The sequence below is a fragment of the Mercenaria mercenaria genome, chromosome 12 (genome assembly GCF_021730395.1).
Source record: "Mercenaria mercenaria strain notata chromosome 12, MADL_Memer_1, whole genome shotgun sequence".
NCBI classification, from domain to species: Eukaryota; Metazoa; Mollusca; class Bivalvia; order Venerida; family Veneridae; genus Mercenaria; species Mercenaria mercenaria.
In genome coordinates this window covers 60,578,836-60,650,924 of record NC_069372.1, presented here as the reverse complement: position 1 = coordinate 60,650,924, position 72,089 = coordinate 60,578,836, and the positions used below count along the sequence as shown (strand labels likewise).

Below are 72,089 nucleotides of genomic sequence, written 5' to 3'. Positions count from 1 at the left end.
AGTGCTATGTCTATGCGAGACATTCGCTCAACAATTGCCTTGAATTTGTCGAAATTGGATTTTTTATGATTTTTTTCGCACTGGTATCAGCGCAGAGTTGTGGAGTTTTCAAATTTACTGTCCCTTGCCCCCATAAAGACGAAAATAATTGTTCGTTTGAAATAAAGAAATATAATGTAATACTATTGTTACAAATGTTGGAAACGGTTCATTTATTTTTTACTATTCTTTGTTCGCAGTATTCAAAGATATGCATACGAGTTGAATTACGTTAAAATGTATGTCTTTAAATTAAATGAATTTATTGTTTTTACTGGCAGGTTTGTTTGCCCCGTTCAGCAGATCTGCCGGAATAAGAAGAGTTCTTCCTAGCTTCTGTGATCAAAACAAGGCGGCAATTCGACATATAAACCTTACAAACTGAGTAATAAACTACAACAAATAAAATGTTTAGAATTTTTTTTCAAATAGCACTTTAACAATAAAAAATCTCTGAAAACATACATTTTAAAAAAGAATATATTTTTGTTCACTTCCGGCAGACGTCCGTTCGATTGGGATTTTCTTCTAAGCTTTTGTAAAGCTTCTCGGAAGCTCTTGCATCCAAACGAACGGGCCAGTTGACAAACAAGCCTGTCAGGTGAGGTTCTCGCAAAAATGGTAAGATGCTAATTTGGCAGCTTTCACCAGGGCCAAGTTCAGCGTACAATTATTACAGTGGTAGCTTTTGAACATTTTTAAATGAAATTCAGTAACTAGGTAATGCTTGGGCCTACAGTCCTTGGATTGTTGGAGGTTGATCATGACCTGAATATGACTTATTTTGTGGTCATTAGGTCATGGTCACAGTGACCTGCAACAGGGAAGCTGTTTTTCGTCTATTGCACAACCTATCATATAACCAGAGACAGTTAGATATCAATTCTCTGATATAACTTTAAAAGACGCAACACTGGACCTCTCCTAGGTTTCTTTTTTAAAAGAAGCCTACTTGTATATGTATCATACTTTATACCAATAGTCTGTGAATATTTTGTGCGGTCCCAAAATAAACAAATTCATCAAATTCTAAGACTTTCATATTTATGAGGACCTTATTAGCACCGACATTTAACGGCTACATTTCATCACTTTTCCTCATGGAGTTATATAACCTTAAATATAATTACCAAATGATTCATTTAGTGCGTGATCCGACAGGTTTTTGATCTTTTTACAGTACTGAGTAGAAGATTTAGATACTTTATAAAAGAGAATCCGTCACAGCGATATAATGTATATCCACCATTTTGGAGAAAGCTTGTGAGACATAGCAACAATATCCAAGGAGGCGTTCCTTATCAGAAAAATCGGATCTGTCCTTTAAGCGACCGGGTACCAAAATTCTACCGGGCATTTCTTTATCTGTTAATTTGGGTGTAGGTTTTGCATGTGACTGAATGTGAACCTCTGTATCAGCCAAACTGACATACAATCTAGATATAATTTTCACGGTTTGTGGACTTGGAAAAGTGTTCACGATGATAAAACAGATTTTTAAACCATACATAAATGTTCACAATAGATACAGTTACGTTAACAGTTAAAAGTAACTTTTCTTTTAATCTGACTGAAATTCATTAAGAGACGATTACATTAAGACTGACCACGTCTTAGCAGTCCCTTGGGTGGTCTCTTATTACAATGTCAACTTATTATTTTGATGATGATTAAGATACATTTAAGTTTCAAGTCATTATCATATATTGAACTAAAGATATATCAAGAAAGCAAAGATTGTCAAAAAACATTAAGTATGAAAGAAGCTTTCGAAAAAAAATTAACATGAAAAGCATTCAATGTATAACAACTTGGCGATCTTGACCTTGAGTACAATGGGCCCAGTCCCTTCTTATGCTTTGTTTGTGTGCTGGACAATGTTTATGTGAAGTTACAGTAAGATATTAGCAATAGTAATAAAGATATGATAACAAAACAAAGATTGCCTAAAAACTTTAACCAAGAAAGGACACGCCATTTGCAACCACCACCACGCCGGAGCGAATAGAATAGCAATTCTATTCTCCAAATAGTGGAGCTAAAAACCTTTAGTTTCATCGTACCCTGCAGGGAGGCCTGAACTCGGATAAAAAATCCATCATAATTTATCGTCATTATTTAATGAGCATATTAATTAGAATGAATATTGTAATCAATCTTCTGATTCGCTATGGTTTATCTTTCTGATGACTAGATGTTTAACCATTAAGGCTAGTGTCCAATGTCTGCAGCTCTCAAATACGGAAATTTCTTACACCAGTCCCTAGCCTTATACTGACAATTTCAGACAGCATCAAGAAGAACCTTTTGAGCAATTTGACTAAGTTCAAAAACTGCAGCTGCTCCGTTTGGAACACCTGTGGGATTTCTGTTTATTCTGAGTTCAAATAATCGGTTCATAGATGAAAAGCTGACATGTCTTGCTAAAGCCCAGGTCATTTCAAATCATTAGAAAATGCAGAAAATTGACTCCCCATTAGCAAAAAACAACTAACGATCTGGAAAATAACAGAAAACAACATGCGATCTGAAAAACAGCAGAAAACAGCAGCATTAGTTATAAAGATGATACCTAATAAAAATATCTAAAAAACAACAAGATAAAACAACAGCATTAGTTTTAAAGATGATACATATTTCATGAAAAAAAAAGAAATCCACAATCTGAAAAACAACAGAAAACAACACGCAATCTGAAAAACAACAGAAAACAACACTTAAGTTTTAAAGATGATACTTACCAAATGAAAATATCAGAAAAACAACAAGATAAAACAACAGCATTAGTTCTAAAGACGATACTTATCTAACATGATCTGAGAAACAAGAGAAAACAACAGAATTAGTTTTAAAGATGATACTTATCGAATGAAAAATATCGAAGACCGCGATCTAAAAAACAACAGAAAACAGCATGCAATCCGAAAAACAACAGAAAACAACAGCATTAGTTTTAAAGATGATACTTACTGAATGAAAAATATAAAAGACTGCGATTGAAAAAAACAACAGAAAACAACACGAGATCTGAAAAATAACAGAAAACTGCATTAGTTTCAATGATGATACATACATAATGAAAATATCGGAAAAACAACAAGATAAAACAACACACAATCTGAAAAACAACGGAAAACTGCATTAGTTTTAAAGATGATACATACATAATGAAAATATCGGAAAAACAACAAGATAAAACAACAACATTTGTTTTAAAGATGATACTTATCTAAGGAAAAATACAGAAAACCGCGATCTAAAAAAACAACAGAAAACACGCGATCTGAAAAACAACAGAAAACAACAGCATTAGTTTTAAAGATGATACTTACCGAATGAAAAATATTGATGACTGCAATCTAAAAAACAACAGAAAACAACAGCATTGGTTTTAAAAGTTGAAAAAATTGTTTCTTGCCCGATAATAAAAAAGATCAAGAGGCAAGGGGCACAAATCCCTTTCAGTTTCTTCTGGATTTTTTTTCAACAGAAAACAACACGCGATCTGAAAAACAACAGAAAACTGCATTAGTTTGAAAGATGAAACATACATAATGAAAATATCGGAAAAAACAACAAAGTAAAACAACAGCATTATCTTTAAATATCATAGTTACTAAATGAAAACTACAGAAATACATGATAAGAAACAACAGAAAACAACACACGATTTGAAAAACAACAGAACACTGCATTTATATCTAAGTTCTAAAGATGAAACATACTAATGAAACTATCGGAAAACAACACAAGTGATAACAATGCATTAGTTTAAATGAAAACTACAAAATACATGATAGAAAATACGAAAACAACAACAGAATAAAAACAAAAACCATCTAGTTTAAAGAGACATACTTATACTATGAGAAATACAAAAAACGTGAACAAATAAGAACAGAAAAACAAACACGATCGACTGAAAAAAAAACAACAGCAATGGTTTTAAAAATAACAAGCAAAAACATTTGTTTCTTAAAGCCCGAACATAATAATGAAAATCAAGAGGCAAGAGCACAAATCCTTTAGTTTTTCTGGAGTTTTTTCTATGAAATTACGAAAATACGTAAACTAAATAGCACGAATATATACATGTTGAATAAATAAGTACTTTGAAATTACAAACTCAAACAACATTGTTTCCTTGCCAAATTGAAGAGAACTGCTCTTTAGCCTTGGGATTCATCCTAAGTCTATGAACATACAATACTGTATCAAATTGATAAAATACTTGAAAACCGATCTAAAAAATCACACAAGAAGAATCACAACACGCAGATCTGAAAAACAACAGAAAACTGCATTAAGTTTCGAAAAAGATTGAAACATACATATATGAAAATATGGAAAGAAAAAACAACAAGTAAAACAACAGCATTATCTTTAAATATCATAGTTACTAAATGAAAACTACAGAAATACATGATAAGAAACAACAGAAAACAACACACGATTTGAAAAACAACAGAACACTGCATTTATATCTAAGTTCTAAAGATGAAACATACGTAATGAAACTATCGGTAAAACAACAGCATTATGTTTAAATATATAGTTACTAAATGAAAACTACAGAAATACATGATAAGAAACAACAGAAAACAACACACGATTTGAAAAACAACAGAAAACTGCATTTATATCTAAGTTCTAAAGATGAAACATACGTAATGAAACTATCGGTAAAACAACAGCATTATTTTTAAATATCATAGTTACTAAATGAGAACTACAGAAATACATGATAAGAAACAACAGAAAACAACACACGATTTGAAAAACAACAGAAAACCGCATTTATATCTAAGTTCTAAAGATGAAACATACATAATGAAACTATCGGAAAAACAACAAAGTGAAACAACAGCATTAGTTTTAAATATGATAGTTACTAAATGAAAAATACAGAAATACATGATAAAAAAAACAACAGAAAACAGCACGCGATCTGAAAAACAACAGAAAACTGCATTAGTTTTAAAGACGAAACATACATAATGAAAATATCGGAAAAACAACAAGATAAAACAACAACACTAGTTTTAAAGACGATACTTATCTAATGAGAAATACAGAAAAACGTGAACTAAATAAGCAACAGAAAACAACACGCGAGCTGAAAAAAAAACAACAGCAATGGTTTTAAAAATGAACAAGCTAAAAACATTTGTTTCTTGCCCGATAATAAAAAAGCTCAAGAGGCAAGGGGCGCAAATCCCTTTCAGTTTCTTCTGGATTTTTTCTCCTTTTCTGAGAAATAAAACTTGCAATATATAATGTTGATATATTAAGTACTTTGAAATTCAAACTCAACACAATCATTGTTTCACATTGCCAAATTTGAAGAAACTGCTTTAGCCTTGGGAACAAGTCATAAGTACTATGAACATACAGATACGTATCAAATGAAAAATACTGAAAACCGCGATCTAATAAAACAACAGAAAACAACACGCGATCTGAAAAACAACAGAAAACTGCATTAGTTTGAAAGATGAAACATACATAATGAAAATATCGGAAAAAACAACAAAGTAAAACAACAGCATTATCTTTAAATATCATAGTTACTAAATGAAAACTACAGAAATACATGATAAGAAACAACAGAAAACAACACACGATTTGAAAAACAACAGAACACTGCATTTATATCTAAGTTCTAAAGATGAAACATACGTAATGAAACTATCGGTAAAACAACAGCATTATGTTTAAATATCATAGTTACTAAATGAAAACTACAGAAATACATGATAAGAAACAACAGAAAACAACACACGATTTGAAAAACAACAGAAAACTGCATTTATATCTAAGTTCTAAAGATGAAACATACGTAATGAAACTATCGGTAAAACAACAGCATTATTTTTAAATATCATAGTTACTAAATGAGAACTACAGAAATACATGATAAGAAACAACAGAAAACAACACACGATTTGAAAAACAACAGAAAACCGCATTTATATCTAAGTTCTAAAGATGAAACATACATAATGAAACTATCGGAAAAACAACAAAGTGAAACAACAGCATTAGTTTTAAATATGATAGTTACTAAATGAAAAATACAGAAATACATGATAAAAAAAACAACAGAAAACAGCACGCGATCTGAAAAACAACAGAAAACTGCATTAGTTTTAAAGACGAAACATACATAATGAAAATATCGGAAAAACAACAAGATAAAACAACAACACTAGTTTTAAAGACGATACTTATCTAATGAGAAATACAGAAAAACGTGAACTAAATAAGCAACAGAAAACAACACGCGAGCTGAAAAAAAAAACAACAGCAATGGTTTTAAAAATGAACAAGCTAAAAACATTTGTTTCTTGCCCGATAATAAAAAAGCTCAAGAGGCAAGGGGCGCAAATCCCTTTCAGTTTCTTCTGGATTTTTTCTCCTTTTCTGAGAAATAAAACTTGCAATATATAATGTTGATATATTAAGTACTTTGAAATTCAAACTCAACACAATCATTGTTTCACATTGCCAAATTTGAAGAAACTGCTTTAGCCTTGGGAACAAGTCATAAGTACTATGAACATACAGATACGTATCAAATGAAAAATACTGAAAACCGCGATCTAATAAAACAACAGAAAACAACACGCGATCTGAAAAACAACAGAAAACTGCATTAGTTTGAAAGATGAAACATACATAATGAAAATATCGGAAAAAACAACAAAGTAAAACAACAGCATTATCTTTAAATATCATAGTTACTAAATGAAAACTACAGAAATACATGATAAGAAACAACAGAAAACAACACACGATTTGAAAAACAACAGAACACTGCATTTATATCTAAGTTCTAAAGATGAAACATACGTAATGAAACTATCGGTAAAACAACAGCATTATGTTTAAATATGATAGTTACTAAATGAAAACTACAGAAATACATGATAAGAAACAACAGAAAACAACACACGATTTGAAAAACAACAGAAAACTGCATTTATATCTAAGTTCTAAAGATGAAACATACGTAATGAAACTATCGGTAAAACAACAGCATTATTTTTAAATATCATAGTTACTAAATGAAAACTACAGAAATACATGATAAGAAACAACAGAAAACAACACACGATTTGAAAAACAACAGAAAACCGCATTTATATCTAAGTTCTAAAGATGAAACATACATAATGAAACTATCGGAAAAACAACAAAGTGAAACAACAGCATTAGTTTTAAATATGATAGTTACTAAATGAAAAATACAGAAATACATGATAAAAAAAACAACAGAAAACAGCACGCGATCTGAAAAACAACAGAAAACTGCATTAGTTTTAAAGACGAAACATACATAATGAAAATATCGGAAAAACAACAAGATAAAACAACAACACTAGTTTTAAAGACGATACTTATCTAATGAGAAATACAGAAAAACGTGAACTAAATAAGCAACAGAAAACAACACGCGAGCTGAAAAAAAAACAACAGCAATGGTTTTAAAAATGAACAAGCTAAAAACATTTGTTTCTTGCCCGATAATAAAAAAGCTCAAGAGGCAAGGGGCGCAAATCCCTTTCAGTTTCTTCTGGATTTTTTCTCCTTTTCTGAGAAATAAAACTTGCAATATATAATGTTGATATATTAAGTACTTTGAAATTCAAACTCAACACAATCATTGTTTCACATTGCCAAATTTGAAGAAACTGCTTTAGCCTTGGGAACAAGTCATAAGTACTATGAACATACAGATACGTATCAAATGAAAAATACTGAAAACCGCGATCTAATAAAACAACAGAAAACAACACGCGATCTGAAAAACAACAGAAAACTGCATTAGTTTGAAAGATGAAACATACATAATGAAAATATCGGAAAAAACAACAAAGTAAAACAACAGCATTATCTTTAAATATCATAGTTACTAAATGAAAACTACAGAAATACATGATAAGAAACAACAGAAAACAACACACGATTTGAAAAACAACAGAACACTGCATTTATATCTAAGTTCTAAAGATGAAACATACGTAATGAAACTATCGGTAAAACAACAGCATTATGTTTAAATATGATAGTTACTAAATGAAAACTACAGAAATACATGATAAGAAACAACAGAAAACAACACACGATTTGAAAAACAACAGAACACTGCATTTATATCTAAGTTCTAAAGATGAAACATACGTAATGAAACTATCGGTAAAACAACAGCATTATTTTTAAATATCATAGTTACTAAATGAGAACTACAGAAATACATGATAAGAAACAACAGAAAACAACACACGATTTGAAAAACAACAGAAAACCGCATTTATATCTAAGTTCTAAAGATGAAACATACATAATGAAACTATCGGAAAAACAACAAAGTGAAACAACAGCATTAGTTTTAAATATGATAGTTACTAAATGAAAAATACAGAAATACATGATAAAAAAAACAACAGAAAACAGCACGCGATCTGAAAAACAACAGAAAACTGCATTAGTTTTAAAGACGAAACATACATAATGAAAATATCGGAAAAACAACAAGATAAAACAACAACACTAGTTTTAAAGACGATACTTATCTAATGAGAAATACAGAAAAACGTGAACTAAATAAGCAACAGAAAACAACACGCGAGCTGAAAAAAAAACAACAGCAATGGTTTTAAAAATGAACAAGCTAAAAACATTTGTTTCTTGCCCGATAATAAAAAAGCTCAAGAGGCAAGGGGCGCAAATCCCTTTCAGTTTCTTCTGGATTTTTTCTCCTTTTCTGAGAAATAAAACTTGCAATATATAATGTTGATATATTAAGTACTTTGAAATTCAAACTCAACACAATCATTGTTTCACATTGCCAAATTTGAAGAAACTGCTTTAGCCTTGGGAACAAGTCATAAGTACTATGAACATACAGATACGTATCAAATGAAAAATACTGAAAACCGCGATCTAATAAAACAACAGAAAACAACACGCGATCTGAAAAACAACAGAAAACTGCATTAGTTTGAAAGATGAAACATACATAATGAAAATATCGGAAAAAACAACAAAGTAAAACAACAGCATTATCTTTAAATATCATAGTTACTAAATGAAAACTACAGAAATACATGATAAGAAACAACAGAAAACAACACACGATTTGAAAAACAACAGAACACTGCATTTATATCTAAGTTCTAAAGATGAAACATACGTAATGAAACTATCGGTAAAACAACAGCATTATGTTTAAATATGATAGTTACTAAATGAAAACTACAGAAATACATGATAAGAAACAACAGAAAACAACACACGATTTGAAAAACAACAGAAAACTGCATTTATATCTAAGTTCTAAAGATGAAACATACGTAATGAAACTATCGGTAAAACAACAGCATTATTTTTAAATATCATAGTTACTAAATGAAAACTACAGAAATACATGATAAGAAACAACAGAAAACAACACACGATTTGAAAAACAACAGAAAACCGCATTTATATCTAAGTTCTAAAGATGAAACATACATAATGAAACTATCGGAAAAACAACAAAGTGAAACAACAGCATTAGTTTTAAATATGATAGTTACTAAATGAAAAATACAGAAATACATGATAAAAAAAACAACAGAAAACAGCACGCGATCTGAAAAACAACAGAAAACTGCATTAGTTTTAAAGACGAAACATACATAATGAAAATATCGGAAAAACAACAAGATAAAACAACAGCATTAGTTTTAAAAGAAAACAACACGCGATCTGAAAAACAACACGCAATATGAATGATAGTTTTTCACCCCACATGACCCCGATTCAAAATTGACCTAGAAATAATGAAGACAAACATTCTGACCAAGTTTCATAAAGATTGGGTCACAAATGTGGCCTCTAGAGTGTTCACAAGCTTTTCCTTTGATCTGGCCTACTGACCTAGTTTTTGACCCCACATGACCCAGTTTCGTACTTGATCTAGATATCATCATGACTAACATTCTGACCAAGTTTCATAAAGATTGGGTCCGACACAAATGTGGTCTCTAGAGTGTTCACAAGCTTTTCCTTTTATCTAGCCTAGTGACCCAGTTTTTCACCCCACATCACCAAGTTTCAAAACTGACCCAGAAATCATCAAGACTAATATTCTGACCAAGTTTCATAAAGATTGGTTCACAAATGTGGTCTCTAGAGTGTTCACCAGGTTTTCCTTTGATCTGACCTACTGACCTAGTTTTTGACCCAACATAACCCAGTTTCAAATTTGACCTAAAGATCATCAAGACTAACATTCTGACCAAGTTTCATAAAGATTGGGTCAAAAATGTGGTCTCTAGAGTGTTCACAAGCTTTTCCTTTGATCTGACCTACTCACCTAGTTTCTGACCCCACATGACCCAGTTTCAAAAATGACCTACAGATTATCAAGACTAACATTCTGACCAAGTTTCATAAAGATTAGGTCACAAATGTGGCCTGTAGTGTTCACAAGGCAAATGTTGAAGGACGCCAGAAATGACTGTTCACAATAGCTCACCTTTATGCTCTGGTGAGCTAAAAAAACATCATGCATTGACCTAAAAACAAAACAATAAGCACTTCTGTATATACAGGAACTGCAGTTATTCCAGTTTAATGCACAAAAATAAGTTGTGCAAACTTAAGTAGTAAGTAATGTGTTGAAATGTCAACACTAGCTTTAATAATTACAGATTATCTGCAATTCCTGCATAGGAAGTATGTGTAACTCACCCCTCAGTTGATATTTGTACTTGACTGTAAATTTCTTGTTCTTTAGACAGTAAAATGTCTGACTGTGCCACTTTCACACAAAAAGCCACTTTCTTAAAAGTTTTAAATTTTCTGTTTACACCGTTTGATTTTTTAATAAAAAATTCACTGTCAACTGTTACTGTTTGTGTTTTCTACTCCAGTCATCAAAAACAAACAGAAAGTGGTAAAATTTCTGAGTATTTTGATAATCCACTAATTTAAATTGCACTATTCATATAGTCTCTGTTCTCCGAATGTCAAAGTAAGTGATTTCCTAACACCCCAGAAATATCATTCTGATAATACACAATTATAATTTGCTCAAAAATCCATACACTGGTTTTAACTGAATATTGATGTCCACTCAAAAAACCATGCACTGCTTCATAACCGGCTGTTCAAATCTTCTAAAAATCCACATACAAACACTCACAATGGTTTACAACTGAATGTTCATATCTCCTGTTCACTGGCCGAGTAGATCACGTATTAGAACTGCTGGTAATCACAACATTATTGCTGGACTCCATTCCGTTAGATAAACTGCATTTAGTTCTATATTTCATTTGGAAAGCAGAATTGAAAGTGGTTCATGGAGTAGGTTTGTCTTCAGTCCACTGTGTTGGTAAGAAGAAATCACACATCCTGAAAGAAGCACAAAATATTCACAATACTTACAATCATGTAAGAGAAACTAAATTTTACCAGATATAGCAACGTATTCAAGGTTCTAGGCAGGTGTACATTTTAACAATTTATTGCAACATGCATATAACTCATTTCAGTTAACTGCAACAATTAATTATTCATAAGAATGATTCGTTTGTTTTAGGTTTAACACCAGTCCATTTCTTCAAAAATATTTCAGTTATAATGCAGACTGTTAACCTAACCTAGCTGTGTTCCTGCCATTGATTCTGTACCAGTTCAACCCTGATCTCTGCAAGTAACTGCCAACTTCCCTACATGAATTAGAGGTAGAAGACATTGATGTCTTTCACCAACATAATATGTTTTCCATAACAATCTGGTAAAAGACATCAATGTTTTACATATTATGCCCCCGAGATCTGTATATCTGCGCTCAACCTATTGAGCTAAGTAGGCAGGCTCATAGAATATGAAAATGCTTTTGAAAATGCGAAAAATATATACAGAAAGAAACTTATTTAAAGACAGTTTAAGTATTACAACAATAAAAACAAAAGCTCCACCAAGCGGGGCAATATACGCCCAAAGGGTTACATCATAGGATGAGAACAGAATTTTAAGAACTTGACTGTTGTAGCCCAAAGGACTGGAACAACAAAAGGAAAACTTGAAAAAACAAATCTAAGTCCACAAAAAAATTATTCAAAGTCCACAAAAAAATCCTTATCAGGTACAGGTATGTAAAAATACACCTAACAAGAGCTCGTCGAACATGAAATGCTCCTCTTGATGCATTCAGTAATTGCACAAGGAACTAAAGGAGGGCACGCCATAGCTGTATTCTGTTTAAAATTATTATTACTATTGCTTCTGAATTAAAAAAAAAAAAATGTTCAAATCGCAATGTCGAGGTGAGGTGTCCCTCAACCGTGACTAAATAGTCACGTGAGCGTAGAGAACATTTATGCTAAAAATAGGAACTGGGAATCGCAACACAATACACGTGTTCGGCTAAAAGATCTGTCATGGCTGGAATTCACGGATCCGAATCCGACGAAAATAAGGAACAGTCTACTCAGAAAAAGCCTGAAAATGAATGTGCTTCAAGCAGCAAAGCCGCAAATGTTCTACTGTTCTGGCCTGGTTCAATGTGAGCTTCACCTTTGACCTATTGACCTCAAAATCAACAGGGTTCATCTGTTGGTCATGATCAACCTCCCTATAAGATTTCATGATCCTAGGCCCAAGCTTCTCAAGGTATCAACTGGAAAGGGTTTAACTGTTCCGGGTCAATGTGACCTTGACCTTTAGCCTACTGACCTCCAAATCTGTAAGGGTCATCTATGGTCATGACCAACCTCCCTATCAAGTTTCATGATCCTAGGCCCAAGCATTCTCAAGTAATTGTCTGGAAATGATTTAAATGTTCAGGGTCACTGCAACCTTGATCTTTGACCTACTGAACTCAAAATCAATTTGAGTCATCTGCCCTATCACTTTTCCTGATCCTAGGCCCATTTGTATTCTCGAGTTATTGCCCGGAAACCGTTTTACTGTTCCTGGTCAATGTAACCTTGACCTTTGACCTACTGATCTCAAAATCGATACGGGTCATCTGCTGGTGATGATCAACCTCCCTATCAACTGTCATGAGCCTAGGCCCAAGCAATCTTGAGTTATCATCCGAAAACCGTTTTACTGTTCCGGGTCACTGTGACCATGATTTCTGACAAACTAACCTCAAAATCAGTAGGGGTCACCTGCTGGTCATGATCAACCTCCCTATCAACTTTCATGATCCTAGGCCCAAGCTTTCTTGAGTTACCATCCGGTAACCGTTTAACTGTTCAGGGTCACTGTGACCTTGACCTTTGACATACAGATCTCAAAATCAATAGGGGTATCTGCTGGTGATGACCAACCTTCCTACCAACTTTCATGATCCTAGGCCCAAGTGTTCTTGAGTTATCATCTGGAAACGGATTGGTCTACAAACTGACCGACCGACTGACAGACCGACCGACATCTGCAAAACATTATACCCCTTCTTCAAAGGGGGGGCATAAAAACTGGAGGGACAAATGCCCCCGCAGCACCTTGACCTTTGACCTGGTGACCTTGACCTATGACCTGGTGACCCCAAAGTCAGTAGGGGTCGTGTACTCAATCAGTACTATCAGCATGTAAAGTTTGAAGGTCTTAGGTGCAGTGGTGCGTGAGTAAAGTGACTTCATGCAAAAAGTTAACGTTGTGACGAACGAACGAACAAACAGATGGACAGTTGAAGACTAATATGCCTCCCTTCAGGGGCATAAAATCAATTGAAAGTGAACAAAAAAGAGATCTGCCAAATAAAAATAACAACACTGCAATATAGAGCCATACACACAAAGCAAAGTCATATTATGACATTTGACCCTTAAGTGTGACCTTGACCTTGAAGCAAGTCATCCAGAACATGCACTCTGCATGTTGTCTCAGTGTGGTGAACATTTCTGCCAAGTTTCTTTGAAATCCTTCCAGCAGTTCAAGTGTTAAAGAGCGGACACAAAACAAACTGATATGTCTTTTGACCCCTAAGTATGACCTTGACCTGGAAGTGAGTCATCCTTCCATGCGCTCTGCACGCCGTCTTGGTGTGGTGAACATTTGTGTTAAGTTTCTTTGAAATCCTTCAAGGGGTTCAAGAGTTCATAGCAGACAGGTAACAAATTGGTATGACCTTTGACTCCTGTGACCTTGACCTTGAAGCGAGACATCCAAAACATGCGATCTGCATGTCGTCTCGGTGTGGGGAACATTTGTGTCAAGTTTCCTTGAAATCCTTCAAGGGGTTCAAGAGTTACAGAGCGGATATGAAACTGCTAACAGACAGACAGACACCAGCGTCATAACATAATACATCCCTTCGGGCGTATAACAAGAGGGTCATGATGACCCTGGATCGCTCACCTGAGTAATATGAGCTACAAGTTTCAAATGTCAAACTGATGATAAAATATTAAGAAAGTAAATAAGTCACATTCATGGTCAAAGAAATTCAGTTTTGTGTACAAAACTGTGCATGTCATCAAAATTTCAATGCTGTATTTTAACAAGAGGGTCAAGATGACCCTGGATCGCTCACCTGAGTAATATGAGCTACATGTTTCAAATCTCAAACTGATGGTTTTTAGAAATTTTTTGAAGATTTTCCTATGTACAATTAAGTAACCCCTGGGGCGGGGCCAATTTTACCCAGGGGCTCATGATTTGAACAAAGTTTCTAAAAGTCTACTAGGCAGTGTTACATATCAAATATCAAAGATCCAGGCCTTCTGGGTTTTTTTAAGCAAATTTATGAAGATTTCCTTATGCACAATCAAGTAACCCCTGGGGCTGGGTGAATTTGACCCTGGGGGGTCAAGATTTGAACAAATTTTGTAGAGGTCCACTAGGCAATGCTACATGTCAAATATCTAAGCCCTTGGCCTTCTGGTTTATTTTTAGAAAATTTTGAAGATTTTTCTATGTACAATCAAGTAACCCCATTGGGCGGGGTCAATTTGACCCCGAGGGTCAAGATTTGAACAAATTTTGTAGAAGTCTATTAGGCAATGCTACATGTCAAATATCTAAGATCTAGGCCTTCTGGTTTATTTTTAGAAAATTTTTGACGATTTTCCTATGTAAAATCAAGTGACCCCTGGGGTGGGGTCAATTTTGACCTAACCGGGGGTCATGATTTGAACATATTTTGTAGAGGTCCACTAGGCAATGCTACATGTCAAATATCTAAGCTCTAGGCCTTCTGGTTTATTTTTTTTTAAAAAATCGAAAATTTTCCTTTAGAAATCTATGTAAAATCAAGTGACCCCTGGGTGGGGTCAATTTTGACCCTGGGGTCATGATTTGAACAATTCTAGTAGAGGTCCATTAGGCAATGCTACATGTCAAATATCTTAGCTCTATGGCTTCTGGTTTTTGAGAAGAAGATTTTTTAAGATTTTCCTATGTAAAATCAAGTGACCCCTGGGGCGGGGTCAATTTTGACCCCGGGGTCATGATTTGAACAAATTTGGTAGAGGTCCACTAGGCAATGCTTCACACCAAATACCTAAGCTCTAGGGCTTCTGGTTTTTGAGAAGAAGATTTTTAAAGTTTTTCCTTTCAGTTGCCCTGGCAACAAGAGTTCTGCATGGAATTCAATTCTTTGAACAATTTTGAAAGGGGGCCACCCAAGGATCATTCCTGTGAAGTTTGGTGTAGTTCTGCCCAGTGGCTTTCAAGAAGAAGGTTTTTTTAGAAATTGTTGACGGACGACGCACGACTGGCGACGCACGACGGACATCAAGTGGTCACAATAGCTCACCTTGTCACTTTGTGACAGGTGAGCTAAAAAACAAGAAAGTAGGTCTGTAAGTCAAGGTCACAGTCAAGTGACATAATATTACTTGAGGTCATCAGGTAATTATAATTAAACAGTCTTGGAAATAGGATCAGATGATTTTAAGTATTTTTTCCTATATAATTCACATTTATAATAACTAAGTGACCCCAGGACGGGGCCTCTATTAACCCCAGGGGCATAATTTGAAAAATTTTGGTAGACTACTACTAGACAATTCATCATACCAAATATCAAAAGCCTAGGTTTATATGGTTTCAGACAAGAAAATTTTTAAAGCTTTTTCCTATATGTCTATATAAAACCTGGGACCCCCAGGGCAGGGGCCTCTTTTCACCCTAGGGGTTCAATTTGAACAATTTTGGTTGAGGACCACAGGACAATGCTACAAACCAAATATCAAATGTCTAAGTGTTGTGGTTTCTGACAAGAAGATTTTTAAACTTTTTTCCGATATAAATCTATGTAAAACTTGGGACCCTGGGGCAGGCCATATTTGACCCTAGGGGGATAATTTAAACAATCTTGAAAGAGGACCACTAGATGATGCTACATACCAAATATCAAAGCCCTAGGCCATGTGGTTTTGTACAAGAAGATTTTCAAAGTTTTCCCTATATAAGTCTATATAAACCATGTGACCCCCGGGGCAGGGCCATATTTGATCCTAGGGGGATAATTTGAACAAATTTGGTAGAGGACCACTAGATGATGCTACAAACCAGATATCAAAGCCCTAGGCCCTGTGGTTTTGGACAAGATTTTTTTTCTTTTTTTTTTTTTCCTTTCGGTGGCCATGGCAACCAGAGTTCTGCATGGAATTCAATTCTTTGAATAATTTTGAAAGGGAGCCACCCAAGGATATTCCCGTGAAGTTTGGTGTAATTCTGCCCAGTGGTTTTCAAGAAGAAGATTTTTTTAGAAATTGTTGACAGACGACGGACGAATGAAATTATTCTCGGTACGACAATAACAGTCTTTACGGTATTGCTAATTTAACAGTCTTTACAGTAGTTCAGGTCTCGTGATTATTGTGCATTTGTGTATTGGGTATATATATACCATTACAACGTAACTTTAATTCATCTCGAGGTTAAATATTTGGCAGTGAAGTTTACAATAGTGTATGCCCTACCCACCCTCCCCATATGCAAGCGGTTTAAAGCATTCTTATCAAATGATCTATAATAGTTCAGATTTTTATAAACGATTTTCTAGTTGTCTGCATCTTTATGGACACTAAGCGAGAATGAAATTATTCTTACTCTAGTATTTTTGATTTTATTTTTATTTTCACATACAGTTCTTTCACAGGTGGAGTTACTCAGGAGGATATGACGTTGATGGTTTTACATTTAATCATTTCTAGAAATAGTTCTTTTTCAGTTCAAGCAGTGAACAGTTACTTGTTACTTTTATTTTAGTTTACTTTGAAATTTTGTTCAATTCTAAGTTAGTTTCGTTTCAGTTTTCCATTCCATTCCAACAAGACTACGACAACCGGAACAGATGAATACTGAATTAAACGTGTATTGTGTTGATATATAATGTAAATCGATACTTACTCTTAGTAACCAAATATTAGCCTTATTCCTACTTTCTGTGTTTGTTTTATTTCTTACTGTTATGAAAGTTTAGAGAATAATTAATTTACTCTCGAATTTCAGAGAGAGTAATGGACATTAAGTGGTCACAATAGCTCACCTTGTCACTTCGTGACAGGTGAGCTAACAAGAGCTGTCAATAAGACAGCATGCTCGACTTTTCTCGGTGCTGGACTCTATTTAATTAGAGCTTTGCCAGTAAGAACTTTAGCAAACTTTAACCAAATATTCTAAGTCATAAAGGGGCATAACTCTGTCAAAATTCAAATCAGAGTTATGGGGATTGCTTCTCCTAGTGTAAACTTTGATAGAAAATAACTATTTTTTAAGTTTCATTGTCAATAGCTTTGATAGTAACAGAGATATTTGACTTTATCAAAAACTAACTATGCCGGAGCGAGTGCGATAGCTCTACTTTTTTTCTGAAATTTGAGCTAAAAAGGGCAATAATTCAGCCAGAATAGTTGACATAGTTATGTTAACCTGCCTACAGATACAAGAAAGTATTAAAAGTTCAAATAGTTTTGATTAACATGGACTTGTACAAAAACCGAACCAAAAAGGGTCATAATTCAGTCAAAATACTTGACGAGTTATGTACTCTTGCCTACAGATGTAAATCATGATGAAAAATAAGCATTCAAAGTTTCATAGCCACACGTCAGTTTTGACAAAACATGGACTTGTATGAAAAATGTATGTGTTCTTGCTTACAAAAAGAGACTGTTACGATAAACGGTGATAAACAATTCAAAGCCATGTGTCAAATAGTTTACACCAGATATGAACTGGTATGAAAAACTTTACCAAACTTTTTAAGTTAAAAGGGGCCATAATTCAGGCAAAATCCTTGATGGAGTTATATACTCTTGCCTAAAACTGGACATGGTGATGGTACACAAGTGTTGAAAGCTTTATTTCAAAAAGTTTTGTCAAAATGTGGACTGGTACAAAAAACTTAACCAAGGTAGGATGCAGACGCCGATACCATGGTGAGTAGGATAGCTCTACTTATTCTTCAAATAGTCAAGCTAAAAATAAAAAGATATTTAATGAAAAGGCACTTTAAAAGATTTTGTAAGTCTCAGACCTTTCGGCTTTCCATTTTTTGTCTACACTGGCACCCGTACAGCATTTCCAACATGTTCACCAACAGCGTATGCTCACAAGAATTTCCTTGTTGTACATGTTTCTTCCCTGTTTGTGTATGCCTGGAATCGGCAAAGAACTTTTTAGGCAAATATGACATTTCTGTTTTCAGATGACAAGATTCATACATAATATGTATTGAAAATTTTATAGCAAGATGCTAAGATATTTTAGCTGGGTGATGCTCAAGCGGACCTAGCCTGGGGATAACCCTAATATATTAAATAATTTCTAAGTTCTCAAAATTAATGTGAATTTTATGATCAGTAACTAAAGTCCTGATATAAATTTATTCATCTATGATACCTATGCATACATAATTCTGATGTATTAAAATATCTATGCCTACATAACTTATGACTTGTATTTAAATACGGTTACCATAAAGTTCAAAGGCCATACTCTTTTCTATGGTAGAGTTTACAGCCTTTTCCTGTTGGAATACTTCCAAATCATGCAATTTACCCAAAAAATTGATTTTATATCCATTTTTTTATTCCCCTTTGCCCAAAGAGCAAATGATGACACTGTACATTAAAATGTGTGCACAATGGCACATTTCTGTTACAAAATGCATGCTAGGTTAAAACAAGAAGCTGCGTTCAATAAAAGCTTGATGCCCCCAGTGGCATCCTTGTCGATAAAAAGCAACCTAAGTCCAAAACAAGGTCAAGTTCAAGGTCAAGGTCAAACTGAGGTCAGGTGATGTCTGAAGATAAGGAAGGGTCACAGGTTACACCTGCATTAGTATCAAGTCATTCTAGTAAGGGGTATTGACACTAGACGAAACGGTCCCATTTGGTTAACCTTGTACAGCCGGACGAACGAACGAACAGATAGACAGGACAATCACTATATGCCTCCCGCATCAGTAGATGCCGTGGGACATAAAAATATACACTGCAAAAATAATTATGCTTACCAAGTTGTTTAACTAACTGCAACTCTTCCTCAACAATTGTATCTCAACACAGCTCACATCACACTCCACAATCCAGTGTTGGCCTAAAGTAGAAAAAAACATTTTTACAAGTTTTAGTGTGAGATTTAAAGTAAGAATGTTAACTTTCTCAATTCAAATTAATTTAAACAAGAGCACCGCCTTGTGGGTGCAGACGCACATCTGATTTTTTTGTCTCTGTATAATAGAAATATTGACCTACCCATGATTTTCTAAGTCCAAAAGGGGCAATAATTTTTGCCAAATGCAATACAGAGTCACAGTTCTTGCTGTGTAGTGTCAGCTTTTAATGGCAACTAATGCTCCAAGATATAAAGCAATGGCTTTGATCGTAAAGGAGAAAAGTTAAACCTAAATGCCAAACTTAACCAAATGATCTGATATTTTTAAGTCCAAAAGGGGCCATAATTCTCGCAAAAAGCAATGCAGTGTTACAGTATCTGCTGCACAGTGTCAGCTTTTAACAGCGACTAAATGCTCCAAGTTTTAAAGCAATAGCTTTGACCATAATGGAGAAAAGCTGACCTAAACACAAAACTTAACCAAGAAATGTGATATTTTCTAAGTTCAAAAGGGGCCATAATTCTCCCAAAAAGCAGGATGGAGTTATGTTTCTTGCTGTACAGACTCAGCATTTGATGGTGAACAAGTGTTGCAAGTTTCAAAACAATAGCATTGATGATTTAGGAGAAAAGTTTACCTAAAAACAAAACTTAACCAAGAAATCTGATATTTTCCAAGTCCAAAAGGGGTCATAACTCTTGCAAAAAGCAGGATTGAGTTATGTTTCTTGCTGTACAGAATCAGCTTTTGATGGTGAACAAGTTTTGCATGTTTGAAAGCAATAGCTTTGATAGTTTAGGAGAAAAGCTGACCTAAACATAAAACTTAACCAGGCAATGCCAATGTCGATAACTAATTTTTTTTTCTTCAAAAAATCACATGAGCTAAAAACGAAACTGTATTTTTCTATATGTTTTTTATCATTCTCAGGGATTAAATTGTGACTTTTAAGTCAAACATTTGTAATAATATAATAATACTGAGCGTCAATGCTGTCGTCTATCAAGAAAGGAAGCACTTAATTCAAGTTGAAAGTAAAGTAATATAAGGCTGAAAAATAGATATTTAATGACATTTAAGGCAGACGAAAAGATTGTTAAAGTCTAAAACCTTTTAGCTTTGCCTTTAACCAATTCTGTGTCCATTTTTTTGTCCATGTTGGACCAGGAATGGCATATCCAACATGTTCAACAACAGCGGATGCTCACAAAAACTTTGTACACATCTTTTCCCATTTGTGCATGCCTGAAATCAGCAAAAGTTTTTATGCAAGAATGGCAGTTTTTCAGGTGATAAGATTTTTTCATGAACAGGACTCAATCAAACCGAGTCTGCTATTATTCTTCTTGGTTGCATTCTTTGCTTCCAAAAGATCTTTTTACAGATTTTATTGTACATGACAATATGCATTTAAAATTTACTGCAAGGCTATAAGATATTTTAGCTGGTTGATGCTCCAGCTGAAATGGCCTGGTGAAACCCTAACAATGAATAATTTCTAAGTTCTTCAAATAGCCAAAAATGACATCACATATGTCAATTTTATGATCAGTAACTGAAGTGTTGATGTTGATTTTATTTATTCTATAAAACCAAGCCTAGAATACCGATGCATTTAAATAACACAAAAGTTCATCACCCAGGTTTTTCTTCTATGATATTATATTATTAATAATCAGAGTTTCAGACCATGCTGTTTTCCCAAAAACACTGACATAACATCAGCTTTTTATTCCCCAAGTAATGACATTGTAGGTTAAAATATGTGTGTTCAGTGGCACATTCCTGCTAAAAAAATGCATACTAGGTAAAAATATACATTACAAACATAATAATGCTTACCAAATTGTGCAACTTGGAATGCAACTCTTCCTCAACAACAGTATCTCAACACAGCACACACACACACACACACACCACAGTCTTTTTGATCCAGTCTGCAAATGATTAAATGGCTTACAGTATAAATTATGCATGAGACTGTGGTAAAGGAAAGACATTTATGAATAATAAAACATTCACTTGCTCAAAATATTACCAAACTGTCAAGATACAATGAGCCAAAAGTTTAACAAAAAATAAACTGGATAGTTTATAATAACTGGATAGTTTATGAGTCCAATGAACATATTAGTAAAATTATCTAACCTGTATTATAATCCAATAATTTTCAAATCATTTTAATATAATCAATGCACAAATCACAAGTTTGCAGTTACACAAGGCTAAAGGCAATGATCAGATAATCTGCAATGCCTAATCCAATGAAATTAAAGCAAATGAGAGGGAAATGTCTGACCTTGGGTCAATTTACACCTGGATGCACACAAATTATAGGTTACAACACACTAAATAGCTGTTCTTCTTTATTCTATATAAAAGTGCCATATTTCAAATGACTGCAGCACACATTATGACCCATTTTAAAGGCACTGACCTCCAGATTTGGCTAAAAATTATCTTTCTTTCAAATTTAAGTTTGCTCATATTATGAATACGAGTTAGTGTTTCTAAAATATTATAAAAATTCCAAATCAAGAAAAAGATACTCTCGTCAGGAATCGAATCCCGGACAGCCGCAACAATTAAAACATTTTCTCGTCGTTGTAACCAATAGAGCTATAGCGGAATTAGTGAATTATGACTTCAAAATATGGATATTCATAATCCAGAGCATTACAAACACTTTTCAATTTTCATCGTAAAAAGTTGTAAAAACAGCAAATTGTCGTGTTTCTGTAACATATAGTTTGTCAGTAATTAAGTTTTTAAGCCTTCTTATTATAGCATTTATTTCCAGATATCAAAAAAAAAATATGTTGTCGATTCAACTGGAGGCCAGTCCCTTTATATGTCAGTAATTAAAATTTTCTTGAAAAATATTGTCAGTGCTGAATAAAAATCAAAAGAAAGTAGGAGTTATGTTTAATGCAAGAAAAATATTTTCAGTCAAACATACAAACTGCAAAATCAGTTAACAAGAGGGCCATGTTGGCCCTGTATTGCTCACCTGAGTACCGTTGCTCAAAATGATATGATCAAGTTTTGACATAGAGCACATAGGCATACACATTAAATATTATCAGGATAAACATTTTCTTGTAACAGTCCCTTTTGACCTAGTCAGGACCAATTTCCATACAAAGTTTGAGGGTCCTATTCTCAAATGCTACATTTTGTACTAACATGACTATTCCTTACCCTGGAAGACTTAAATAACATTTAAAACCTGAGATACACCCATTTTTAATTTGAAACAAAGGGAGGTAATTTGACATAAAATCAGTCCATAGCTATTTACCCCGATTGCCTCAGTCCAACTAAAGACAATAATCAAATTTCAAATTATGTTATTTATTTATTTTAATATATTTATTGAATTCCCTAAAAAGACTGCACAAAAGGAGTACACTTCCAGTCAGTTAAACACCTTTAAAAACTCACCATTTTCAAATAACTGTTACATGTTTGTTTCGATGCATTTGCAATAATGTCCCAGTGTTGAAATTTCAGTAACTAGGTGGCACATAGTTTCTTTACTTTTATTTCATTACAAATGGCATTCATTTTAAAGCAGAACAACTTTTTAAAAAATATTTTAAGTATATCCAACATACGGGACAGTATGGCAGAACATGTAATGGTTAGGTAGATTGTTGGTAAAGATTTTGTTCGTTTATCAAATATTTCTGTGTTTTAATGATATAAAAATGCATTTGTAAACCTTAAGCTCTGCCTTCTTCAGATACATGTAAAATTTTCTTAGCATGTAAAAGCGAATTTCCGAGATCATGTATCTGATACATTGGTAAAATATACTATAAGGAATGGATAGGTCTTTATGTCTGTCCCACTACAAGTGGAAGACAAAAATAAACATTTATATTTTATACTGCAACAGTAATGTATTAATATATTTGTTTCTTGCATAACAGATGTGGATTTCTAGTGTTTTTACCAGTGCTAGAAAAATCTATCTTACACCCCAGGGTGTATATAGTGTATTCTAACTAATAAGAAAGTGTCACTTAATAGGTAAGTATCACTTCCTTTGAGGAATTCTTTTTTTTAATAACCTACCTATCTACCCATGGTTAAAATCCTGGGTCAGTAACTGCAAACAATTTATTTAAGATGGCCTAAATTATATTCATTTTACAACTTCATTAAAAACATAGATAACTATCTTAATAAAGTGTGGTCTCAGTTCAACTTAATACATCAAATGCTGTGCTAGATAAATTCAATAAAATGTTCAGACATTAAACAGGTTGTATTGGCCTAATATATGTCACTGTTAGTTTGTAACTATAGACGCCCATATTTCTCAATTTTTCCATGCAAATTATGTATGGTCACCATCATGGAAACAAAAGAATACAGATAATTCTGTGGGGTGTCTTAAAGGGTGTCTTAAAGATCTCTTATCAATAAAGACTCATGTTACAGTTTCAGATTGTTAAAATGATACAAGAGCCCAAAGTCAACCCCACTCACTATATTGCCAAAAGTGGAAAATAGCCTACCAAAATCGTTCTCGATTCGAAAATGATCAATGTAGGTAGTTGGAAGTCTGGATCAACACCTGCAGTGCCTATATTCTAAGCTTCAAGTCAATACCTTTAATAGTTCTTAAGTTATGCTCCAGACATGAAATATAATGGCAGATTTCACCTTGCTGTGACCTGGACCTTTGACCTACCACCCTGGTTCAAGCACTCTGCACATCGTCTCATCACCATCTTTGTTTGTTTTGGGTTTAACGCCGATTTTCAACAGTATTTCAGTCATGTAACAGCGGGCAGTTAACCTAATCAGTGTTCCTGGATTCTGTACCAGTACAAACCTGTTCTCCGCAAGTAACTGCCAACTACCCAACATGAATCAGAGGTGGAAGACGAATGATTTCAGACACAATCTCTTTTATCAAAGTGTCATGGAGAACATACGCCCCGCCCGGTGACCCTGTGATCCGTAGACAAACGCTCTACCTACTGAGCTAAGCGGGCGTGCCCAACAACCAAAGTTTGAAGTGAATATTTTGAATGGTTAATAAGCTATGCTCTGGACATGAAATAAAATGGACAAATTTGATCTTTCAGCTAAATTTGTGACCTTGACTTCTGACCTACTGACATGGTTCATGTGCTCTGTATATCATGTTATTGCCACTTACCTACATGCCAAGTTTAAAGTCAATATTTTGCATGATTATTTAGTTATGCTCTGGACACAAAATATGATGGACAATATTGACCTGTTAGCTCAATTTATGACCTTGACCTTTAGTCTACAGAGCCGGTTTAAGTGCTCTGCACATCGTTTAATTGCCATCTACCTAAATGCCATGTTTAAAGTTTGAAATTGGCCTAGCGTGGGGGGGGAGGGGAGGGGGGTTGGGAGGGGGAGGGTGTGTGACAAACACAACTTCACATGTTTATAATAAATGTTCATGGAAAAGAATGAAAGAAATTAAATGAAATTCTACCAAATCGTAAGTTTGTTATGTACAAATATGTGGATTTTTATACAATTAAAGTGCAATAACTCTGAAGTTACAAAATAGATCCTCTAAATTCTGTGTAAATTTCATAGTTCAAGGTCAAATATATCAAAAGTTATGATGCAGAAATTGCCATATTTATAGTACCCTATAATAGTTAACACTAGAAAAATCTAAAATAATTTTTTGTTTTTTTTTGTTTTGAGGTGGGGAGGGGGAAGGGTTGTGACCAAGGTAAGGGGAGGACCAGGTGTGGGTACACAACTTCATATGTTTACAATAAATGTTCATGGGAAAAAAATGAAAGAAATTTAATGAAATTCTACCATATGGTAAGTTTGTTATACAAATATGTGGATTTTTATACAATTATAGGGCAATAACTCTGAAGTTACAAAATAAATCCAAACGAAATTACCTGTACACAACCACAACATGGTGATCTAAATTCTGTTTAAGTTTCATAGTTCTAAGTCAAATATATCAAAAGTTATGATGCAGAAATTGCCATATTTATAGTACCCTATATAGTTTACACTGACTAGAAACTTCTAAGGGCCAAAACTCTGGTGTTACTTGGGCAATCTGACTGAAAGTTGACGGGCCGCATAAACTCATAGTGGTGAACATGTATATGAAGTTTTAATAAATATTCCCAACCACTTCCTAGATATGGCTCCAGACGGACAGAAAGAGGGAAGGAAGGACAGACAGATGGACAACACCAAAACTATATATCCCTCCAACTTTTGTCGGGGGATAATAATTAAGATAGAGTGAAAGTACATCAAAACTTTAACCTGAAATTCTATCTCACAAGAGGGTCATGATGACCCTGGTTCGCTCACCTGAGTAATATGAACTACATGTTTCAAATATCAAACTGATGATAAAATATTAAGAAAGTCAGTAGGTCACATTCATGGTCAATGAAATTCAGTTTTACGATTTGTGTGCAAAACTGTGTATGTTATCAAAATTTCAAGGCTGTATCTTAAAAAACAAGAAAGTAGGTCAGTAGGTCAAGGTCGCAGTCAAGTGACACCATATTACTTGGGGTTATCAGATAATTATAATTAGACAGTCTTGGAAATAGGAACAGAATATCGAGGGCTGACCGGGAAACTATTGTATCTGACATTTTGACCAAAAATGGTTTTATTGCATTTTCTTAAGCCTTTTATTATCATACATCTACTGCAAAAATATTACAAAAACTTTCCAATAATTTCTTGTTCTTTTTTTAATAATGTGAAAATATTGTATCTGCAACCATCAACTTCTTAAAAGTTCTTTGACCGGGAAACTATTGTATCTACCTCCTAAGCACATACAATAGTTTCCCGGTAACTTTTCCTGTTACAGTCTCAATTTGAAAAAACATTATTTGTGACATTATGGTCTGTAATTTAAACACCAAACAAGGAGAAAACTTGTTACTGTTGTTCAGGTTTTATGTGAATATTAAAGAACTAAAATAAATAATAGTTTGCATTAACATTTTCACATAATGTGATACAGATACAATAGTTTCACGGTAACTGCAAACACACTGGTTATGAAATAAAATGTTGTATGTGCAAACTTGTATGGTGGTGTCAGGTCTTGATTTACTTAGAACAAGTGAATCCTTCATGCAAACAGTGAAGTCCCTAATCATACGTCACATTCTGTTGCGTCTGAGGTTGGTCTTCAGCGTTTGCCAAAGTCCTCATTCACAGATTGCTAGGCATGAATTGTTTAAACAAAACCTGTCCAGAAATGTTTGTGAGGTGACCCTCTACCAAGATGCTTCTACCAGATATTTCAAGCTGTTCTTAAAATCACTTCTTTTACATACTCTTATGTAGGAAAAGATTTGAAAATATTATCTAGTCTAAAACCAAGAAGCCAAGAGCTTTAATATACATTTGGTAAATTGGTATCACTGAGGTGAACGTTTCACGACTCTGTGGATCCTCGTGTTATTTTTATTGTTGGAAAGTTGTTACAATTTTTTCAGAAAGAACTCGGCTTGTAAGCTTCAAAGCCAATTTCCCCAAAAAAATTAATGCTGAATACTATTACATAATTGAGCCATGTCATGCAAAAAAGTGTCTTCATGACTGAGTAAATTTCTGTCAAGACTTACTGTAGATCCAGGCTTTTCTGTGCTTTTAGTTTGTTGAAATAGGATCAGAAAATTGCTTCTTGAAAAAGTTTAATAGGTCTTTTGTTACTTAGCAAACAGTGTGGGCCCTGATCAGACTGATCTGGGCCCACAGCGTTTGCAAAGTCCTGAAGATTACCAAAGGCAGTTGTTAGTGTGACGTGGCTCTATTTAACCATGTTAATTCATACAGTCATGGCTTACACTTTAACCTTTAGCCTGCTGCCGGCAAGTGATTCTGCCTTTGCGACCAGTGCAGACCAAGATCAGCCTGCACATCCGTGCAGTCTGATCATGGTCTGCACTGTTCGCTATTCAGTCAGTAAATTTTCAGTGAACACCCCTTCGAATAATAAATGGTACTGCCCAAATTGAATGATAGACCAGTCCATTATAGAAATTTAGCAGGGTAAAGGTTAATGGCTATGGACTTAATTTTGTACATACTTTTATGAAAATATAGAAGACGTAGTTAGCCATGTGTCATTCTGTTATGTGACATAATGGCTTATCTTGTTGCTTTTTCTTGTCCTTTACTTTTGAAAATGGCAGCATGACCAAATTAGGTCAATGATGCATTACCTTAGTTTCCTTTGTGACTCCTCTCGGATTATGCTGTTCTGTCACATGGGAGGGTTGTATGCTTCGAAGAGGGTAAGGACATGACAAAATGCCTAAGTTTTTATTCATTTATCGCACATGCGTGTGGTCATGTGCTTGCTTTCTGGCTTTTCATTTTGCTGTCTGTCATTTTTGAAATTTTAGCCTCAAATATTGATAAAGGTGATTAAGTTATTGTAATAAACTGAAGCTCTGTTAAAAACATTTTGTCCATTTTGTCCTTTTTTATTTGTACTATAACGATTTAAATTTTTGAGTGTATATGAATACCTTTGTCCAAAAAAGAAAAAGAGACAGTGTCATGTAGAAATCTCTGTTTTCAGCAATTTTTTAAAATGATTCTTGATAATAGTCTGTCTTTACCAAAGTTTCACTATACTACTGTAGCTGGAACACAGGTGATACAGAGAACAAAATCACATATTAAATTGTTCACATAAAGGTAAATTAGGCCTTAATTTTTTTTTTGTTTTCGGTAGCATGCACAAAATAAATTAGGGTAGGAAGGTTGGAAAATGTTTTTTGTTTGTTTAAAATTATTGAGACTTTTCGGAAATTATTTTTATGTCAAGAAATGAATACAATTTAGGAGGTTATGTCTTTAGAGCACCAATAAGTTCCTTTCTAACATCAATGACAATGTTTAAAGCATAAAAAGTGCAGTTCTGCATTTTTTTTATTAAAAATTTGAAATAAAAACATTGAAATTTTAGGGTCGGACCAACCATTTTGGGTAGGTCGGAATACTGTAAACAAACAATGGAAACAAACAATTTTTTTATGCCTTACACAGTCACTTCAAAAGCAACAGAACTCTGTAACCATGCCACTGCACATCAATATTGGCTATAAGTTAAAACACAAAAGTGCTGTACCATTACTGAAATAATGACAGTGGAATTCACGGACTGTCCTGAAAAATTAAATTCTTGTTGAATATTTGGGAGGGGTGAAAACGGTCCAAATTAAACCAACATAGCTGTGCATCTGCAGTCTGGTCAGGATCCATACTGTTTACTTTCAAACCCTATTGCAATTAGAGAAACTTACAACAGTTAGCAAGCAGTAAAGATCCTGACCAGACTGCACAGATGCACAGGCTGGTCTGGATCCACACACACTGGTCATAAATGCTCTATGTTGGTTTTCTCATGCTGCAGCTAGGGCTGTCATTGATTGGGTCTTAGGCATATCGACGATACCGATATATCAGAAGACAAATATCGATGATACATCGATATATCGATTATTAAGTTAGATTAACAACCTATTTGTTCATATGCATACTATATACCTTCCTGTAAATGCTACTTTTAGTTTTATTGCCTACTTTTCATATTACTGTTTGATTGTGTTGTATTTGTATTTATGAAAATAAAAGAAACAAATAAAAATTAATAAAATCTTTCATTTTTATTTTGCCTTCACTTCTCTTTTGCATTTATCTAAATTTACAACTTTGTAAGCTTAATTGTTTTTGAGGGTCTGAGTGTTTATCTGGATAGTTTTTTCTCTCTGTAAAATATCGATTTTTGAAAATGGGAATCGATAATCGATCGACAAAAAAATATCGTTGATACATCGATATCGTTTCTATCGATGACAGCCCTAGCTGCAGCTCATTTCCCCCTTGTATAGCTTCATTTTAGCATAAATTAATTTCTTGATTTCTTGTATGAAATTTATATCGGGATGTAATGAAATGTGTACAGTCAAGTATTAATGCATACGCTTGCAAAAAAAAAAAAAATAAATAAAAATAATAATAATAATAATTTAAGGTAATGATAAACATATTTTTATTTTATTTGACCATTATTACTGGCTTAAGGTATTGTTTAGTTTAATTCATTTACCAATTTATCAATGGAAATACAAAAATATAAATACAGATAAGCGATAATTCAATGAAATAATAATAAACAAGAGCTGTCCGTAAGACAGCCAAGCTCGACTATTCGAAATATTGTCACAGAAGCAGGAAATTATTACCCAAAATGTTAAATATCAAAAGAGTTTTAAGTTCGAAAGGGGACATAATTTGACTAAAATACATATCAGAGTTATGGGACTTGATGTTATCAACTAGTTTTATAACCCGAAGAAACATGTTAAGTTTCAATTCAATATCTGCATTAGTTTTGGGGATAGTAACTTGCATGTTAAACTTTAACCAGAATTTTCTAAGTCCAAAAGGGGGCATAATTTGCTCAAAATACATGTTAAGAGTTATGGAACTTGACCCAGTGAGGTTGGTAATTGACCTTGAAAAAGAATAAATAAGTTTCAAAGCTATATGCCTTTTGGTAATAGCTGTATGTACTTGCACGCAAAACTTTAACCAGGATTTTCTAAGTCCAAAAGGGGGCATAATTTGCCCAAAATACATGTCAGAGTTATGGGACTTGGTGCTATCAACTAGTTTTATAACCCCGAAGACATATGTGAAGTTTCAATTTAATATCTGTAGTAGTTTTGGAGATAGTTACTTGCATGTAAAACTTTAACCAGAATTTTCTAAGTCCAAAAGGGGGTATAATTTGCCCAAAATACGTGTCAGAGTTATGGGACTTGACCCAGTGAGGTAGGTAATTGACCTAGAAAAAGAAAAAATAAGTTTCAAATCTATATGCCTTTTAGTAATAGCTGTATGTACTTGCACGCAAAACTTTAACCAGAATTTTCTAAGTCCAAAAGGGGGCATAATTTGGCCAAAATACATGTCAGAGTTATGGGGCTTGACCCAGTGAGGAAGGTAATTGATCTAGAAAAAGAAAAAATAAGTTTCAAATCTATATGCCTTTTAGTAATAGCTGTATGTACTTGCACGCAAAACTTTAACCAGGATTTTCTAAGTCCAAAAGGGGGCATAATTTGGCCAAAATGAAGGTCAGAGTTATGGGACTTGGTGCTATCAACTAGTTTTATAACCCCAAAGACACATGTGAAGTTTCAATTCAATATCTGCATTAGTTTTGGAGATAGTAACTTGCATGTAAAACTTTAACCAGAATTTTCTAAGTCCAAAAGGGGGCATAATTTGCTCAAAATACATGTCAGAGTTATGGGACTTGACCCAGTGAGGTAGGTAATTGATCTAGAAAAAGAAAAAATAAGTTTCAAATCTATATGCCTTTTAGTAATAGCTGTATGTACTTGCACGCAAAACTTTAACCAGAATTTTCTAAGTCCAAAAGGGGGCATAATTTGGCCAAAATACATGTCAGAGTTATGGGGCTTGACCCAGTGAGGAAGGTAATTGATCTAGAAAAAGAAAAAATAAGTTTCAAATCTATATGCCTTTTAGTAATAGCTGTATGTACTTGCACGCAAAACTTTAACCAGAATTTTCTAAGTCCAAAAGGGGGCATAATTTGGCCAAAATGAAGGTCAGAGTTATGGGACTTGGTGCTATCAACTACTTTTATAACCCCGAAGACACATGTGAAGTTTCAATTCAATATCTGCATTAGTTTTGGAGATAGTAACTTGCATGTAAAACTTTAACCAAAATTTTCTAAGTCTAAGTCGAGCTAAAAATGAAAAAATAATTCAAGTGCAGATACAATAGTTTCCCGGTCATCAGAAAGAAAATACTGTATCTAACACTATTTTCATTGTATATTTGTAATTTATGTTATTTATAAGTAAAACAATAATTCTATGCTTGAAGCAATATGAATTTTATAAATGATATTTAATGAATAATGCAGATACAATAGTTTCACAGTAATTTTTTAAATTCAATAACATCATTTTGAACGTGAAACTATTGTATCTGACACTTTTTGCTAAATCTTAAAAATAAATTATTTGAGTACATTTTAAAAGTCAACATATTATTTCTTATTTCAGTTGATAATGATTTACTAAGAATGGTAATACTAAGCTGTGTTTTTTAAGAAAATATTCAGTTTTTTCTTTCTCCTGTAAAATTTACAAAAATGCAGATACAATAGTTTCCCGGTCAGCCCTCGAGATGATTTTAAGTATTTTTCCTATATAACTCACATAATAACTAAGTGACCCCAGGGCAGGGGCTCTTAACCCCAGGGGCATAATTTGAACAATTTTGGTGGAGGACTACTAGACAATACATCATACCAAATATCAAAAGCCTAGGTTTATATGGTTTCAGACGAAGAATTTTAAAGCTTTTTCCTATACAAGTCTATATAAAACTTGGGACCCCCAGGGCAGGGCCTCTTTTCACCCAAGGGGTACAATTTGAACAATTTTGGTTGAGGACCATAAGACAATGCTACAAACCATATATCAAAGGTCTAAGTGTTGTGGTTTCAGACAGGAAGATTTTAAAACTTTTTTTCCTATATAAGTCTATGTAAAACTTGGGACCCCCAGTGCAGGGCCTCTTTTCACCCAAGGGGTACAATTTGAACAATTTTGGTTGAGGACCATAAGACAATGCTACAAACCAAATATCAAAGGTCTAAGTGTTGTGGTTTCAGACAGGAAGATTTGAAAACTTTTTTTCCTATATAAGTCTATGTAAAACTTGGGATCCCAGGGGTGGGGCCATATTTGACACTAGGGTGATAATTTGAACAATCGTGGTAGAGGACCACTATATGATGCTACAAACCAAATATCAAAGCCCTAGGTCATGTGGTTTTGTACAAGAAGATTTTCGAAGTTTTCCCTATGTAAGTCTATATAAACCATATGACCCCTGGGGCGGGGCCATATTTGACCCTAGGGAAATAATTTGAACAATCTTGGTAGAGGACCACTAGATGATGCTACATACTAAATATCAAAGCCCTAGGCCATGTGATTTTGTACAAGAAGATTTTCAAAGTTTTCCCTGTATAAGTCTATATAAACCATGTGACCCCAGGGGCGGGGCCATATTTGACTCTTGGGGCATAATTTGAAAAATTTTGGTAGAGGACCACTAGATGATGCTACACACCAGATATCAAAGCCCTAGGCCCTGTGGTTTTGGACAGGAAGATTTTTAAAGTGTTTCCTTTCAGTTGCCATGGCAACCAGAGTTCTGCATTGAATTCAATTCTTTGAACAATTTTGAACGGGGCCACCCAAGGATCATTCCTATGAAGTTTGGTGTAATTCTGCCCAGTGGTTTTCAAGAAGTTGTTTTTTTAGAAATTGTTGATGCACTACGCACGACGGACATCAAGCGGTCACAATAGCTCACCTTGTCACTTTGTGACAGGTGAGCTAAAAAAAAAATTCTTTTTAACTGAGAATTTTAATTTTGAAACTGGCTGAGGGAAAAAAAACTTTTTTGCCTTTGGGATCGGGGCCCAATTTCAGCCAAAAATTGACTTGAAAAAAAACCCACTGGATTTGAATGTAACAAGTTTGCTCCATCTCGCATTAAAAAAAATAACTGCCTAAATTAGAGAACAAACCCAAGAATCCTTAACAGTTTAACTTACATAGGCGTAGGAGTGGGGGGGGGGGGGGGGGGGGGGGCGGGGGGGGCCAGGCCCCCCCCAAAGCTAGGAGAGGAGAGGCCAAACTATACTAAAATCGGATGTTTTTAACCCCTTTTAACTTGTGAATATTTCATAACACTTTCACACTTTATCTTCTTTCTGACTATCTTCATTTTTGAAGCCTTCCTTTCACAGCTTTTAAACCAACTTTTATCTGGTTGTGACACGCAACCCGGCTATTATACCCGTGAGGGGAGTCCAGCCGTATATAAAGATAGAAATCTGTACGCACCACGCCAAGGATTGATTGATTACATTTTATAAAAATAAAATATCATTGAGCGCAACCACTACAGATTGAGCGTCTGCAAAATCCATGTAATTATTAAACCTGTTTACGCATGTAAATGTTGTATTTTTTTTTCATTGCCCATTCAACATAAATGATATTTCCACAACTTTATATCACAATTAGACAAATACAGCGCTAACTGATTGTATGTCCAGGGCTTCAACAGAAGAATGTAAAAGAATGGCACACTTAATTAGAACAATACATACTAAGTCAGTTCAGTGCCTAGTCGTATGTGTACCATACGACTAACTCAATGATTGCTAAAACATAGAGGCTTGAGGAGGCCTATGGACCATTTGGCCCCTGTACAAGGCTTTGAGACTTCAGTATTTATTTTTTTTTTTCGATACTTTTTTTTCTGAAAATGCTTAAAACACAATGTCTTTATAAATATCTAGTGCTATTCTAATTTAGGCATCAGAATCGTTAAAATACCTCTGTTTACGGTAGATCTTGTTAACTTACCGAGACAAACACCTGTAAAATTTATCACATTTGCTCTCGTTTACCAAGAAAATGGCGGCCTTTTCAAAAACTCCCCTTTCAGTTATCAGTTATCTCCCCTTACTGTTCAGTTTTAAACAAATTAGGCTCAAAGCAACAACTGAAATAGTTTTTGAGTAGATTCTATTTTTCAGAGATTATGCTTACGCATCCATTACGAAAAAATAAAGATAGGCCTATAAACTAAAAATGATGTTTGCAAAGGTCATGTCACGTGGTATATGAGCGGCTAGGCATGTGTTTCGGGACAGTGCAAAAACTTTTGACTAGATATAAACTGATAAAATGGCACAGTCTGTCTACACTTTTTTCTCAATGTGAACTCGTAGTGGTTTGTGGAGCGAAACAACTACTGTAGATCTACGTTTATTTTTAGGCTACTGAACAGAGAACCAAGATCTAGGTAGATCTACGTAGGAAGAAAACCTAAGTCTAAGAACACAAACAAAAAATGTCAGGAACCTGATAAAATTAGGGCCTATGAACAGCAAACGTGGAAAATGTACATTTCTCGCTGTTATATATCTAAATAGCCTACTGTAGTTAGATATAAACGAACAATTAGGCTACAAATAAAAAAAAACTCACCAGATAGATCTACGTCTAAGAATAGGCTATGTTACTTCGCGCCCAAAAAAAACCCCAAAAGAACTTGCTATTCGTGCAGAAAGCATATGTGACCAATCAAATTGCATTCTCTCTTACAAAACAACTTTAGTTAGATCTAGATTCTACACGGATAAACGCATGACTGGACACGAGCGTGTTGCACGAAATTTTGATGGGATGACTTAAGTACATATACGTATAGGCCTACATGATACAAATGTAAAACAGCCAAAACCCGACAGGAGGGTGGAGGACAAGGGCGTCTTCAGAGGGGGTGCGGTGGGTGCGAACGCACCGCCTTTTCGTTCGGGCAAAGTTTGCAAACTGCATTCCATTAATATACCTTTTAAGCCATTTCTATATGTTTTCTGTGTTTCTTCCGGCCCGCTTCACTCGCCAATTTGCATATACTTACTTAAAGTGGCATATGCAAATTGGATGCATGCAAACAGTTAAATAATTACTTTATTAAGATTGCAAATTGTGTGCTCCTCCTTCAGTCTGGCGAGCATACACGTTTGATAGACTAAAACTGAGATTTTAGACATTTTAGTCAAACTTTTCGTCCGCTCGCAAAACTTTATTTCAGTAGTATTTATAAATACTGAAGAGGTTGCAGACCAAAAGCACTATCTCCATCGCAATACCTGCCACCGGCGAAGCAGAGGAGGCGTATTAAAATCAGGAAATTCACAGACTGTGATACGACAAACGTTCATGAAAATTAAGTGCTTAATAATTCACGTGGTTCATTAGTAAGAAACTGTAAAACTAAGCAGTTAAGAAACTCATTCTTTGTGAAAACGCCATCTGGAAGATTATATAATGTGCGCAAAGACAGTTCAGGGCTTTAAGCCCGGCGGCCCTCCGATATTACTAGCACCTCCCCCCGGTGTCCGATTCCGTAACTGGTCATGCGCCAAAGATACACAAAAGCTATCCACTTTTTGAAAGTATACATATAACATTGTCTCAAATATTCATGTTGAAATATGTCAAAAATTATTGCAATTTTAAAATACGAATCATTTAGGCGAGGTAATAAAGGACATTGAACTTCATTGTCATAACTCGTATCTTGATACTGCTTTCAATGTACATTAAGTTTGCCACAGACAAATAATTGCCGATCATTTGTTAATTATCTACGGCGATGAAAAAAAATTCGACTGCTGTGCTAATTTCTGTGTTGTAAAACTATTGTTTTATTTTTCAGTAGCAACAAAAATGAAGCCAATTGATCAAGAAGAAATGTTTGAATGATGTCCTTAGGCATATTAATCCCCTGTGGTTTGGATCCGTATCTCTAAAATTAGGTTCTATAGGCATGGATCCGTAACACTAGACACCTACATTTTTGTTTATATAGAAGTTATATAATGTCAACATGCCTAGGAGTATAAATATTTATTAGTGTGCGAGATCCTTGTAGGAGGTGTTACTGTTGATGATTTTGAATATTTCAAATGCTATATGCTGAATTCTAGTGAGCTTTTAAAAATATCAGTATCAGTAATAAAATTAGCAATATGGGCTTATAAATAAGAAGGAAACATATACATACTCAAAAGACAGTGTTCCCCTCTCCCACCTCCATGCTCTTACGCCTATGTATACAGTACAGACTACTGTTCATATACTGAAATTATCAGTATGACATATTGCTGACAAAATTATACCACACAGCTCTAATTCTTTTAAATTAATCTCGCACTCTTATTCTGGAGTGTTCAATATGCCAAACAATGTCTGCATATTAGCAAACTCGTTTGAGCGACAATCGATTACTTTGAACTATAATCGATTGTTTTGACTTAATTAAGACATTTTCGACCAATTTTCAATTATAATCGATGATCGGGACATCATTGGTGGAAACTGATATTTCAGAAATGTTTAGCTATGAGCTTTTTTTTTTATTTTCTGTGTTATTTTCTTTGGTGGGAAATTTGTGAGTTATATGTGAAATAAAACTGTTCAATTTGTTCAGGTCTAAAACAATGTGAACGTGTCAATTGGTAGCCGCAATAAAACATAAAACGCAAACTAAACATCACTGCGCCACCACCACTGTATAGGTTATAACACACTAAATAGTTGTTGTTCTTTATTCTATATAAAATTGACCTATTTCTAATGGCCACAGCACACATCAGGACCCATTTTAAATGTCTGTAACCTACATTTTCTTGAAGAGTATTGTCAGTGCTAAATAAAAATCAAAAGCAAAGTGGGGGTCATGTTCGATGCAAGTAAAATAATTTCAGTCAAACACACAAACTGCAAATCAGCTAAAAATGAGACCACAAATTACACTGGTGGTGTATGATCTAAGTTTCCATGAAAAATTTTGTCATGTTGTTATTTCATTATGAAAATTCTACCTACATGTCAAGCATAGATCTGTCATGTGATTTTAGCAAAACAATTTCAAAGAAAATAAGGAAAATAACTCTACAGAGCAAAAACAACAACATAAAAACACTGAGAACTATTTGTATCCACCATTATGCGACTACCGTTCTGTATGCCTATAGCGCTACCACAGATGCGATAGCGCCACCACATTAAAAAATGCTGGATATATTTCATGGACTTCGGACACTTTCTATGTGAATTTGCCTACTCCAAGAGCGAAAAATCACTAAGAAATAAGTATTTAACTACATATACCATCAAAATACATATTTGATGATTAGATTATTTCTTAAAGTCAAATTTTTAATATTTGTTTCATAAAACGGTGATTTTTGCTCTAAATAGATTTACGTATCCTGTTATATACATATAAAAGCTATTTTGCTTTATACAACATTGTTCACTTGGGTTGATGCAAGGGGTGGAACAGTATTTTTAAACAAAAAATATAACTACAGGGTGTTCCCAAATGTAAAGTAACCAATACTTTTTATATTCATTTTTAATGATTTGATAGTCACATATTTTTATATCTGTTTGTAACTCAAATACTATACAAATGTTTGAAAGGGTACACATAGGCATGTTATACATGTATAGTAGTGAGAGAAGCAAATACTGTGAATTCATTATTATTTGTTGGGTTAAATTTTCATTGGCTTATCCTGGTTGTTTGTTGCAGTAAATTGGCAAATGTGTGCTGTAAAATACTAGCAACACACCAGGTAATCTTCTGCATGCCCTCTTCATGATGCGCACGCCACTAACGATGAGGATATAATTTGTTTTCCATTTTGTTTTTATTATTTTTTTGTATTTTTTATATATTTTTCATTTCTTTATTTCTTCATCTTCTTCTGTGCGTTTATATTTCTTTCTTTTAGACACATACTAAATGTCACACGCATTCATTACTTCATGTTCTTCCTTCTGTTAAAACTGAATTGAAGATTGTTCTTAGCGGCAGACTAGGCCTAAACACCACAAAAAAAAGGCAATATGTGCACAGCAGTTAATCTTATCCTGACTATAGTCTATCCAATAGAAACAATGCTGGGCATTGATATGCCTGTGATGCATAGGTCAAGAACAATAGCTTCTTGACAGGTCATATCAGTGACTGTTTCACATTCAGTGTGATGCCACGAAAGTGATGTGTCAAGTGGCTTTCCATGCAGATGGCATATATAAACACATACGGCTAGATGCGAAAACGAACTAAAAGGTCCAGGCGAGTTTCTGCTTGTACCTTAGCCGTACAAATGACACATTTCGAATGTGTTTTGCCCACATCTTCAGCCCTGATTAGACAACATTATCTATAGATAGGTTGTTGTTAGACTTATCCCGATTTAACTTTTTCCAATACAGCTTCCTTAGGCAAGCCCCACAAAAAACTGTCATTTCGGATACATTTTATTACATGTTTAAGCGAAGTGAGCCATGCCATGAGAAAACCAACATAGTGGCTTTGCGACCAGCATGGATCCAGACCAGCCTGCGTACTGCGCCTATTCAAAGCCTATTGGAATTAGATAAACCGTTAGTGAACAGCATGGATCCTGACTAGACTGCACAGATGCGCAGGCTGGTCTGGATCCATGCTGGTCGCAATTGCACTAAGTTGGTTTGCTCATGGCGCGGCTCAAATATTATCTGTGCCACTGGTACTTATCCCAAGCAAGAACCCACCCTACGGCCTTGATAAGATTACTGCCTTTTCTCAGTATTAATGTAATACAGCACACAAATATCTGCCATCACTTATAATAGAGCTATATATACAGACATGTACATGTACTGAAATAACTACCTGAACCACTGTAATAAAACTGACCGGTTACTTATACATGTATACCTATTCACACATGTTATGCATCAATAACTTTACATTACGAACAGTATATCGATAAATTAAGTACAGGTAGTTTGCAAAAATATCGTTCTCTTTTTTATTTATAGGATTTTAATCTTAAAATGTTATTTTTTCAGATTTTGTCACTTTTTTCAACTGGAATTCATATATTTAAAACTTCCGTAAAGTGATGATATTATATTTTTACGGAAATTAAACATTTTATTTTTTCAAGAAAATATACACTGGCCCAGATAAAATAAGAAAAACATCTTGATAGGAACAGATACAAACCAGTTTCTGCTGTAATAAGTTAACTTACACATTGGTTTATCATTGACTCGAAATGATTTGGGTATTGTTTAAATACTTAATGAGAATTTTGCATTCAAAATGTAGGCTAAAAGCATATAATAGTGCCCGAAGTCCTTCTAATGTTTGCCTGTTTAAATATCATACATAATTAGACAATTTGCATGCGCGATAATGTTCTTATATTCTGTCTATGCATCGAAATATAGCTGGAAGACAGTCAGATATCAAAATGTACAAACGTGCGAATCAGGAGAAAAACTCTTTACATCACAATATTTTGGTGAATTTGCAGTCATCCTGTAGTAAAAGTGTTCTAACACGGCACTATATTCTCCGATATTGGAAACCAGTTTTATCAATAAAAATTTAAGACAGAATGTAAATATTTACAATTAGAAACCGGTGTAAGCTGCACCAAAGAAGTATATTTATTTTTATAACTCTTTGGCTGCACCAAGGAAATGTTGATATCACCACTTTCTGGCGATGGAATTCGGGTTTAGTGGTACGGTACTGTATGTAATTTATCAAACCCACAGCGTGCGCATGAGCAGTTACTCCGCCTCCACTTCCGGTAATTTTCAGCTGAAAGACTTCCTCGAAAATTTACTGAATTTTTCCATGTTATAGAGGATAATGGCTAGAGAATATGATCATTTATTTAAACTGTTAATAATTGGTGACAGTGGTAAGTTAAACTGGTCAAGTTTTGTTTGTTTTCAGTGTTCTCTTAAGGTGTTAACGATTGATTATCAAATTTTTGACAAATGATTTGTGACGATGAGTAACATGGTAAGTTCATCTACATCTACATCTTTCACCCATCCGTCGATTTCCGACTAACACTGGGCAGCGCTGTCAGAGAAACAGTTGTTAAAGAAATGATATATTATAATGTTAAAAGAATGGAAGTGGCTATTCCTACGGTTGCTCTCCCCGAAGAATAGTGAATTAGCTCACAGGTGGCTATTCCTACGGCTTTAAAGACAGTTTTGTAAGTCCATCTTGTATTGCATTGTACTGAATTAATTCAACTGGTATATTTTCGAACAGCCTTTTCCATTATCAGGTCTTGGAAAGTGGCATATTTACAGATTATCTGTAAATTTACACTTAATTTATAATTTTACAGATTTTTCGATCTATAAAATTTACAGATCAAATGTTTGACATTTTCTAAAATTATACTTGGACTCAAAATTGCAGCTTGAAATTAATTGATTTACTTATGGTACTGATAAATAAAGGTCAATTGTAACTTTCAGTCATTTCTGTTGACTTTTGATTTTTTGAAAATGCCAAAAATTTAAAGTCAATAAAAATGGCTGAAACTCACAAATGATGTTAATTTGTGCATACTGTAAATATACCAATTAATTTCAAGCTGCGGTTTTAGGGATAAATGTAATTTCATCAATTTTCATACACACAATCTGTAAATTTACAGATTGAAAAATCTGTAAATTTATAGATTATTTGTAAATTTACAGATAATCTGTAAACGTACCACTTTCCTAGACCTGATTATTCAAAATCACTTCCTGTTCTCTCGATGTGATAGTGAAAAGTAAACAGTTTCTTCAAAAATATACCATTTGAATTAATTAAGTACAATGCAATTCAAAATGGACATACAAAACTGTCTTTAGAGCCGTAGGAATAACCACTTGACTTATGGGCTATTTCACTATTCTTACGGGAGAGCGGTAGGAATAGCCTGTGAGGCTATTCTTACGGGACCGTAGGAATAGCCACTTCCTAAAAGAATAAAAGCTAAAAAAGACAGTATGCTACAGAGGCAATAGAAGAAATACCGGACGTTTCGCGCCCCCCCCCCCCAGACAGTTCCCCCTTGAGCCCCCCCCCCCCCCCCCCCCCCCCCCCAGTTTAGTTATCTCTTAATTTCATCATTTATTTTTAGATACGGCCTCAATGAATATGGTCAAAAGCTGGAATTGCTTTCAAATATATTAACAAAACAGGGTTCTCACTAGCAATTTCAAGTTGCAGTCCGAACTAGACTGACGGACAGACTAACGTTTCGTCAAAACACAGGCCTCTATTGTACTGTCAATTTAAGTTTAGACCAACAGACATTTTGTAATCACAATTCTTCACCCAGATATTGTTAAGGTGAGATAAAAAGGTAAAGACAAAATAGGTGAAAAAAATGCAATCAAAAATGAATGTAGGACAAAATCACCCCTGGACAAACTCCCCACCCCCACCCCCAACCCACTGTTGTTTCTGATCTACCTGGACATAATCCCCCTGCTTTTATTTCAATACTTATTAAGGGCAAAGCATTAATTTAAAACATTTGGTTCTAAAATATAACAAGAATGTACAGTATGTCTATGATCAACATAATGCTTCTTAGTAACATCAGCAATTTTGCAGAAAAAATAATCACGTTAAAACCGCATAGACAGCATCTTAAAATTACTCGGACATTCATGATTAAGCCTAATTATCACTTTTTCTAAAAAATCTTTAATTCTGCCTGGTAATTATTACGTGAGGAAACAATCAGAATTACTTCAAGCGCTTCGTAATCCGTTGTTTACAATCAAAGGTTGTAACCTATGCATATGCAATCACGCCGACAATCACATGTTATTGAGTTCATCATACATATGCCATCTGTCTCGCGGTGTAGTGGAAACAGGCAACGCTGATTGGCTATACGCGGCTATCGGTGACAAGTGAGTAACTCGCCAACATATTTTGCTCTCGAGTCAAACCTTGTGTATCTGTAGGTTTATGTAATCAGTTAATTTTCATGGTTTTAATGCTTGCGCCCCACTGCAGAATCATGCGTCCGGGGACTCCCAAGCTGCAATAAACATGCATATACCGGGACCAGTTATGCGTACAGGGACGCTGATTTCGGCGTTTCCGAGAACCCTGACAAAAATTATCTTTTACTCCAGTTCCTGTTCTTCATTATTTTTTAATCAATGTTCATAATTTGTTAAAGCCAGATCTATGCAAATTCTCAGATACAAAAACGTGAACTCCCTTAGTTTAGCACTTAAATTATCAAAAGGTGTGATTAACACCTTTTGATTAAATTAACACCTGTGATTAAACACACAGGACCTGGTGTTTAATGTTTATGCATACATGCCATAATTTTTCAGGACATTTCCGGGATTCTGAGTTAAAATTTCCAGGATTTTTACCCGTTGTCCGGGACATACACCGTGACATTAGTATTCATCTGTTTCATGCATAAATATCATAAAATTACATGTAGTTTCCGGCGATAAACATTGTTCACTCGCTTAGGAATAATTTGCTGCAAATGTCGTCTAGCTTTCTAAGGGAGGTAAATAGGGCAATTCACGTCTATAGTTCGGCACGTGAATTGGTTGCGTTCCCGAGGTGAACAGAATTAGGAGACTTACTACATACGAAGAATTAACCTGGTTATCGTGATTTAGAATCCAGCTTATTTGGTATCATTTTAAAGCTTAAACGTTTATCTAATCATTAATAAAATGGAATCCTCAAAGGAATAAAATAAATCTTGTAGATAAAATCGATATAAAATATTTCGGGTTGGGTCAATTTTCATGGATCGGTCGGCAAAGGCATTCAACAGTCAAAATTTTAATTTAGAATATGTGTGACAATCAATCTACATTTTAAAAGATTACAACCTTTTAAAATAATTATCGTTTAATTGACCGTTTTCTGTCATTTGTTCCATAAAAACTACATGTAGCTTCACCGCCTACGTACTAAAAATGACAAGATTTTCGGCTATTGTTCCTAACATTAAATTATCATAAAACTGTTATTGATTGCATTATTCTGTCAATTCATAATCAGGGTCATCAAAATAGCTGACTGTAAATTAATCTGGGTCATCAAAAGATCGCGGGGCGCGTTCAATATGAGTGTTGATCGGAGCTGGTTTTATCAACATGTGTCCCGCTCGAGGGCATGAAACTGATATCGGATAATTAGGAATAAACAATTTGACACCGAGGACTGTTTATTGTGTTTTATTAATGTAAAATTCAACAATTTATAGACCAAAAAAACTAGTTTTTGTGGGGGTTATTTTTGTTTTCTGTATTTTTAAATTTCCGGGACATTTCACCACTGTCCGGGACACCGGGACGAGTATGTCATTTCCGGGACAATCCCGGACAATCCGGGAAGTATGACATGTATGGTTTATGATATTTATCATATGGCTACAAACCAATTTGCAATTCAATTCAATAGTTTATTTATTTATATCTTTATTTATTTGAGTCTCATCCATTTACATTTTATACACATGTACAAACAATAAAAATCACACTTATCATACAAGTAAATGACCATTCTATACAGAATTTCAAGAGACTATTTAAAAATAGTACATTACACTATTAAAATCACAGTTAAACTATTGCAAGTGTATTGCGTTGTATTTTGTGTTGTGTTCATTTCAAGTGGTGCATGTTTGTGTGTGTGTGCTTGTTTGTGTGCGTGTGTGTACTTAAGTTGTGTGTACTATGTTATGGTTGTGTTGTGTTGTGCATGCATGTATGTATTGTTTAGTCTTTATTTGAGTCTTATCTATATGCAAACATGTAAGTTTACAATTCAATTATACATAGATAAAACTAAGTACATAGCCGCTCTATAAGTAGGGCTATAAGAGACTATATCAGCTGCGACACCGCTTGCTCCAATGCACCTGGGACCCACCCCTCAGAAACCACTAATGCAAACAAGAGCTGTCCGTAATACAGCATGCTTGACCTTTCTCAGTGCCTGACTCTGAATTACAGTTAAAAAGAGGCATAATTCTACAAAAATTCAAATAGAGTTATGGAGGTTGTTTCTGCTGGTGTAGACTATGCAGGGTTCTAGCCAGGATTTTGTGGAAGCATGTTGCTGAAGGGTATTTTTGAAAGGAGCGAAGTCGACAAAGGGGTGGGTGCAGGGGGGGGGGGGCTACCCCCTCCTGCTGAGGGGGGGGTGTATGGGGGGCCACCCCCAGAAAATTTTGTATTACTGCAACTCTTTTGGTGCATTCTGGTGCATTTCAGAGTGGAAAACGCAGTGTTATTTTCAGTGTTTAATAAGCATCATTTACATGCTCAACAAGAACAAATAGAGATAATGTGTCATAAAAAATTCCTCCGGAGTTTATTTGCTGAATGACAATGTAAACTTAACCATTTTAAGTTTCTGAAAATGTTCACTATTTATTTTACTTACAACAACACAGTTTTAGCACTGCACATTAAAGTTTTGTAAACAGTCTTCTGTTCCTGTGGAATTTATTTGCTGAATGACAACGTAAACTTATCAATTTTGTGTACTTGGCGTTATCCCCCTTCTCCAAACTATTTAGAACATCCACTGCTAATGTCTTAGCTACATCAACTAAAGGTTTGTGTTTGGTGGTGTGAGGAATTTCCTCCATCAAGGAAAGTAAAGCAGTGTCATAGATGCTGTAATTGCCTCACATGTTTTCTTCCCTCACAAAACAAGCCTCGATCCCTCCACCTGTTTTTGCTTCTGCAACGTCAAATACCACTGCTTTCTTGTGCGAGTCTGAGTCCTTATGATTTACTAAAGATGATCGCCTTATTGAAGTACACTTCTTCCTCCTTCTCTGGTGCTTTACACATACTGAACACAACATACATTGGCCTGAAATAAAGAATTTAAAATAATTTTGTTTTTTGCATAGCCAAAGGGATCCCGACCTGCTATGATAAGAGATCTAAATGGGTTTTTTAATGAATTTCAAGAACTTGTATCTAAAAAAAAAAGACACAAACACATAAAACATAGCCCTGTGTGTAAAGCCATGACAACTTTATTTCTAGTTAGTCATCGACTCTTCCTCCCTATTTTCTAAGTATGCATGTCCAATATTTTTTCCCCAAAGGAATCAGATTTGAAATATAAAATGTTGTCTTCTTATAATTTGTTTAACAACTGATAGTTTGCACTTTTTTTTAATATGTTCACAGATCGCTTGATACATACGAAATGATACATTCAATAGACCATTCAGTATTTTGGGATTACTTAAAAATGATTTAAATTACCGTTCTCTGAGAACTGTCATCCAGGGAAACGCTTGTTTCCATTTTGGATCAATGCCTGATTTCCTTTGGTCATCCGGCGTGGCTGGGTGGGATTCTGAATTTGTGACCGTTTTCTCTGGTGTACCTGGTCCAGGAAGAATGTCATTCACAGATTCGTCTCGCTTTTCACATCTCACTGTCTCCTCTCCTCAATTTACTGAGTCACTAACACTGTTTTTCTTGAAACAGTTCGTATTTAACCATGGAGGTAATATACCTCCATGTATTTAACAATGTCCCACTCTCTGATTTACGTTTATTTCCAGGCATTATCAGTAATTAAGTAATACATCCACAATATTTCAAACTTTTCTCTACTAGTTCTATTTTGAAAGTGACGACAGAAAACATTAATTCTGGCATTCATGATTGTCTTTTCGATATTCCACCCGAGAAAACACAATTCATACATGAGAAAAACATTAATATTAGTTTATTACGCCGAGAATTGTTCAAAATCATTTTAATGTGTTGCACAATTTTTGACTTAGTACCTTCCATTGTCTTTTCTTGATTGCGAAAAACATTCGGACAATAAGCTGTCTTTTTTTAGCTCACCTGAGCAATGCTCAGGTGAGTTTTTGTGATCACTCGATGTCCGGCGTCCAGGGTTTCAGAAATCCCATGTCCGGAGCCCAGGGGCTACCAGAAAATTCTGTCGGGCTACTAAATTTTTTCAGAGCGTGCCCGGCGGGCTACCGTGGAACTCCCTATCAAGTAGCCCGGAAATCAATAATTTCGATTTCAAATATAATTTTGATACTTGTCTATAATCCCCATGTTTATCAAGAGATACACGCCCGAGGCTTTAATTATCTTAACACCTACTGTCACAATCGGCAAACAATTAACCATTTAATCATACCCGCAGGCAAATGTTTACGAAAACATGTGCCAGATTGAGTTTAGACTGATCTAATATCATCAAAGTCGCTGATAGGTTTTGATTAAAACAATATGCAAACCAGTCTAAAAATTACGTCATTTTAGCGCCACCTGCCAAAGTGTACTTTCAGTTCGCTGACCTCAATATTTATCAAGGGATCAGAATCGAAAGATAGATATTTGATATTGAGGCAGTTTATTGCTTACACTGATTGTTTATGCTTTTCAATTTAAATACTTGCCTAACCTGCAAAAAAAAATCGACCATGATTTAGCAAAATATCAGAAAGTATACAGAATTTTGGACAAACGTAAATTCGGATAAGTGAATACAGTGTCAAGAAACTGAGAGACGTTATATACGGTTCTAGTCTGTTTATTGAACCAGGCAGATGTTTAGAATCAGACAGGATCAACTTTAAATAATTTTGAGATAAATTACAATTCATACAGCTCTAAGTTAGTAAGTTTTAAGGAATTTGCAAGTTTATAAAAATTGACTTGCATTCCTTTTTTATTGCCATGTTACAATAACTATCAGGAGTACTCCTGATAATATTTCTCAGTTTAAAAACGTGTAGTTTTATCTTTTAAAATGAGAAAAAGGAGTAATGATAATTACTATTTAAGAGAACAAAATTGATAACAATGTGCGTATGGCTAAGATTATGAAACCTCTAATAATTTAATCATTCCATCCACTGTAGTATAGAAGCACATAGTAAATAAACCGAAATGGCCATTGTCAAATAAACTTAAATGTTCGGGCTACCAGATTAAAATTTTGGTAGCCCAATGGGCTACCAATAAATTTGCAGATTTCTGAAACCCTGCCGGCGTCTATCTGTCGTCTGTCAACATTTAACTTGTGTATGCGATAGAGGCTGTATTTTTAGCTCGGCTATTCGAAGAATAGTCTAGCTATTCTACTCACCCTGGCGTCCGCGTCGGCGTCACACCTTGGTTAAGTTTTTGCATGCAAGTACATACAGCTATCATTTAAAGGCATATAGCTTTGAAACTTATTTATTCTTTTTCTAGGTCAATTACCAACCTCACTGGGTCAAGTTCCATAACTCTAACATGTATTTTGAGCAAATTATGCCCCCTTTTGGACTTAGAAAATTCTGGTTAAAGTTTTACATGCAAGTTACTATCTCCAAAACTAATGCAGATATTGAATTGAAACTTCACATGTGTCTTCAGGGTTATAAAACTAGTTGATAGCACCAAGTCCCATAACTCTGACCTTCATTTTGGCCAAATTATACCCCCTTTTGTACTTAGAAAATTTTGGTTAAAGTTTTGCGTGCAAGTACATACAGCTATTACTAAAAGGCTTATAGATTTAAAACTTATTTTTTCTTTTTCTAGATCAATTACCTACCTCACTGGGTCAAGTCCCATAACTCTGACATGTATTTTGGCCAAATTATGCCCCCTTTTGGACTTAGAAACTTCTGGTTAAAGTTTTGCGTGCACGTACATACAGCTATTACTAAAAGGCATATTGATTTGAAACTTATTTTTTCTTTTTCTAGATCAATTACCTACCTCATTGGGTCAAGTCCCGTAACTCTGACATGTATTTTGAGCAAATTATGCCCCCTTTTGGACTTAGAAAATCCTGGTTAAAGTTTTGCGTGCAAGTACATACAGCTATTACTAAAAGGCATATTGATTTGAAACTTATTTTTTCTTTTTCTAGATCAATTACCTACCTCACTGGGTCAAGTCCCATAACTCTGATATGTATTTTGAGGAAATTATGCCCCCTTTTGGACTTAGAAAATCCTGGTTAATGTTTTACATGCAAGTAACTATCTCCAAAACTAATGCAGATATTGAATTGAAACTTCACTTGTGTTTTCGGGGTTATAAAACTAGTTGATAGAATCAAGTCCCATAACTCTGACATGTATTTTGGGCAAATTATGCCCCCTTTTGGACTTAGAAAATCCTGGTTTAAGTTTCGGTGCAAGTACATACAGCTATTACCAAAAGGCATATAGCTTTGAAACTTATTTATTCTTTTTCTAGGTCAGTTACCAACCTCACTGGGTCAAGTTCCATAACTCTTAACATGTATTTTGAGCAAATTATGCCCCCTTTTGGACTTAGAAAATTCTGGTTAAAGTTTTGCGTGCAAGTTACTATCTCCGAAACTAATGCAGATATGGAATTAAAACTTAACATCTTTCTTCGGGGTTATTAAACTGGTTGATAGCATAAAGTCCCATAACTCTGATATGCATTTTGGTCAAATTATGTCCCGTTTCGAACTTAAAACTCTTTCGATATTTAACATTTTGGGTAATAATTTCCTGCTTCTGTGACAATATTTCGAATAGTCGAGCTTGGCTGTCTTACGGACAGCTCTTGTTCAACTGATCTTCATGAAAATTGGTGAGAATGATAACCTTGGTAAAATCTAGGCCAAGTTCAAAAATGGGTCATCTTGGGTCAAAAACTAGGTCACTAGGTCAAATCAAAGAAAAACCTTGTGTATCCAATAGAGACTCTTTTTTTCAATTAATCTTCATGAAATTTGGTCAGAATAATTACCTTGATGTAAAATAGGCCGAGTTTGAAAATGGGTCATCTGGGGTCAAAAACTAGGTCATTAGGTCAAATAAAAGAAAAACCTTGTGTATGCGATAGAGGCTGTATTTTTTCAACTAATCTTCATGAATTTTGGTCAGAATGATAACCTTGATGAAATCTAAATTAAGTTTAAATATGGGTTATCTAGGGTAAAAAACTAGGTCACTAGGTCAAATCAAAGAAAAACCTTGTGTATGCAATAGAGGCTGTATTTTTAAATTAATCTTCATGAATTTTGGTCAGAATGATTACCTTGATGAAATCTAGGCCAAGTTTAAATATGGGTTATCTGGGGTTAAAAAGTAGGTCACTAGTTCAAATCAAAGAAAAATTTTGTGTATGCGATAGAGGCTGTATTTTCTAATTAATCTTCATGAGTTTGGGCCAGAATGATAACCTTGATAAAATCTAGGCCGAATTCAAATATGGGTTGTCTGGGGTCAAAATCTAGGTTACTACGTCAAATCAAATAAAAACCTTGTGTATGCGATAGAGGCTGTATTTTACAATTAATTTTCATGAATTTTGGTCAGAATGATTACCTTGATAAAATCTAGGCCAAGTATAAATATGGATTATCTGGGATCAAAAAGTAGGTCACTAGGTCAAATCAAAGAAAAACCTTGTGTATGCGATAGAGGCTGTATTTTTCAATTAATCTTCATGAATTTTGGCCAGAATGATTACCTTGCTGAAATCTAGGCTGAGTTTGAAAATGGGTCATCTTTTGTCAAAAACTAGATCACTAGGTCAAATATAAAAAAAACTGTGTATGCGATAGAGGCTGTATTTTTCAATTAATCTTCATGAATTTTGGTCAGAATAATTGCCTTGATGAAATTTAGGTCGAGTTTGAATATGGGTCATTTGGGATCAAAAACTAGGTCACTAGGTCAGATCAAAGGGAAAGCTTGAATATGCGATAGAGGCTGTATTTTTCAATTGATCTTCCTGAAATTAAGTCAAAATGATAACCTTAATGAAGTCTAGGCTGAATTTGAAAATGGGTCATCTTGAGTCAAAAAGTAGGTCACTAGGTCAAATCAAAGAAATACCTTGTGTATGCGATAGAGTCTGTATTTTTCAATTGATCTTCATGAAATTTGGTCAGAATGATAGCCTTGATGAAATCTAGGTCAAGTACGATTATGGGTCATCTGGGGTCAAAAACTAGGTCACTAGGTCAAATCAAAGAAAATACTAATATTTTTTTCCATGAAATCACTAGGTCAAACATGTTTACTCTGTATAAAATGTTGCGTTATGGTGTATTTCTCAGGTGAGCGACCTAGGGCCATCTTGGCCCTCTTGTTCAACTTGTTTGATAACGGATAAATTCTGTTATTGGGATTGAACTTTACTACCGTATGTAACAAGGCTGTATTTAGTGCTAAATTTGATTTGATTAAAATAACTAGTGGAACCCCTGATGTGTGGTTAATGCCTTACTCCATTGGCTTTTAATATTTGGGATGGTATTTGATATTTATATGGAAGTTTTTATCTTGTCCGTGTTTTAAAATGTGTATATACCAGCAATAGAAAATTACTTAGAGCTCTGTAAGACTTTTAAATCTGTCACAACTATCTAGATACCCATAATTATGTAATGTGCACCTGTAGTTTGGTATATTGGGTTAAAAGCTATAATTTCCTCCACAGTTTTTACACACACATCTATTTCAGCTGGATTTTTACTTGAAAAATGTGCATAATTCCACTTTAAATTATAGCTTTGTATAAATCCAAATGGCTAGACAATCCTAAACAGTATAGATAGGCTACCTGTACACAGGTCTACAAAATACATTGAATTGATCAGGTCGGCGTGACGTCACATCCGGAGCAATCGATTATGCAAATTACCTTGGAGGTGAAAGCAGGACCTCGCAATTCGTAGCGAATTAACTAGCGGTGTGGGTTGTGATGTTTTAATTCTCAAATAAAACAAATCAAGAGTCATCTTTTTTATCATCTGCAGTCCTTACGCTATGGTACAATCTATATATTTTTCAAAAAAAGTAGGGTTTTTGTGATAATTGATTTTGTGGCATTTTAAAACGGTGTGGAAAAAGTGACAGATTATGTATTGTCTGCTCTTCGGCGCTACGGATCAGATATAATTAAAACAAGTTCCCAAGCTTATTCAACATTTTCTCAGTTTGCTATATATATATTAATCTAAACTAAATATCTGAGAACAAAACATTTTATTCAACTTCTTTGATTGAAATCGTAGCAGTTGTTTCTTTCATCTCTTTCAAGTGTCTTGAATTTTTTTTTTTTTAAGAAAGAACAGATCAAATAAATAGTAAATTAATTTTCTGATATTTTTATGTCTTTTTTAAATAAACTGATTTTCTAAATGTTTTAATGCTCTGAAATAATTATATTGTTGCCATTTTCTGAAATGTACTTTGTGCGATATATTTTATTTAGTTAATGTAAAATGCTATAATGTCGAAGTACATTAAGTATGAAAGTCATTTAAATAAAGTTGAAAACTTATACTTTATTCTATATGTAATCTTATTGCAGACATTTTTCTTTTGAAGAAATGTCCTTCCAGCCAAAAAAATAGTTTGGTGAATTAATTTTAAAGTTTCAAATGAACTAAATGTTCGGGCATGTGTATTGGTTAAAGTTTTTTTATGTAGTAGCTCTATTAATCCCTTTGTCAACTGACACGCAAATAACAATAATGTGCATCTTCCAAATATCATAAGACCCTGAAGGCATACATCAAACAGATAAGACAGGAAATTACCATAAGGCCCCGAAGGGGTACATCAGAGGGATAAAACAAACAGGAAATCAATCTATTAATAAGTGATAGTCATTAGGAACTGGTCAAAACTGATTTTCATCAATATACCACATACTGATTGGTTTCCATAGTGATTTATGACTGGAATGAATGCTTTAATTTTGTGGTATGTGGAAGCAGTCAATTGTGACAGTCTAACAATTAACAAAAAAAAATGAATATTGAAAACTACAAGATATGACTAACATTATTCTAGACAAAGCGTGCAAATTATCGTTCTCAGTTTTAAATGATTGACAAAACAGAGATCAGTATTTTTTTTAGTATTTTCGTAATTGGAAGTCATCAATTTATTGATACGTCCTGGCTTTTCGTAAAAAAGAAACTAGCATGCAGTTATTATATATATCATTTTATCTCCGCGTGTAACACAGTAGCTCTAGATGTCATATTACATTTAAAACAATTGTAACATATAAAAAACCGCTTTGTGTTATAAAAAATGCTATTGTGATCCTGATACCCTTCGAGGGAGAAAAAAAATCCCTTCTCCAGTATTTACGTATAATGTGCTATTAAGCTTTAAATTATGACACCTCTCATTAAATTTCATACGAATGAGAATTTAGGTAAGAGGTGTTGATTTGATTAAATTTGGAGTGACTGAATCACTTTTGACAGCACAGTATAAGCTATCTGGCTTTCAGAACTATTTTAATGGCAGGCTACTAAATAGAACGAGAAAAGTGAAACGAATGGAGAAACCTAATTAGATGAAACAGATTTTTTGTTTTATTTACTTTAAAAAGACCTCCGATTTTTAGCTCACCTGAGCAATGCTCAGGTGAGTTTTTCTGATCGCTCGATGTCCGGCGTCTGTCGTCCGTCGTCTGTCGTCTGTCGTCTGTCGTCCGTCGTCTGTCAACATTTAGCTTGTGTATGCGATAGAGGCTGTATTTTTCAATTAATCTTCATGAATATTGGTCAGAATGATAACCTTGATGAAATCTAGGCCGAGTTCGAAAATGGGTCATCTCGGGTCAAAAACTAGGTCACTAGGTCAAATCAAAGAAAAACCTTGTGTATGCGATAGAGGCTGTATTTTTCATTTAATCTTCATGAATATTGGTCAGAATGATAACTTTGATGAAATCTAGGCCGAGTTCGAAAATGGGTCATCTCGGGTCAAAAACTAGGTCACTAGGTCAAATCAAAGAAAAAAACCCTTTTGTATGCGATAGAGGCTGTATTTTTCAATTCTTCTTCATGAATATTGGTCAGAATGATAACCTTGATGAAATCTAGGCCGAGTTCGAAAATGGGTCATCTCGGGTCAAAAACTAGGTCACTAGGTCAAATCAAAGAAAAACCTTGTGTATGCGATAGAGGCTGTATTTTTCAATTGATCTTCATGAATTTTGGTCAGAATGATTGCCTTGATGAAATCTAGGCCGAGTTCGAAAATGGGTCATCTCGGGTCAAAAACTAGGTCACTAGGTCAAATCAAAGAAAAACCTTGTGTATGCGATAGAGGCGGTATTTTCCAATTGATCTTCATGAATTTTGGTCAGAATGATTACCTTGATGAAATCTAGGCCGAGTTCGAAAATGGGTCATCTGGGGTCAAAAACTAGGTCACTAGGTCATATCACGTAAAAACCTTGTGTATGCAATAGAGGCTGTATTTTTCAATTGATCTTTATGAATTTTGGTCAGAATGATTGCCTTGATGAAATTTAGACCAAGTTCGAAAATGGGTCATCTGGGGTCAAAAACTAGGTCACTAGGTCAAATCCAAGAAAAACCTTGTGTATGCAATAGAGGCTGTATTTTTCAACTGATCTTCATGAAATTTAGCCAGAATGATTACCTTGATAAAATCTAGGCTGATTTCGAAAATGGGTCATCTGGGGTCAAAAACTAGGTCACTAGGTCAAATCGAAGAAAAACATTGTGTATGCAATAGAGGATGTATTTTTCAATTGATCTTCATGAAATTTGGTCAGAGTGATTGCCTTGATGAAAACTATGTCGGTTTTGAATATGGGTTATCTGAGGTCAAAAACTAGGTCACTAGGTCAAATTAAAGAAAAATCTTGTGTATGCGATAGAGACTGTTTTTTTTCAGTTGATATTTATGAAATTTGGTCAGGTTGATTGCCTTAATGAAATCTAGGTCGAATTTGAATATGGGTCATCTGAGGTCAAAAACTAGGTCACTTGGTCAAATCAAAGAAAAAACTTCTGTATGTGATAGAGGCTGTATTTTTCAGTTGATCTTCATGAATTTTGGTCAGAATGATTGCCTTGATAAAATCTAGGTCGAGTTTGAACATGGGTCATCTAGGATCAAAAACTAGGTCATATCTAAGAAAATGCTTGTTTTATCGCAAGAGACCAATTTTTTGGTCCAATCTTAATGAAAATTGGTCAGAATATTTGTTTCCATGAAATCACTAGGTCAAACATGTTTTACACTGTTATGGAGTGTTTCTTAGGTGAGCGACCTAGGGCCATCTTGGCCCTCTTGTTTAAATTATAATTTTCATCCAGTCCGTCACAAATATGAGACCTTGCAGCTTACACGGATCAATGATGAATATCACGTCTGAAACCTAAAAAAGAAAGGTTTCTTTCTCGGGAGTGATTTCTTGAACATCATGCTACATTATAAATTCACTGACTTATTAATATTGCCCAAAATTTTACTTTAAGCAAAGAAAAACAACCAGCACTAGTGAAACATGAAACGCTTTTCAATTACAATTTAGCGTTTGCTGTCACCTCTGCTTGTTGCTACGCAACGCGATACGCTGAAGTGCCCGGATATCCGACCTGATCAATAGTCCTTTGAATATTTTCTGCTGACTAACAGTAGTGTGCACCAAGCTAAAATTAGTGTTAGTTGTAAAATTAAAATGCTTATACAGTTGATATTTTGGGTTTTGATATATCAAAGTAAATCTTACATTTTCAATGCCATATGTGTTTTTCAGGTGTTGGAAAAAGCAGTTTGCTGTTGAGGTTCTCTGACAATACATTCTCAGGTGAGATTCCTACGTTTCAGCCATTTTACAAAACCTTGTTTTACCTTTGCAAACGAAGTATGAAAGATCCTGATAACTGAGGGTATATAGAAGTCATTTTGCTGTGTATTGCAAACAAATGTGGTGCAAACTCCTTCCACAATACTATTTAAAAAAGAGATAACAATGAAGTAAGTCTTAATGATGGTTGAACTATGTAAAATTGTAAAAATGAAAGTACATTGATTTATTTATTCATTTTATTTACTGTCACAGTACTGGTTACTGTATGTTATTTTAGTCACAGAAAGTGTCAGTGATAATATTATGTTTCTAAAGTTTGGGTTTTGAAAAATACCAGTAAAGTTAAGTGGATTTAAGGAAATTACTGGAGCCAAACACGGTAAGATACTTTCTAATGGTCAAAAAAGAATGTGTAAGCTTATGTCATATAAATCCCTACTGCTTTGTTTATCAACAGTCAGTTTACAAAACAAGTGTCACCTTCGCACTTCTCAGTAATCTGAAGTAGGCGGAGCTTAAATTATGCCATCGTGTATTCCAAGTCAAGTGTCAACAGGCCGATAGCGTATAACTGGAGGAGTGTGGATAAAAAAAATCGGGCGACTTGAATTTTGCTTTGATGTTAGATTAGAGCGAAGTGGGGAGCTACAAAGCAACTATTTCGCTCAAGTCACTCCCAAGCTCAAGCCCTGCTGTGTAGATTTACATGTCATTTTTCTTTCAGGGTCAGTCCCAAAATGACCGAGTTGAGATCCATAGAACTTAGACAAAATTTGTACACTGGCATTGTTGGGTACACTGGGGTTTTGTGACACACACTTTTCAAGACTTTTTTTAACCTTTTCACTGCTGAATTTCTAAAATGGGCTGGTCCAATATTCAGTTTGCAGAGTACCACTTATGATTCAAAGGGGTGTTTACTGAAAATTTACTGACTAAGTAGTGGACAGTGCAGACCATGATCAGCATGCATGGATGTGCAGGTTGATCTTGGTCTGCACTGGTCACAAAGGCAAACTCACTTGCCACCAGCAGGCTAAAGGTTAAAGAGATAATTTCAGTGACACTATATAAGTATGATTGCCATATTTTGATAATTTGTGTTACTGGGGCAAAATTTATCAGTTGTAGTACTGATGCATTTTTTTTTAAACACAACCATCATATTCCTTGTTTTCATTTTCAGGGACTTATATTACGACTATAGGAGTAGATTTCAAGATCCGTACAATAGATGTGAATGGGGAGAAAGTAAAACTACAAATCTGGGATACTGCTGGTCAGGAGAGATTTAGAACTATCACATCCACGTAGGTCTACATTTCATTCTGTACTGAGTACCTAATGGCTTTTTTATCTGGTTCCAGGTGATTGATGGGAAAATTGTGCAATAACAAATAAAATAGGGGAGCAGTAGCATCATGCGGAAAGTAGTATTTGTCATACAGATGTAAGTGATGTTACTCTCCAGAAGGATATGACTTCAAAGTACATTGGTTTGTGATTTAACCTTTAGCATGCTAGATAAATTATCGTCTGCTGGAAATGTCGTCTGCTAAAATTGTAAAGTTCATTCAGTTTGCTCCAAAATTGGAAGAAATATTGTCAGAGTAGCAAACAGCTTGGAACCTGATCAGACGCCGATTTAATCGGCGTCTGATCTGGTTCCAAGCTGTTTGCAAAGGCTGTTAAATTCGCCTGCAGCAGGCTAAGGGTTAAATGGTATGGTACTAAGAGTTTTGGTTAGAATATTTCAAGAAAAAAATTCAACTCAAATACGAAAAAAGAAACAAACTCTCTGGTACCATCATTAGACATTAGGATTTACCCAATTTCTCTATCCAGTATCACAAATCCTTCTAAATGTACTGTTTTGTGAAAAGTGGTGAAGGTTCTTAAACAAATTTACACCTTAAGCTTGAAGAAAAACATAGTAATAGAGGTATTGGGGATTTGTTTACATGTTAAATGCTAAATATGTAAAAGTCATTTAGACTTCTTAAAATTGTTTGCCTTCTGGCCCCGTGTTCACAAAACATTTTCAGTCTCAGCTGAGTTTGATAACGAAACTTTATTTGTCATTTATATCTAAATAGCAGGTTTAAATTTAAATTTGAAGTTAATAACTATTTTCAAGTGACTGTTTAGTACTGATGGTCAGTCTCATTTGGAATTTAACCATGGAGTTTTAGTAAAACTGATATTAAAATTTCAAACTCAAACTCAGCTGAGACCGAAAAATGTTTTGTGAACACGGGGCCTGGTTTTCAGGGAATTAATAGTTCTCAAGATTGTTGTTGTTTCAGTTAAGACATGTATCTATTACCCAATCACAAATAAATGCACTCTTATTTTTTGTACAGGTACTACAGAGGTACCCATGGGGTGGTAGTGGTATATGATGTTACCAGTGGAGAATCATTTGCAAATGTTAAAAGATGGTTACATGAAATTGACACAAATTGTGATGTTGTCAACAGAATTTTAGGTAAGGTTTTGTCATACCCACCCAGAGATTTTGTGAAAATTTCCATACTGATACTGAGCTATAAAATTTATAGGTATGGATAAAATAGAACCAGTATTAGAGCATTTTAATAAACAGTGCCGATATGCTGTTAAGATTTTGATGAAGAAGAAGTTACAACTTCAATTTGTAATATGGTAGTATTGAACTAAAAAAATGAAAACAGTTCCAGTTATGTGGGTCATTTCTTTTTCAGTTTTCTACCTTTTATAACATTTTAGACTTTGATAACAAATGTACTATTATATTTAGAGAATGTGGTTTGAAGCGTCAATAACATGGGAAATTTAAAGACATCAATACATTCTATAGTTGATCCTATCTGCCTTTGTTTGTTTTTATCATATGTCATCTTTAACAATTAGCCTGCTCAATTTCTAAATGGATTAGTCCATCATTCAATTTGGGCAGTACCATTTATTATTCAAAGGGGTGTTCAATGAAAATTTATTGACTGAATAGTGAAACGTGCAGGATGGTCTTTGTCTGCATTGGTCGCAAAGGCAGAATCACTTGCTGCCAGCAGACTAAAGGTTAAAACTGGTACTTCAGTGGTTATTGGCTCAGATTTGCTTGTCCCAAGAACTCTGTTGGTTCAAGCCCTGCTTGAGTGATCATGTAGGAATGATGTCTTGAGAATGTGCTTGTCTATGTCTGAAATGATGCTGGAGAGGATATTTAAGCTGGAAAAATCACTATTTGACCTTAATTGTGTTGGTTCTACTTAATACCCAACAAAACAAGCATTTTTAAGATGGTCAAATATTAACAAAGCAAACGCTTGATTTAGCTGAAAGCAAAACCACTTCCTCATATACATCTGGAAGGAAATTTAATTCCATTTCATTAAGTACTGTTTCCATGTACATGTAACTGTTTGATTCCAATTACTGATAAAAGTTTTCTCTGTTTAATTTACATGATCAATATTGCATGTATATCTACCATTGAGAAATGATACAAGGAGTAGGATGCTCGAGTGTTATTCATCACTTCAGAAGGTCCCTTTGTACATGACAATAGAGTATTTAAAATTTCCACTGTCAATAAGTTTATATTAAAAGATACAAATTTATATGCCCATTTTGAAAAAAAAAAAAACAGTCTGTCTGTCCAACATAACTTTCTAACCATTAAAGGTATCGACCTTAAACTTTGCATATAAGTAGACGGTGATGAGAGGATGTGCAGAGAGCTTGAGCTGGCACTGTAGGTCAATGGTCAAAGTCACAAATTGAGCTGAAAGGTGAAAACTGTCCATCATATTTTGTGTCCGGAGCATAACTAAATAACCATGTAAGATATTGACTTCAAACTTGGCCTGTAGGTAGGTGGCAATGAGGCAGTATGCAGAGCACATGAACTGGGTCTGTAGGTCAAAGGTCAGTGTCACATATTGAGCACAAAGGTCAAGTCTGTCTGTCGTATTTCATGTCTGGAGCATATTTTATTAATTATTCAAGTTATTGACATCAAATTTGGCATGAAGGTAAGTAGTGATAACACAGTGTGCAGAGAACATGAACCTGGTGTATGAATCTGTCAACTTAGTGTTTGAAGCATAACTTATAACCATTCAAGGTATTGACTTCAAACTTGGGATGTAGATAGGTGGTGATGAGACGATGTGCAGAGTGCATACACCAGGGTGGTAGGTCAAAGTTGAAGGTCAAATTTGTCCATCATAATTAGTGTCCGGAGCAATACTTATTAACCATTCAAAGTATTGACTTGAAACTTGGATTATAGGCAGGTGGTACTTAGATGATATGCAGACTGCAACTATTTATATTACAACCTCCTTTTTTGAAGATATAAAAAACTTCTACACTGTATTTAAATGTGAAAAAAAAAACTTTTTATGTATATTAGATAATTACAAAGTAATTTATTTAGAAGTATACACAGTATGAATATGTAATGCTGCTATAAACTGGAAGCTGTCTTTTTAAAAAGAGTTTTACTAGAATGACATTTTATAGCTCAATATCAGTAGGTGAAACTTCCCTTTCTAGAAATCAGCCGACTTCCTGAACAGGAAACGTTATATGAAATATAGTAACTTGCTTCCCGTTCAGGAAGTAAAATCATTCTTTTTTTACTTTTTTGATTCAAAAGGCCTGGTGCATAAGAATATGCATGGTATCATTTAATGAAATACACCATTATAAACTTAAGAAATATATCTGAATGTCTAAAGTTCATTTGATTTTTTTAAACATCCTAATAAAGATTTTATTTAAAGTGGTATTATGCGCATCTTACTGCACATTGTGTGTTTTTGGTGAATGTTTAATAAAAGCAGTTTTCGGTTGCTGTGCATTTAAATTTGTTAAATTAACAATAATGCCACATAAGTATTTGAAGTTGATGCCTTAGAAAATAAAGAAATCAGACTGATAGAATAATACTTTTTATGCCCCCGAAGGGAGGCATATAGTTTTTGAACCGTCTGTCGGTCTGTCGGTCTGTCCGCAATTTTCGTGTCCGGTCCATATCTTTGTCATCGATGGATGGATTTTCAAATAACTTGGCATGAATGTGTACCACAGTAAGACGACGTGCAGTGCGCAAGACCCAGGTCCGTAGCTCAAAGGTCAAGGTCACACTTAGACGTTAAAGGATAGTGCATTGATGGGCGTGTCCGGTCCATATCTTTGTCATCGTTGGATGGATTTTAAAATAACTTGGCATGAATGTGTACCACAGTAAGACGACGTGCAGTGCGCAAGACCCAGGTCCGTAGCTCAAAGGTCAAGGTCACACTTAGACGTTAAAGGATAGTGCATTGATGGGCGTGTCCGGTCCATATCTTTGTCATCGATGGATGGATTTTCAAATAACTTGGCATGAATGTGTACCACAGTAAGACGACGTGCAGTGCGCAAGACCCAGGTCCGTAGCTCAAAGGTCAAGGTCACACTTAGACATTAAAGGATAGTGCATTGATGGGCGTGTCCGGTCCATATCTTTGTCATCGATGGATGGATTTTCAAATAACTTGGCATGAATGTGTACCACAATAGACGACGTGTCACACGCAAGACCCAGGTCCGTAGCTCAAAGGTCAAGGTCAAACTTAGACGTTAAAGATCATTTTTCATGATAGTGCATTGATGGGCATGTCCGGTCCATATCTTTGTCATTCATGCATGGATTTTAAAATAACTATGCATGAATGTGTGACACAGTAAGACGATGTGTCGCGCGCAAGACCCAGCTCCATAGGTCAAAGGTCCTAAACTCTAACATCGGCCATAACTATTCATTCAAAGTGCCATCGGGGGCATGTGTCATCCTACGGAGACAGCTCTTGTTTTTTTCTTAAATCTTCTATGCAGTGATCTCCCTTACCTATAGGTTGAGATTTCTGAAGGTGAAGGGAAGCAACTCCTGCATGCAGTTTGACTTTTCTGTAACAGACTGTCCCAGTCAAAATAAGAAAAGTCCAATTTGGAAAGTTATTATTTCGTACAGGTAACAGAAAGAGTTTGGTGTATTGCGTTAAAAGCTATAATTTCCTCCACACTTTTTACATACACATCGATTTCAGCTGGATATTTACCTGAAAAATGTGCATTATTCCACTTTAATATTGAAATTAATTTTAAAATTCCCCTTATTGGAAACTTGACTTCCAAATTGTGAAGCTTAGTATATAGATTTATACTGAAATGCTTGTCTTCCATAGAGCACTTAGGTTACCTAAATAATTCTGATAAAACACTTCTTAACATTGCCCTGCTTGATGATTGCTTAAACAAAATAATATTTACAGATTCTTCAACATTTCCTTCTCACAAATACACAGTTTATTTACTCGTACACATGCAGTTCTTGTTTAAAAAGTATACTGGCCCAAAATGATTTTATGCAGTAGTATGCATCATTTTAGGCTTTCATATGAACTTGAACAAAAACCTCAAAATAAAGAAAATATAGATAAATTTTTAGAGTTGAAAAGGGGTCATAACTATAACTAAATGCAATTCAGTGTAAATATACAGATTGGGAAGTTAGGATTCCTGTTTAGGTAATAATTAAGATAAAATATCTAAGTTTAATTGGCATATTTTATTTAATAGCACCACGTAAACTATGCTCTTATGCAATGGGCCTTTTGATGGAAACAAGTAAAATGATGATTTTGGTAACCAAACAGGAAACAAGTGACTGTACTTAGTGTGGTAAGTAGGGGGAAAAAAGTAAACTTAAAGAATTTAATGAGGATTTTCTAGTTTTATAACAACATACTTTAGCCCTTACCATGCAGGACACGATTGATTTTGCCTATGCGACCAGTGTAGATCACGATCAGGTTGCACATCCATGCAGTCTGATCATGATCTGCACTGTTCACTATTCAGCCTTTATCTTTTTTTGTAAGCACCCATTTTAACAGTTAATGGTACTGTCCAAATTGGAAGGTGGACAAGTTCATTATAGAAATTTAGCAAGGTCAGGGTTAGTGAAAGTTGTGCATAGTATATCTTTACATATTTTATATAGTTGGAAACAAAGATGATGACCCAGACAGGAAGGTTGTATTGACACAAGATGCACAGAAATTTGCAGAACAAATGGGTATACAGCTGTTTGAAACTAGTGCCAAAGAAAACAAAAATGTAGAAGAGGTGAGAACTTGTTGTTATTGTAAGAACACATACTACTTGATCTATTGTACTGGCAGTTATTGGCTTACTAGTCTTAGCAGGTATTCATATTTATAAAAGTGAGATACTCAACACCTGAAAAAAATTGCAGCTCAGATGCTGCTGGGAGTTTAGTGGTTATGTAGAATTCCATTTGCAAGGGTGTAGGTTCAGATCCCATAGGTGATACATGTGTTTCCCATCAGTGACGCATGTGTTCTCCATGAGGGGAGGCATATGTTCTCCTTGAGTGAGACTTTTATTCTCCGTGAGTGAGGCATGTGTTCACTGTTGATTAAAGATGAAGAGTTGTCAGTTGCTTATGGAAAATATGTTGATACTAGTATGGAATTCAGTAATGCTGGTAAGCAACACTGACCACCGTGTATTACTGAAATGCTGTGTTAAATACATATAACATTTATGATACAGTAAATACACTAAACAAAAAAGGCAAAGCACAAAAATACACCTTGATTAATTGAAGGGTTAGATTCTTAGTTTGTATGAAGACTAAAATATTTCCAGTTAAAATATTAACAAAGATTTTTTTCTGCTTTACAGATGTTTGTTGCAATTACAAAATTAGTTTTACAAACAAAAAGAAACAGAAGCGGCAGGGACCACTCAAGACAGAAACGATGGACACCCGGGTCAACCCAACAAAAGTCAAAGCTGGCAAGTTGTTAACTATACTATGCTAATGACATGTATTTATATCACAATGCACATTTAAACTTTCAAGCTAAAAAGGGACTGGTCTACTGTTGAACAGTAAACCAGTTGTAGATCATAGAGTTCAGACGCATGTTATGAAGATTTTGGTTTCTGATGAGTTTCATTTTGTGAGAAAAAATTTGAGTTATTTTCAGTGAAGAAGTAGCCTGATCAGAATTTTACAGAAGAAAATAGCCTTATTTTGACAGTCATATTAAATAAGTTTTAGTCTCAGACTTAGATCGACAGCAAATGGCTAGAAAAGTGAGTAGCAGGGTAACCCCTGTAGAAGTGAAACAATGTATCTTGGTATTTAAAAAAAAAAACTCTTATTCCAAATCAGATGATTTAAGAAATCTTGTGGTTTGATTTCAGTTGTCCGAGATCAAGAGATGTTTAAAAAAAAGAAAAGTTTTTAAAATTCCTGTACAAAGAGTTTGAATTTAAGTTATAACCCTTCCAAATTTAAAAAAAGAAAAGTTTTTAAAATTCCTGTACGAAGAATTTGAATTTAAGTTATAACGCTTCCAAATTTACATGTTGAAATTGTTGAAATTGAGCTTATCTTTCAGACTATCCATGTGATCTAACATGAACTTCAGAAATAATGCAATTTTAGACAGAGATCTCGGTGACTTGTTTCAGAACCAAATACTTTAAGAAATAGTTTCAGAACTTGCTAAATGATTGTCATAATTGTCCTGTATTCCCATATAAAAGGCTCAAATCATTATTATCAAGGAAAGTAATTTGCAGCATTTGTAGAGGAAGATTTATCATTTTCAGATGGTAAGACAGTACTGTTAAATGGTATTCAAAAATTGTTACTAGTATTCAACTTTAATCATACACCCAGAGTGTTAAGTGGTCACTTTGAATGCAGTTTTTCCATATTTTAAAGCAAGAGTAGTAGACTGTCTGGTAAAATTTGTTGAATTTTTATGTGTTTCAAAACTAAGAAAACTTTTTTCCAGGTCCTTATACTTGTTCACTATGCATCTTGATTAAATGAGCCGTGCCATGGGAAAACCAACATAGTGGGTATGCGACCAGCATGGATCCAGACCAGCCTGCGCATTCGCGCAGTCTGGTCAGGATCCATGCTGTTCGCTAATAGTTTCTCCAATTCCAATAGGCTTTAAAAGCGAACAGCATGGAGCCTGACCAGACTGCGCGGATGCGCAGTCTGGTCTGGATCCATGCTGGTCGCAAACCCACTATGTTGGTTTTCTCATGGCACGGCTCAAATAATCTTTTGATTAACCAGTTATGTATACTAATTGCTCTGTGTCTCACCCTGAAATTAAAAGACAATATGGAGTTTAAACATAACAAAATATATTTTTGTAATTGGTATTTGGCCTTTAATGTTTTGTTTTATCTTGTTTTAACTAAACATAATTGGAAATGAAGACCAAAAATTGATAACATTAGAGATGTATGATGGGATAAGCTGGATTTGCTGTCCGATATCAAAATTAATCATTTTGTTACAGTTTGTTGGATTTGTAATATTGTGAATACCTAAGTTCTCCATCCTTGTGATACATGAATTTACAGATTCTTTATACACTTTTTGTTGATTTTTGTAAATTCTCGCTATGATTTTACCAAAGTTTTATATATGAGAGCCGTGCCATGAGAAAACCAACATAGTGGCTTTGCGACCAGCATGGATCCAGACCAGCCTGCGCATCCGCGCAGTCTGGTCAGGCTCCATGCTGTTCGCTTTTAAAGCCTATTGGAATGGAGGAACTATTAGCGAACAGCATGGATCCTGACCAGACTGCGCAGATGCGCAGGCTGGTCTGGATCCATGCTGGTCGCAAAGCCACTATGTTGGTTTTCCCATGGCACGGCTCATATATGTTATTTTGCATTTTGCAATGATTCCATTTATCTCCCTCCCACCCCTCAAGTTTGCCACTTTTGCCCATAATGTTTCAGGTATCAGGATTGGTATTTTCAATGGCCTAAAACTATGTACTTAAAATGCTCTCATTTAGTACTGTATTAGAAACACATTTTATATGTATTGGGGAAAGCTGTTCAGTTGTTCTGCATATTTCAATTAAGTTTTCAATGTAGACGAGTTACTTGCTAGATTTTTGACATGTGACGAAATTTTGTTCATATCTGGTATTATCAGGAACAGTGTATAAAACACTTGTATGTTTAGCATTAAATGTTGCATTATTTTGCTTGAGATTTGATCTGTTTTAGAAAATACTATGATCTTTTAATATCAGAAACAGGGTTCCTCCTAGAATTAGATTTTTTTTTCCAAATGATAAACATGTTATTTTGTCTGTGAACAAAAATCTAGCATTTAATTTATGATTAAAGTTTCTGCTTGATGTGATATTTACCTGCCAATTTAAAAGAAACATTATACTTTTATTGTTTTGAAAGTGTGTGTAAATGAACATTCCATGGGAAAATGCATATATATGTGTTAAATGATATTAATTTCTTTCTAGCCAAGTTTACTATAATGGTTGAGGATTATATTTGTCTAGTAGATTAGCAGTTTGGGAGTTTATTCCTAGGATTAGATGCTAAGTTCTAAAACTAAATACAGTGAAATTGAAATAGAGAAATGTTCTCATTTGGCTGCCAGTCCAAACTGAAAGATGAATTTTTTTCGAACTATGATCTTTGCTACTACTTTGACTTAGAATATTAAGGTTCTCTAGACTCGTCAGTCAGATGTCTTATTTTAGTTTTGGGTATTCCAGTAATAGTTTATCTTAACCTTTAGCCCGCTGGCAGCAAGTGATTCTGCCTTTGCGACCAGTGCAGACCAAGATCAGCCTGCACTTCCATGCAGACTGATCATGTGGTGCACTGTTCGCTATTCAGTCAGTAAATTTTCAGTGAACAACCCTAGAAATAATAAATGGGATTGCCCAAATTGAATGATGGACCAGTCTATTTCAGAAACTTAGCGGGCTAAGGGTTAAAATGTCACTTGTTTCAGCTCATTGAGCACACTTAGTCTAGTACTTTTACTGTATTAATTACTTCCTATATTTCTGTGACAGTGTTAATAATATTTATCATATGAACTTGCCCCTTTTGTTAACTTTTGCCATTGATTTTTTGACATTTAAATTTCATTTTTGTTGAACATTAGAAGAGAAAATTTCAGTCTACACAAGAATTTCTGCCAAATTATAAATAAGCGAAAAATACTACTGGTACGCATGAAGAAAAGTTAACTTTTATGCTAGTTTGTAAGGTACGTAACTTTTTTTAAAGGTGAAAATTTGCAGTTATTATTATTTGATGTAAGAATACAAAGCTGTTATATAATTGTAATAAAATGTTCTAGGTGCAATTTTTACTGCTTTGTATATACTATGCTTGTCCTCCGTTATGTTTTGTGTAAATGAAAAGAATGTTTGAATACTATAACTAGTACACACATGATAAAAAATAGAAGGCCTACAGAAACTTTGACAGATTAATGAAATTTCCTCTGAGGGTATCAAAAGAGAATGTTTTATGTAAAAAAAATACCTGTCTCAGAGAATACATAAGAGTTTATCTTGAGAAAAAGCTAGTGTTCAGAGCAACATGTTTTAAGGTTTGAATGTCTCTGTTATTTCATAGCGTTTTACATTCAATAAAATTTCTTAAGGCATGTTTTAAGATTTATTTCCCAGAAAAAAAGAAAACTTTCAATAGAATGCATCTTTATATTTTTATAAAAGTACAAAAATCATATAAAAGATGTGTAAAATTGGTGTTAAATTTTTTCTTATGCATTTTTGTTTCATTTCATACCAGACATTTTCTGACATTGTACGTGAAGAGTCACCTTCTGTTGTTCATTGTATATGGTAGTGTTTGTCAGTGTTAAAAACTGCATTCCACCTACTGTTCACAGACATGAGGGAACGTTTCCTTTATTAGAACAAGCCAATTTGCTGGCTTCTTGTTGTTGTTATGAAAAATAGGAAAAAAATTCATGTTAATTTATGTCTTTGTAATTGGTAAGTCCAACATCTTTGTGTTCAGTATCTTTAAAATGAAGATTTATATGATGCGTAATAAAAATTTACATTTTTTATGAAAATTATATGAAGTGGCAGTTTCTGTCCTTTTAAGTTATTTAATGACACAAACAGAATATCTGATAAAATACCAATTGCTTAAGGTTCATATTTATGAACAGTTTAAACAGGTTTATCATTATGTTCTAATAATATTAGCATTATAATCTGTTATCTCCTGTGTAAAATGCTCACTTTTTTTTCTGTTGTATGTTTTTAACATTTTTTTTTGCACTGTTATTAAATTTCTGATGTATGTCATGTATGTAGCACATGTATCATATAACAACGAAACAGTTTTTCCCATTTTTAGCTCACCTGTCACAAAGTGACAAGGTGAGCTTTTGTGATCGCGCGGTGTCCGTCGTCCGTCCGTCCGTGCGTGCGTCTGTAAACTTTTGCTTGTGACCACTCTAGAGGTCACAGTTTTCATGGGATCTTTATGAAAGTTGGTCAGAATGTTCACCTTGATGATATCTAGGTCAAGTTCGAAACTGGGTCATGTGCCGTCAAAAACTAGGTCAGTAGGTCTAAAAATAGAAAAACCTTGTGACCTCTCTAGAGGCCATATATTTCATAAGATCTTCATGAAAATTGGTCAGAATGTTTACCTTGATGATATCTAGGTCAAGTTCGAAATTGGGTCACATGCCGTCAAAAACTAGGTCAGTAGGTCTAAAAATAGAAAAACCTTGTGACCTCTCTAGAGGCCATATATTTCAAAAGATTTTCATGAAAATTTGTCAGAATGTTCACCTTGATGATATCTAGGTCAAGTTCGAAACTGAGCCACGTTTCTTCAAAAACTAGGTCAGTAGGTCAAATAATAGAAAAACCTTGTGACCTCTCTAAAGGCCATATTTTTCATGGGATCTGTATGAAAGTTAGTCTGAATGTTCATCTTGATGATATCTAGGTCAGGTTCGAAACTGGGTCACGTGCGATCAAAAACTAGGTCAGTAGGTCTAAAAATAGAAAAACCTTGTGACCTCTCTAGAGGCCATATATTTCATGAGATCTTCATGAAAATTGGTCAGAATGTTCATCTTGATGATATCTAGGTCAAGTTCAAAAGTGGGTCACGTGCCATCAAAAACTAGGTCAGTAGGTCAATCAATAGAAAAACCTTGTGACCTCTCTAGAGGCCATATTTTTCATGGGATCTGTATTAAAGTTGGTCTGAATGTTCATCTTGATGATATCTAGGCCAAGTTCGAAACTGGGTCACTTCCCTTCTAAAACTAGGTCAGTAGGTCAAATAATAGAAAAACCTTGTGACCTCTCTAAAGGCCATATTTATCATGGGATCTGTATGAAAATTGGTCTGAATGTTCATCTTGATGATATCTAGGTCAAGTTCGAAACAGGGTCATGTGCGGTCAAAAACTAGGTCAGTAGGTCAAATAATAGAAAAACCTTGTGACCTCTCTAGAGGCCATATTTTTCATGGGATCTGTATGAAACTTGGTCTGAATGTTCATCTTGATGATATCTAGGTCAAGTTCGAAAGTGGGTCACATGCCCTCAAAAACTAGGTCAGTAGGTTAAATAATAGAAAAACCTTGTGACCTCTCTAAAGACCATATTTTTCATAGGATCTGTATGAAAATTGGTCTGAATGTTCATCTTGATGATATCTAGGTCAAGTTCGAAACAGGGTCACGTGCGGTTAAAAACTAGGTCAGTAGGTCTAAAAATAGAAAAACCTTGTGACCTCTCTAGAGGCCATACTTGTGTATGGATCTCCATAAAAATTGGTCAGAATGTTCATCTTGATGATATCTAGGTCAATCTTGAAACTGGGTCAAGTGCCGTAAAAAACTAGGTCAATAGGTCAAATAATAGAAAAACCTTGTGACCTCTCTAGAGACCATATTTTTCAATTGATCTTCATGAAAATTGGTCAGAATTTTTATCTTGATAATATCTGGGTCAAGTTCAGAACTGGGTCACATGAGCTCAAAAACTAGGCCACTATGTCAAATAATAGAAAAAACGACGTCATACTCAAAACTGGGTCATGTGGGAAGAGGTGAGCGATTCAGGACCATCATGGTCCTCTTGTTTTCTCTTGGTGCACAACTATTGGAAATCTTTGTAAAAGTATTTAGTATTAGTAAAGTGAGTTCTATGGCCTGCTTTGATTGACTTAGGAATTTTAGGACCTTCTGTAACAAGCCGTGGAAGCTTGGAATGTAAACTTGAGAAAATTACTGCCTGTGTAGTGAAGCTCTGTTTAATTGTGTAAGTTTTTCTTGTTGCTTATAAACTGTTAAAAGTAATACTTTTCTTGTTAGAATTTTTCTAGAAAAAATATGGATTACAGACACACCATTAAAATTTAACCCTCTACAACCCAACTACAGTTGTGAAATGTGAAAAATTCTGATCACTTGCTATTTTAAGTAAATTGACCTTGGTAAACTAAAACCATGTTTATTTTTTATCTCGTTACTATAGTAAAAAAAAAAATTTCTTTAGCAGATCTGATACGCGGGGCTTTTACGGAATTGTAGCAGATCTGCTACATAAATAGAAACTAGGTTTTGACAGGTTTTTTTAACAAAGTAGGTGTATGAAACTCAATCAAACTTCATTACTGATGAACAAAACTTTAATATTGACTTTGTAAATCAACAATAAAACTGTCTAGAACAATAAATTAAAGTGTACTACGACTAGAGATGAGATCAGTTTCTACAATCCATACTTGTATAACAGTTCATTCTATTCATGCGACTAGAATTGAGATGAGATCATTTGCTATAATCTATTCTTAAACAACAGTTCTTTCTATTTATGCTTCACAAGATCACAAACAACATATCAAAACTAAAGCACAAGTTTGCAAGTTTCATGCTCTAATGTAAATGACTTAAACATGATACAGCATGTAGCAATTCTTGTTTCTGTTGAAACACAAGTGCACTCCACACTTCACACATTTAACGAACGAAAACCCATCACACCCTGAATGTTTACATCTTTGCCTCTTATCTTCATAAAGTGGTAAGTGACCTGTTCCATCCAGACGTTTAGCAGACGATGGAAGTTTGCTACTTGAATTTTTGAGCTTTTGCGGTGGAGAAAAATTCAGAACGGCAGTAAGTGGAGGTCTGCCTACTCTTACCGTAGTCTCGATAAGTGAGTCAGCCACATGATTGATAAAGTCAGAAAGCTTCATAGAGTTGGTTCCAAGCAAAGTTGCATGTTTTTTATGGCAAAGCCATGCATTCACTACAGCCATCATTATTGTGTGCCAGAAAATGTACATGTACCATCTTCTTGATTTGACACGCGGTTTATACAGTGAACAGAGAGAGTCTAACAAGTCTACACCACCCATATTTCTGTTATACACAACAACAATAGCAGGCCGATTGACTTGAACATATGTTTTATGTTTTTTATCCCACCTACGCACTTCTTCAACCGGTTCTACACCCACGTACGATGACACTAGATTGACCGATTTATTGTCATACCACCTAACAGCAATAATATTACTGCTTGTTTCTACTTTGCTATCTACTGAACCTCTACCATTTTGCTTCAATTCTTTCTCTGATTTAAGATCACATTTAAGTCTATTTTGCCTTATCGTTCCTACAAACAGAATCTGTTTCTCTTTCAGTGCTTTTACAAGGGATACTGACGTAAAGTAATTATCAGTAAATATTTTGTATTTTTTCTTTTCTGGCAGAGTTGAAACAAGCTTCATCACAACATCTCCACCAACTCCGAGTGATTTTTCATTATCATTAGCTTCTGTTTTCCCTTGGTATACATCGAAATCATAAAGTACTTCAGATGTTCCAGCTCTACCCCACACTTTAAAGCCCCAAGGGTTTGGTTTTCCTCTAATGTATTGTTTAATGGATGACTTTCCTTTAAACGGCACCATAATTTCATCTATTGAATTACATTCCTCAGGAGTCATGCTTAGGAATCTTTCTCGCAGTGAATTTAGCCATGGTCGCAATTTCCATATTTTGTCTGTAGTGCCAGTGTCAGCATGATCAAGATTGTTTGAGAAATGCAACAACCGAATAAGATTCAAGAATCTGTTTCGAGACATGACGTCGGCAACAGGGCCATAACGAGTTGAACTTTCCCAATAAGCTCTCAGCTTGTGTACCTTGGTAATTCCCATTCGAAGGTAAACGCCAATTAAAATTTGAATCTCTTTTGCAGTGGTATTCAAACTTATTCCATCTTTCTGCATGCTGTACATATTTGTTTCAGTAGAAACAGCATCAAACATTTCATCAGTTATGAAATTTTTTAGATAGGCATAAGGCGTGAGTAAGTTTTCTGGGATGGCCTCTGTATCACCAGTAAAAGAACTGTTAGGAGCCCGATATTCACATGATGTCCACACAGAAACAGGAACAGGTGTGTCAGTGATGTTACCGACTAACTGGGCCAAAGGAATATCATCATCTTCATCTTCTGAACTAGCCTTATCATCACCAGAATTAGCTGTCTGACTGCCGCTTGGTCGTTTACGTTTCAAGTTTACTAATGGTTCATTGTCACTATCAGTATCACTATCACTAGTTACATTTTCCAGAACTTTTGTCATATCATCATCACTGTCAGATAGATCTTCTATATCACTGCTATTGCCATCAAAGTATTCCGCGAAATCACGGATGTGTTTGTCTCTTTTCGGCCTTTGAGCCATTATCTGACATCCCTGAAATGTATAAAAAATAAATTAAAAATTATGCAAAAAAATCAGGAAATTATGGTGCAAAGAAGTCAGAATTAGAGTTAAACATGACAAAGTGTAATTCATAGAATAAGTTTCAAGGTTTAACTTAATTTGTGTTAAGATAATTCAAACTTCCGATGAAAACAAAATCTGAGTACAAAAATGACAGCAAACATTAGAGCCCAGTGTAGCAGATCTGCTACGGTGGAATTCTGATGCAATTTCTGCCATTCTTGTAAATTCCTATATTGAAAATCATTAACTAATGTACAGATATAGTCTTAAATTTTACAAAAATGACAATAACATAAAATTTACCTGTTTAAACCCTGTATTTACACTTGAAAATCAGTTGACCTTTCTAGACCTTTTTTAGTACTACAAATGGCGGATTTATAACAAAGGGACGTAACCGCGCAATTCCACAACTAAGCGTAAAGGATAGTTCTAACATTTTTAAAAAGGATAGTTCTTTAGAAAAAACACAATATGGATTGTAATTTGTAATTTTTTTATCAAATTGTCATTATTTCAAATTGTATGTAGCAGATGTGCTACATTGGGTTCTAGAGAGTTAAAAGAATTTTACTTTTTTGTTATTGTAGGTTTAAAATTGCTTCCATTTCTTTGTAATTGAT

The 72,089-nt window shown here is 34.6% G+C and overlaps 2 protein-coding genes and 1 long non-coding RNA gene across 3 annotated transcripts; 1 reads left to right on the top strand and 2 right to left on the bottom strand.

Annotated features, from left to right (window-relative positions):
• Window positions 1-9,058: 9,058 nt before the first annotated feature.
• LOC123534938 (uncharacterized) lies at window positions 9,059-21,547 on the bottom strand. The gene is made up of 5 exons (XR_006683106.2): window positions 21,458-21,547; window positions 20,726-20,860; window positions 19,514-19,596; window positions 18,533-18,653; window positions 9,059-11,445 (listed from the first exon to the last, which is right to left on the bottom strand). It is a non-coding gene; the product is annotated as an uncharacterized LOC123534938 (long non-coding RNA).
• An 18,372-nt stretch (window positions 21,548-39,919) lies between these two features.
• Window positions 39,920-62,649, top strand: LOC123533558 (ras-related protein Rab-35-like). Its single transcript, XM_045315225.2, has 6 exons — window positions 39,920-40,055; window positions 54,727-54,777; window positions 55,967-56,090; window positions 57,144-57,268; window positions 61,817-61,941; window positions 62,524-62,649. Exons 1-6 carry the CDS (start codon window positions 40,004-40,006, stop codon window positions 62,647-62,649), a joined length of 603 nt encoding a protein of 200 aa, XP_045171160.2. The 5' UTR covers window positions 39,920-40,003.
• A 1,303-nt stretch (window positions 62,650-63,952) lies between these two features.
• LOC123566254 (piggyBac transposable element-derived protein 2-like) lies at window positions 63,953-71,682 on the bottom strand. Its single transcript, XM_053520611.1, has 3 exons — window positions 71,626-71,682; window positions 69,865-71,433; window positions 63,953-63,973 (listed from the first exon to the last, which is right to left on the bottom strand). Exons 1-3 carry the CDS (start codon window positions 71,680-71,682, stop codon window positions 63,953-63,955), a joined length of 1,647 nt encoding a protein of 548 aa, XP_053376586.1.
• Between the last annotated feature and the right edge of the window lie 407 nt (window positions 71,683-72,089).

Coding starts and splice junctions, on each gene's coding strand:
- LOC123533558 (XM_045315225.2), top strand. CDS start 40,004: ATGGCTAGAGAATATGATCATTTATTTAAACTGTTAATAATTGGTGAC. Junction 40,056..54,726: donor GTTAATAATTGGTGACAGTG/GTAAGTTAAACT, acceptor TGTGTTTTTCAG/GTGTTGGAAAAAGCAGTTTG. Junction 57,269..61,816: donor TGTTGTCAACAGAATTTTAG/GTAAGGTTTTGT, acceptor TATTTTATATAG/TTGGAAACAAAGATGATGAC.
- LOC123566254 (XM_053520611.1), bottom strand. CDS start 71,682: ATGGCAGAAATTGCATCAGAATTCCACCGTAGCAGATCTGCTACACTG. Junction 71,434..71,625: donor CTGCTACACTGGGCTCTAAT/GTTTGCTGTCAT, acceptor TATACATTTCAG/GGATGTCAGATAATGGCTCA. Junction 63,974..69,864: donor ACTCACTTATCGAGACTACG/GTAAGAGTAGGC, acceptor TTTTAATTTCAG/GGTGAGACACAGAGCAATTA.